The 72,089-nt window shown below is 40.5% G+C and overlaps 2 protein-coding genes across 4 annotated transcripts; one reads left to right on the top strand and one right to left on the bottom strand.

Annotated features, from left to right (window-relative positions):
- Window positions 1-7,848: 7,848 nt before the first annotated feature.
- On the top strand, window positions 7,849-11,381 carry LOC141006208 (zinc finger BED domain-containing protein 4-like). The gene is made up of 3 exons (XM_073478357.1): window positions 7,849-8,027; window positions 8,957-10,344; window positions 10,469-11,381. Exons 1-3 carry the CDS (start codon window positions 7,849-7,851, stop codon window positions 10,897-10,899), a joined length of 1,998 nt encoding a protein of 665 aa, XP_073334458.1. The 3' UTR covers window positions 10,900-11,381.
- Window positions 11,382-15,987: 4,606 nt separating this feature from the next.
- On the bottom strand, window positions 15,988-70,226 carry LOC141006128 (LIM/homeobox protein LMX-1.2-like). Of its 3 annotated transcripts, none has more exons than XM_073478252.1 (8): window positions 70,143-70,226; window positions 68,375-68,541; window positions 25,692-25,924; window positions 25,295-25,470; window positions 23,803-23,880; window positions 19,872-19,938; window positions 17,791-17,958; window positions 15,988-16,145 (listed from the first exon to the last, which is right to left on the bottom strand). In XM_073478252.1, exons 1-8 carry the CDS (start codon window positions 70,224-70,226, stop codon window positions 15,988-15,990), a joined length of 1,131 nt encoding a protein of 376 aa, XP_073334353.1. The 3 variants fall into 3 exon arrangements, with proteins under 3 accessions (XP_073334353.1, XP_073334352.1, XP_073334354.1); XM_073478251.1 differs by having other exon boundaries at window positions 68,375-68,561; window positions 70,160-70,226; XM_073478253.1 differs by having other exon boundaries at window positions 17,812-17,958; window positions 68,375-68,561; window positions 70,160-70,226.
- Between the last annotated feature and the right edge of the window lie 1,863 nt (window positions 70,227-72,089).

Below are 72,089 nucleotides of genomic sequence, written 5' to 3'. Positions count from 1 at the left end.
ATTTTCCTATAACGGCTTTACATATCAATGGTGTTCTGTGGATCACATATGAAGATAAATCAATGGCATGCAGTTTTGGAGAATGCAGTCAGGCTCTTTTTGAAGTCTGCCATTTTGTGTACTCTTAAAGAGTTAAAAGACGTCTGATAAGATGTGTCAAGACTGGCAACTCTGGCTTCAAAGAAGAGAGGGTGAAAACCATCACACATGGAGAGAAGGACCTGCCCTCTGGCATCCATTTGTCTGTCTCAGACACACACTCAGTGAGGACAGAGTGTTTCTCTCCAAGGTGAGGAAGAGTATGGTTGTAATGTGACTGAGGGCAACAGGTTACAGAGCTGAGCAGAAAGTGAGTTTGTTCCCAGATCTGTAGACCAAGGTGTCAGCCACTGACTCAGGGTCAGCCAATAGCAGGGCTGCTTCTGACAGCACAGTTGTCCTCAGGGCAGAGAACTGTATCATGCTAGAGTGGTGGCTTGGCCAGATTGACTGCTCTTTTCGCTCACACCTGCGATGTCAGATTACCACGTTGATAAGGCGCAGAGAAACGCTGTGTTGTCAGAAAATGTCTCACAACTCAGTGCAGCAGGCCCAGAGCGCAGCCCCGGGGACACCAGCAACAGACACTCACTATTTCTCTCATATTTACAAGAGAGCGCCAAGAATGTGGCATGTGTGAGGATTAGCATTCCTGTCAGTGAGATCCAATCTGCAGACATGTGAGGAGGCAAAACCGCCGTCACTCATGTTTAACAATCAAATCTCACCTGTTCTTCACTGCAACAAACAGCCCTGTTGTGTTTGATTACAAAACTCTTCAATATTCACTTAATCTATGTCTGAGCTTCACATCCAACTAAGATAAAGTTTTAATACTGTATGTTCTAACACGTACAGTTAAAATGACATTCTAACAGGTTGACACACTGCCACAGAGAAAGATAATCAAAAAACCCTAAATTGTGACATGAAGGGGGAAAAAATGTGCTGTTTTCAAATCTTATATCAGGGCATTTGATGTATAATGTTAACAAACACCAACTGTTATTGCCACAGAATGTATTGTAGTACATTAAGGTTTTTAAGAGATGGTCTTTTTGAATCATCATATATACCTCAATCAATAGAAAATTACTTCAAGTAAGGTAGTATTTGTTGGGTTGTCGACTTTGATTGTGTCAGAATGTGTTGGAATTGTTTGTATTGTGTCCACTCATGAATGTGTATGTGTGTATCAAAGAATTGAGATATTTTCTAAATTTAATTCTGATTAAATGTTTAATAAATACTAGACTTAATATAGGACTGAACTACGCTAAAACCCCAAAACAGACTCCCAAGGAAGGTCAAGAATTATGTAGCTGAAAGTGGTAAACAGGCAGAAAACAGGATCAGGCAGACCAGACAAACAATCTACAAATAGTACATCAATGACAAGAAGCCAACAGGTAACAGACAAGATACAGGGAGCTTCTGTATACTGCTGGACTAACAGGAGTTAATGCACAGCAGCTGTGCAGGCAGCTGACTGAATCAGATTATTAACTCATACTTTAAATGTATCAAGAGGCTGCTCTTGAACAACTGACTGGGTAACCCTGTGAGCAAATGATACATTTAGGATTATGTTTTTGAATGAGTACATTTTGGTTAAAAAAACAAAAAACCTAGTGTAACTCTATTACATTTAGATACACTTATAACACTAATTATTATTTTTATTTTGCATTCAGTGCACATTGCAATTCTCCTTCAAATCTCAAAGGCCAGTGGTCTGCTGGCTTGGGTCTGTTGTGGTTCTCTTTTAGCAGATAGTCTGACTCACCGGAAGCAGACTGTTGGTATAAGTCTTCCATTAGGTGCCTATTTCAGGTGCCATTCTTTGCATGTTACACCTTGATATGGTATGTCTCTGTTACCTGGCATGTGTGACAGTTTTGTTCTATTCCCCACACGGCTTCATACCCCAACCTGTAGCGTTTCAAAACAGTTTGTGTTTATTTGATATTTTTTCCTTTATTTTTGTGCTTCTACCATGGGTGAGTAGGCTACAAAGTTAAATGGTTTTTTTGTCTGTTTTAATATGTTTTTTAGTGTTAATATGTCTGACCTTGTTGTGCTGTAAATCCAGAGTCTGCACAGGGTGTTTTATTTTGAAAACTGACCAGATGCTTTATACCTGTGCACTACCTGTGTCTGACTTCCTGTTCCATCAGCTCTGTACAGCTTGACGCATTTGCGGTCTGCTTCCGTCAAAAAGAACTCAACGCAGTTGTGCCCATTAGAATCTAGGGGTTACTGTTTTCAAAATCCCTAAAAGACAACAATAACCTCCAAGGTAACAACCTTGACACTGAAAATGGCAAGGTACCCCATCCCCAACCTGGTTGCTATTGGTGCAAATCTAAACAAGCTAGCTGCTTGTTCTTCTTTTGCAGGGATTTAGTCATTTTGATGCCAGGGCTTGCCTCCCGGCATGAAAAACAAGTTCTTACAACACTGTTTTGCAGGGGCACCATCACTGCATCCTGGGCTTTGCACTTCTCAGGACAATTATGATTAGTTTGAGGAGGACCTGATGGACTCGGGCCTCCACTAGACGTCCAATAAGAAAGCACCGCTTGGGTTTCAGATAAGGCAGGCAAGGTAATAGTGCGTTTCATTTGGTCGCCTGTTGCTATAACTTCTGGGAGAGAGTCAAAGAGTTAGGAAGGAAGTCGGCAAAGTAGCGGCAGAAATTACTGTACATTTAATGTTAGAAGGGTTACAGTCTCCTCATCGCTCCACAAAGATCAGATTTTTTTAATCTCTTAAGTGGAAGTTTGTGTGATGGTCAAGTCACATCTTTCATCTTTTAATCTCTAAGTTTACATTGCATTTTGTAGCATTTTGTTTTTTGTTCATGTACTAACTTTTCCACCTCAGCCAGTGTAAAAACGATTTTTCGATTACCGCTATTCCACTGATATTTCTTTTGTATTACAGAGCTGCTAGGGTGGAGTTTGTTATTAGTTGTATATTTGTATTTAAACTCAATGCTGTTTGATGTTTGTGAGGCACTTTTTGAGAATTTTTTTAGAAATATTTGAAATACGTGTTACTTCTTATTATTATTAGGCATCTGATGTAAGCTCAGTGAGGAGTGCTGCAAGCATGTTTTGTCACCTTGGCCTCTGAATCACCCAGGAAATGTTTGCCGGTAACACTGAGGCCAAACGTTGTTGGGCGGCAGGTTTCATCGTGTAGAAAGCCACTGACATCTGTCTCACTCTGTATCTTCCACCTGACTGAACTCAAACCATGAGATGTCTTTGTGTGCTGTCGTGTGCATGCATCACTTTTTTATGATCAATTGTTTGGCAAAGAGGCGGCTGTTTGTCTTTCAGCCAGCAGCTTGACGGAGCGGAACAAAGTTATTCCACTCATGTTCACTCACAGCTCATACAAAGAGGTGGAAGGGATTTGTTGCATGGTAGGTAAATATTGTTGCCGTCTGTCAGTCATGAAACCAAGTGGAGGGATAGGTGGACTACATGTACTGTTTAGTGTCCCAGATCCAACATTTGCATCTACAAGGTATAAGCAGGCACAAAAAATCACACTTATTGATATTGATTTAATATCTCTGGTGTGAGTGTTTGCAGAACCTAACCTAACCCTAACCCTCTGGGCTTTTTCCTGGAAAAATTAAGCTTGACATTTGGCACAAAGGAAGTACCTCTGCCATTGCCAAAACATGAAGAGGCATTGTTTTTCCCAGGTCACTATCCCCAGGTAAAAGTGCAACAGCTGGAATAACTGTGGAAACTCTACACTGTGAAAGAAAAAGAACCCTGCTAATTTAGAAGGCAAAGAAGGTGAAGAGGGAAATGATAGAGACTGAAGGAAAACAGGAGTGAACAGACGGGCATTCACTCGATGGGAAGTGCTCCAATGTTCTGTCAAAGTCTGTTCTTTGGCTGATACTGTATTTGTCTCCTCTTACCACTGGGACTTTAGACAGTTCAAAATCTGCATTCTTCCTACTTGTTAGCTTTAGCAAAGTGCCATGAAACATACAATGATGCAGCTGTTGCGTTCTCTTGCTGATGACCATTCATTCATACTGCTTGTATGTTGTTAGCATGTTTGTTATTTTGAGTTTACACAGATTTTTGTTGGCATGTGTAATAAGGTCTATCATACAGTAGGTGATATGTGTAACAAAGTGACATATTTATATGTCATTTGTTGTATTATCCATTCATCCATCCATCCATCCATCCATCCATCCATCCATCCATCCATTATCTTCCACTTATCTGGGGTCCGGTCGCGGAGGCAGCAGGCTTAGAAGGGTATTCCAGACCTCCTTTTCCCCAGCAACGCCTTCCAGCTCTTCCTGGGAGATCCTGAGGCATTCCCAGGCCAGATAGGATATATAGTCCCTCCAGCGAGTTCTGGGTCTGCCCCAGGGTCTCCTCTCAGTTGGTCATGCCCGGTACACCTCCCAAGGGAGGTGCCCAGGAGGAATCCTAACAAGATGCCCGAACCACCTCAACTGGCTCCTTTCAACGTGAAGGAGCAACGGCGAACTCCTCACCCTATCTCTAAGGCTGAGCTCTACAGAGGAAACTCATTTTGGTCGATTGTATCCACAATCTCACTCTTTCAGTCACTACACACAGCTTGTGGCCATAGGTGAGGGTCGGAGCGTAGATAGACTGTCCGGAGCAGCACCCACAGTACTGCAAACCTCCTGTCCATCTCCTGCTCCATTTTCCAATCACTCGTGAACAAGACCCAAAATTCTTGAATTCCTTTGCTTGGGGCAGGAGCTCTCCCCCCAACTGGAGGGGGCAATCCACCATTTTCTGGCAGAGAACCATGGCCTCAGACTTAGAAGTGCTGACCCTCATCCTGAACACTTCAAACTCGGCTGCAAATTGCCTGTAGGTTTGTATTATAATTACACAAAATCTGTAAATAGTTATAACCTGACATGTTAGGCCTCCAGAGTATATATGTGGAACGTTTGAGACTCAGTTCCTTAACCCTATGTTCATTTTTGTGGGTCCCCCTATATATTATGTTCCCCACGTTAGCCTCTCCCCTTTTTGCTATTGTGCTTGACGGGAGAGGTAAGCTGCATTGTTGTCTGACATTTCCGTGTTTTAGCACTGCTATTACATGCTATGACAAGATTTTTTCCGAGCTTAAACTTTTCGTGAATATGCTGAAACATTTCTGTATCATTTCATTTGTATAGTAGCTGAAGTTTATGCCCTAGTTACAGTTTATTGTATGCCCTATACAATCACAGAAAACAAAGAGGGAGAAGAAAAAATAAGTCAATAAATAAAGGATAAATAAAAAAATAAAGGACGACTAGAAGACGACATCACATCAAAGGAATTAAGAACAGATAAAAAGATTATGAGCAGTAAAAGCAGTAAAGGACAATAAATAGATTAAAGATAACAAATAAAAGCAGTAAAGGACGGTAAGAAAAAAGTAAAAAGACATTACAAGGGAGGAATTAAAAACAGTTAAATAGACTAATTGATGTGATGTAGTCTGTTAAAACCAGTAAGAAACCTAGCTGCTGTGTTCTGGACAAGTTGGAGTTGGGAGAGAGACTTTTTGGTTGACGCCAGACAGGAGGGAGTTGCAGTAACCCAGTCAAGAAAAGATGAGTCAGGAGTTTTTCCAGGTCAGAGTGTGACATTATTGCTTTGATTTTGGAGATGATTCTTAAATGCATAAAGCAGGACTGGACAACTTCGTAGATATGTGGTTCGAATGGAATTAATCATGATATCTAGATTTCTGGCAGTAGGCTTTATGTTCGTGGACAAGGAACCAAGGGTACTTTCTATGACACTGATGTTTTGGTGTGGGTAGTTGAAAAGTAAGTAAAAACAGCTGCTAGGCTTTTTGGATCACCAGGTCTCAGTGGAATGTATATTTGTGTGTCGTCTGCATAGCAATGAAAATAAACATTGTAACGTTGGATCATATGGCCAAGAGGGAGCATATAAATAGAAAATAAAATTGGATCTAAAACCGAACCTTGTGGTACACCAAAGGTAATATGAGTTGTAGATGATGTGTAATACCTATGGTGATCGCAATGGTTCTCTCTTAAAGGTAAGAATAAAACCAACTAAGTGCAGTGTCTTTTATTCCCACCCAGGTTACAAGACGGTTGATTAAAATGGCATGATCTACTGTATCAAAAGCAGTGCCTATATAATGTAAATAAATAAAACATATAAAAGATGTCATTTGTGACCTTGAGGAGAGCAGTTTCTGTGCTCTGTAATGCTCTAAAACCTGACTGGAACTTCTCAAAGATGTTATTATGACATATAAAAGCTAAAAGCTGGGTTGAAACCACTTTCTCTAAGACTTTGGATAAAAACGGGAGTTTAGAAATTGGCCTAAAACTATTAAAAACAGTGGGACTAAGGTTGGGTTTCTTTAAAAGCGGTTGGACCACAGCATGTTTAAAAATAGATGGAAAATTACCATGAGAGAGTTTTATTCCATTTTCTTTCCTTTCTCCTACAATCTCTTTTTCATTCTCGTGTGGATTCACTTAACCAGGGCTGCTGTGTTTTAAAATTATTCTTTGATCCTGTAGGGGACAACAAAGTCTAGGGTTGTCTGACAGATGTGATTAAAAAGGGAGACCAGCTCCTCTGTGTTAAAATTTGACTTAAAAGCAGTAAAGATATGTTGTGTACAATATTACCCCTTTTTGCTATTGTGCTTCACAGGAGAGGAGCTGGAGTTAAAGGGCATAATTGACCAGAGGATTTTTGTTATTTACCTGTCAATTCATCTGAATGAACAGAGATTGCCTCCAGAGATATCCTGGTGTGGGCCTCTTCATCAAAACACAACACAGACAACGCTAGCCACCACCGGTTACACACAAAAAGTGTTGAAGTGCAGCTTTTGCTTTTCGGATTTGTTGACAGGTACAGTCTGCATTCATATTAGCATGTCAGTTTGGTGTTGGCATTGCCCTGTAAAATACAGCAAAACTGATCAGTCCAGGCAGATGTGAGCTGATGCTTCTCCTGGTGGAACTTCTTGGTTTATTGATTAACTGTGACATACTGGTGATCATTTGCTCTGATGACAGGTGGCCGGCTCGCTGGTGAGTGACGCTGTCTATTTGAGGCAGAGTTAAGGAAAGCATGCAGTATGTACATGTATATATACATGTATGATATACCATATCATTTCACTTTTTTCGAATTTCCACAGAAGACAATATAATTGAAGTGAAAGTCTGCCTCACACATATTTAAGATAGAAACTGGCATGTACAGTTTAACATACAGGGTGATTCACATATTACCTCAATTAAAAGCCATGTCTCAAATAATGGCCAGCGGTGTGGTCAACACTAACAAATAAAGGTCTGCCCTAACTAAATGCAGGTTGAAAGAAACAATGTTGGGTAAACTCCCCATGCCTGTTATTAGACTTGTAGTTCTCGAGACCGGTCTTGGTCTCGAGACCGGTCTCGAGACCGCTTTTTCGTGGTCTTGGTCTTGTCACGGCCTCGACAGTCTTTGGTCTCGGTCTTGTCTCGGTCTCGGGTCTCTCGGTCTCGCAATGTCTCGGACTGGCAGCGCGGTCTCGAAGGGAATGTAACCTATCCAGGCAGGCAAGGACAGTTTTTTTTTTTAATACAGCTATCATTATACGCCCCCTTCAAGTACCAATCACATACATTTTGTGACACAGACGGCGGCGCTTGTCCTCTCACGCTTCCCCTCCCTCCTCCTCCCCCCTCCCCCCCTCCCCCCTCTGAAGCACCGCACGGTCAAGATCTATGAAGGAGGACGCAAAATGTCGGCGAATTCGTCAGTCATCAGGTTCGCTTTTACAGACCATAAAGAGTTTGTTTGCCACACAACTAACACGAAGAAGCATTCTGCAGTATGCAAATTTTGCAAAGCCTGCTTAACGGAGAGAGGAGGGACCACATCCACTTTCACCAGACATCTGGAGCGAAAACACCGGGAAAGGTAAGCAAGTTAGCTCCGATGCTTAGTTAGCAGTAAGGTTAACCACCTCTCAAACCTCTCATGACCAAACAGATTAGGCTACCGTATGTGTGTAATTTATTATTGTGATTTATTAGGCTATGCGTTCGTACATGTGCCGTGTTTTGTAAACCTCTGCGGACTTAAACAGGCTACAGGTAGCTAGCTCTTTTAATTGGCAACCGTTTTGAAATGTTTGCCAATTGAATGGCTTTGACTTCAGCTAACGAAAGGCTGTAGCATTGCTCTCTCGGTTTGGGTGTCAGTTTTCCCGCTGAAAACCACCACCATGTATGGCGGCGGTGCTGGGGGAGGGAAGGGGAGGGTAACGATGCCGTACGGTGTCGCTGCACACAGTTTGTCAATCCGTGACTGTGAGCACACGGCGCACACCCACACACACGGACGCACAGGCTTGATCCCCTTCGTGCCTACATGATCAACATGCAATGCAGCCTTATTTTATCATTATATATTTTGTTTTATGAAATGTTGGTTGCGGTATGTATAATGGTTAAGACTGAAGTCATCTTCTGTGTGGCCCTGTGAGCCTATCATGCCACTACAGCTGCAGAATGGTTTAGGCTACAGATTCTGTAGAGAACAACATCAGACCTTATGGAGTAGAAGTATTTTCTGTTAAGATTAGTTTCATTTCTTATCAACAATACACACGAGTTAGTTGGCTGACAGGAGGAGCATGCAGGCATAGTGCTGCAGTTGTGCAAAAAGATATAAAGTCAAATTCAGAGTTGATCTGTTAATGTGTCATACTGGATTGGATTTAGGTTTCATAATGCAAAGACTTAATGTTTAGACTGTACACTTAATTTTCATATCACTTGCAAGACAGTTTGTTGTGGTTGAATATGAACAGATGTCTTACAGATGTCTCTTTCCCTGTTTTGCAGGTACTTGGAGTACAAAGCAAGACCAGCATCACTGGGGATTGTGGACACCACGCAGCAGACAATATCTTCCTTCGCGCAAAGAGTCCACTTATATGCCCCAAATTCATCCAGGCAACAGGCCATTACACAAGCCATCCTCCAGGATCTTGTCATTGGATGCTCTCTGCCTCTGTCTCTGGTAGAAAATTCAAATTTTAGACACTTTCTTTCTGTCATGGACTGCAAATACACTCCTGTGTCTAGGACCAGCTTGACAGAGAAGCAGATACCTTATCTAGTGAGTAAGGTTAAAGATGACATCATCAAAGCTCTGGAAGCTCAGGCAAGTGTTGCACTTACAACCGACCTCTGGTCTGACAGGAGGCTTCGCTCCTTCCTAGGAGTTACTGCACATATTGCCTGCGGAGACAAGGACTCCTACACTTTAAAATCATTTTTGTTGGACTGTCGGCGTTTCACCGGAAAGCCCTGTGGTGAACGAATCGCCACAGAGTTTGATGAAATTGTTGAGGAGTATCACATCAGCAACAAAATAAGCTTCATTCTGACAGACAACGCATCCAACATGAAGCGGGCCTTTAAGCTAAGATTGCCAGACTCAGAGCAACCTGAAAGTGACAGTGATGACCTTGATGATGAAATGATGTGGGAGGACGTAGAAGACTTTGAACAGCCGTGGTCATCAGGTGAACGCTTGTCTTGCTTTGCACACTCGCTCCAACTGGTCGTCAGTGATGGCATGAAAGAAGTGAAGGCAATATCAAGAGCCATTGCGAAGGCCACCAAGTTCACAACCCTGCTTCACAGCAGTTCTAAGTTCAGAGACATATTTGAGACGCACTTTGGGCCTAATAAATGTATCCCGGCAGCCAACAACACACGCTGGAATAGCACCCTTAAACAGTTAAAAGCTCTCACCACACTTGACCACCGGGTTGTCACACAAATGTGCAGTGAATGTGAAACAGACAATATTGCGTTTTCAGTCCGAGAATGGGCCCAGCTGAAAGACCTTTGTACTGTGCTTGAGCCTTTTTCTGAGGCAACAGACCTCACCGAAGGAGAGACTGTGGTGACCATCAGCATGGTGGTCCCCACCATCCTGGACTTGAGAACACATCTCAACAAGATGGAAGTAAAGCTTCCGCAAATTGTGACAATAGTAAGAGCACTAAAAAAGTCTTTGGAGAAGAGGTTCTCAGGGGTCTTCAGAAGGATCAACATGGAGCAGGGGGATCCTGAGGAGCCATTTCATCATCGGATCTACTTCCTTGCAGCCATGCTTGATCCCCAGTTTGGTCTGAGCTGGGTAGATTTAGATGTCCATAATGGGGAATCCGGTCCAGCACTGAAGAGGTTCAGAGACAACCTTAAGAAATCATTAACAGGTGGCTATGATTATTATGGTGGTTGTTGTTGTTGTTATTATTACAGTTATTGTTATTATATTGTCATCAACAGCATCCTGTTTAATCCTGTATTTTGTATGTGTGTGTGTGCACCTTTTCCCAGAACTTTTGATCCGAGAGGCAGAACAAGATGCAACTGCTGCACCACTAGCAGAAGATGCAGAGGGTGCAGGAGAACTGTGCCATGACTCATCCCCACCCCTGAAACATCAGCGTCTTCTTTCACGCTACAGGGATTTTAAGATGCAGCACACAGCAACTCGGGAGTCGAGTATTACTGCACAAATAAGCAAGTACCTGGACAACATCCATGACTATGACTGTGATGCACTGACCTTTTGGTCAAAAAACCAAGAGCAGTTCCCTCAACTACACAATGTTGCCTTGAAAGTCCTGTCTGTCCCTGCCTCTTCTGCCCCAGTGGAGAGAGTCTTCAGCAGAGGAGGCATTCTAATGAGACCCCACAGAGCACGGTTAGGCCATAAGATGCTGCAGTCTTTAGTGTTCTTGAAGTGCAATCAAGGACAGCTTTAACATGTGATGTGAACTCTCTCTCTCAGCACTGCCTCACATACATCAAGTAAACACATCCATACTACTGACATGCTTATGCACACACAAAACTACAGAAAATGGTTTCACACAGAAGGCTACAAAAAAGACACATACACAGAGGACACACTCACCCAAGACACAAATGCATGCATGATACAGAATGCCCTTTGTTCTACAGTTTTAATGTAGGCTGTAAGTTTATGTATCTGTTCTTTGTTTGTCATGTCTGTGTTATATTGTTCTATAACAGAACCACAGGCATCATATTTTGATAAAGTGTGTTATTGAGATGCCATTGCACACATCAAGGTGACAGAATCTTGTGATCACCAGTTCTTCCTCTTGTTAATTTGAAGTACAGTTTTTGTACTATAAACTATTTGTATTTTGCATTTGATTTAATGCATTTTTTGGTGCACCTGCGTGTGTGTCTGAGTATTTAATTACAGTATTGTGCTTATAATGGCCTTGTTTGAATAAATATATGGCATCATTGGCCTTTGAATAATATTTGCATATCGTTGTGATTTATTAGGCAATGGCCTATGCCATTTCAGTGATGCTGATATTATAATATAATAATATTTAGAATTAACATTTTATCTACAAATTAAGGACAATTTAAATTGGTGACATATTTCCAATTCATTAGACTTTTTTTTTAAGGTGCAGGGTGGTGTTGGGGGCTTGTTATTTTGTTAGATGACTTTAGGACTATAGTCATGTCAGTCCTTAACAGCACTCAAGAGTCAATCCTCAAATAGTGTAGTACGGTGTGGTCATGCAATTGCTACACATATTAGATTTTTAGTCAATTGATGAAAACATTTATAGTGAGTTCACACACAAGACATGTACTGTCACTGTATTATTGTGCCTGTAGTTGAAATAATACATTTCTCATATACTAAGCAGCTGAACCCAATATGGTGCTTATGTTCTACAACTCATGCAAAATGGCAAAAACAACTTTTTTTTTTGGTCTCGGTCTCGGTCTCGGTCTCGAGCTGAACTGGTCTTGGTCTTGACTTGGTCTGTCTTGGTCTTGGTCTTGGTAGTGTCTTGGTCTTGATACTGTCTGGTCTTGGTAGTGTCTTGGTCTCGGTTTAGGCGGTCTTGACTACAAGTCTACCTGTTATACAACCAAGCTAACTTGTTGTTCTAGATTACTTATCTAATGTACTGTATTCTGGTCCTATTTCAGTCATTGCGGCTGCATGTGCAGTGTTTCCACACATATGTGGCGGCCGTTAGGCCAGCTGGCAAGTTAAGATTTAAGCTTGTTTTTCAATGTTGTACCTTCCTATGTTAGTTCAGTTGTGGTTCAGACAGACTCTCCTGGATGGGTCCTCACGTGGATATGTGCAGACAGGATCATGTCATCAGGTAAAGGTTTGATGTGAAATGTTAAGATTAAGTTTACTACAGTGATATTGTTTATTGTAGGTTTACTTAAGGTCAGTATAACAATTTACATTCTGCCTTTAAGGGTGTCACACCGCGGTGAGGTTTGTCTCGTCTTGGGTTTTTTGTCTCGTTACTTCCTGTTTTATTTTGAAATCTAACTCTCCTCTCGTTTCAGGTCACTTGCCCTTCCTCATGTGTCACCGGTCTGATTGTCTCACCTGATCCCTGATCGTTTCCACCTGTTCCCCATTTCCCTCATGTGTATTTAGTCGGCGTCTTCCCTTTGTCTTGTGCCGAAGTGTTTCGTTTTTGTCCGTGCACCTAAGCCTTGAAATCATCGTCACAGTCCGTTTTTGCTATAGAGAAAAGTATCTTGCCACGTAAGTTGTTGTCATCTTCCTCTTTAAAGAGCGATTTTTTGTTAATAAATCTTTTCTAAGTTTAGTGTTCGTTTTGTATTCTGTTGTTACAGCTTTTTGTCCTCCCGCTTGTGGAGTGATTTTTGGTTAGAGAGTTATAGATAATAGTAGAGCCCCTGTTTAGGTGAGCCTTTTTCTTTTGATCTTTTTGATTAGATTCGGTTTTCCTCCTTCGGGAGCGTTTTATGTTATTTATCTAGTCTTTTGTTTTCCTCCTTGTGAGAGTTTTATTTTTAGCCTAGTCTTCTGTTTTGCTTGTTTCTATTATTAGTGTTCCCTCCCCTCAATGTGTTTTTCCCTCTTTTGGGAAGTGTTATTCAGCTCCGTCATTCTAGTCAGGTCTCTTAAGGATAGACAGTGTTTCATAGCCCTTTCATTTTATCACTCTTCAAAGAAGGAGTCGACCTCAAATAAAGTGTGCTTGATATCTATATCCTCTGCTTCTGAGTCCTCATTTGGTCCAGGCCTGACAAAGGGAGGGAAATGGAGAGCAAGACAAAGGAGATCGGCCTTTGGTGAGTAATGGACAGCACTCCTCCTACAGCGTAGGCAGAAGATGAGACAGGGAAGAATTAGAAAAGAGCAGCCAGGTCTGAGAGAAGTAGCTGCCCCTCAAGACAGATCGTGGTGTGTCTTTGGGAGGAACAAGGTGCAGCACAAGTGCAGAGATTATCTGCTGTCAGGGTAATGGAGGAGCTGTCCAGGTGTTGTCTTACATCTCACAGTGTTACACACCTCAGGCACAACTCTCACCTGCTGATTCCTATGAATTTCCCCCCTCACTCTTTGCACTCTTTCCCTCTCTTCACTTTCCTTATCGTTTATCTCTGTCATTCCCCCCTACCCTTTCTTTCCCCTTTTCTGCCTATTGTTAGATAACATCCCAGCTTGTGGGAAAAGTCCATCTATTTACATGTGAGACATCAGGATTTTTGACATGAGGCCTGAGTACTGTTGTTGGTCTGCTCCGGGCAGCAATCACAACTTGGTTGACTTAGGTTAGGGAACCATAATGACCCAGATGTTCACATCCTCGATCTTTGCATTGGTACGTAAAGGGCACACTTCTCCTTGCATTGGCAATGAGTACTTGCATTTGATGGAAATTAAATGTTGCAAATTTGTACAAATTTGGGGGCAGCAGTTATTGAGCTATCATGCTCTGGTGTAAAGTATTTGATGAACAACATCGCCATGTTAAAACTGATCATTACTATTAGAAAAAAAACACTACAATTAAGAGTGAGGTGAACTGAGAAGTCGTCACAGTGCTTTAGACTGTTGCTATACAGTATCAGTCCCAAGACTGAGTGATGAAGTACTGTTGTCTACACTGTAACCAGGTAGACTGGCAAAATAGGGGCATACAAAGAGGTTCATCTTTTATTCACCTTAATTCATTGTTTCCCTGAAGCATCTGCTTTGGCTGTTCTCCATGCAATCTAATAACTGTTTTCTTGGGTTCTGTCTTGTTTGAGTTGTGCAAGGTGGTCTTCTTTTTTTTCTAAAATCTAGCAGCTTGACTGTAGGGATGGCAGTGTCGGTTGGTTGGCCAGTCAGCCAATCATTCCACAACTTTGGTCCAGATTGAAAATTCTGACCTAAGTGGATTGACTGATTGCATTAGTTATTTATCCTGACATTCGTGGTTCCCAAAGGATGAATCCAACTGTCTTTGGTGATCTCATTATTTATGTAACATGAACCATGGGGTTTTTGAGTTTGAGTAAAATGTTTCAAAAGCTATTTGATGATTGCCACAAAATCTAATTTAACACGGATATTTATTGTCCCTAGAGGAGAGCCTTGGTGATCCACTGACATTTCATCTAGCAACACCATTAGGTCATGGGTTCCAGCTAGCCAGTTAAATATCTAAACATCTACTACAGTAAATGGATCTGCACAGAACTTGGTACAGACATACTGTTAATATTCCCCTCAGGATATATTGCAATAACCATCAGACTTTTTATGAAGCACCATCATCAAATCAAAACTTCAATTATTTTAATACTTTATCGAAAAAATAATATTTCCATTAGCCTCAGCACTGTGGTTAATGCAAATTAACAAATGTTAGTATGCCACACACCAAAATAAGCTTGTGACTATGGTAAAGATTATTCCTAGCATTGCCACTTTGAGCATGTTAGTATACTGATGTAAGCAGTTAGCTCAAAGTACAGCCAGTGTATGTGGCTTGTTAGTTTTGATATTTTTCCCTGGTTGGCCAATATTGCAAGATATAGTATTCTTTCTGCCAGTGTTTGCTGACTGTCTCTCATATAATTCAACAAAAAAGAATAGCTCAAGAGGATGCATGTTTTTTATTTGAAGTACAAACACTTTTTATAAGTTAGCAAATTCAAAATGCACTCTTGACGATCTCAATGGAAAAAATAAATAGCGAAACAATACTAATTTACACACTCATTTAAACACAAATACTATGATAAAAAGCAGAATCAAATAATCAGTGATTAGGATGCTTCTTTTTTGTATGTTCCGATGGGATCATATTGTCATTTTAAATAGAAATTTAATATTTATTGTATACCAGCACGTTGGTTAGAAATAAATAAATTGCTGTCCATCCTAACATGCAAAGCTGGATGTTTCTGAGGAACAGTGATTATATAAAAAGCATAATACACATTCAGCAACAGGTACCAATCAGTTGGCTCACAGACCACCCTCTTTACAGCAGAAAAGCTTGGTAGTTGGGTAAAATTACATCACCAACACTGTATTTGCTTTATTGTCCCATTGAAAAAAACGTATAACAGTATAAATGCACCTATTGAACTATATTACGTACAGAGAAACATGTAGTTTATGTTTCTGACACATTTTAATTTGGACTAAATTTTCATCAATCAAGTTTTTCATACCACAAATATACACTTTCATTATGATATCTGTACAAATGTTGACAGCTATCCCTTTAACAAAATGAACCCAGTTGAAAAGCAGAATGTAATGCTTCATCCTGCCATGCAGACAGCGGGGGAATGTGGAGGCATGTGAAGTTTCCGTTTCAAGTTTTCCCTTTCCTTTGGCTGGTGGAGGTCAGTCAGGTATATTTGATGGCTTTTATCCTGCAGTCACATTTTCCTCCTCACTGATTCATGTCTGCAGGAAAATCCTGTGGCCTGTGTGTCTTGTGTCTGCACTGCTGTGTGCTCACTGTTCATGGCCTTGGAGGTGGTGTGGTGGGTGGGATTGTGATGACAGGGTCTCAGGAGGCAAAGTAGGAGCTCTGCATGGAGTACAGGTGGTCAATGGGGTTCCCTGCCCGCGCCTGCAAGGACCCTACATCTGGAGTGGCCATGAAGCAGTCACTTAGGCTTGTCAGAGAGGTGTCACTGTCAATATCGTGGAAGATGGAGTCTGTACCTGGGAAGAGCAGAGAAAACATGGGGAAGTCAAGCACTATGGTGTTTCACTAGCTTCACTGCTGAGATCTGGGAAGCTATGCCCAGAAGCGTTTTCTGAAGAGGTCTACTTCAACCCAAATGACTTAAAACTTTGTTCATTGAAGGGAGCTGCACAACAAGCTGACACACAGTCCTGACATACTGTATTAGTGGCCATGGAATTGATGCCAGTGAGACTGAACCACAGAATAAATGTCATAAAACCTGAACCGAAAACTCCATGGGACTTGGAAACTGCAGATTTGGTGACAATTCTCTGAGGTTTGCTATCCATTTTCTAAAAACAGTTGGCAACGAATTTAATACACGACTACTAATCGACTAATCAATTGATCATTGCAGCTCCAGTTGGTATTTGACAAGTTCAGAATCAACAATCTTGCAAATTGGAATTTTAACTGAAATTATGGCTATGTTCTTATTTCCAGAAAACTGTTAAGTGGATTAAACTTAAACAAATGTTCTACCATAGGTGTTGTTAAGCCATGTTAATAAAATCAAAACCCATCAAAACTTTTGGCCAACTTGCTATGCGATGGAACTGAGCCAACACTGATGCAGCTGGTGATAATAATACAATAATTCAGATGTAAAAAAAACTAAATTGTTGATAGCAATCAGAACTGCATTCCTGCAAATTAAATATCGAATACTGTGGTTTGTGTGTGTGTGTGTGTGTGTGTGTGTGTGTGTGTGTGTGTGTCTGTCTGTCTGTCTGTCTGTCTGTCTGTCTGTCTGTGGTTGTACAGGAACAGAGTTTTCCAAACATTTAATTGTAGGGGTGATTGATGATAACGTCTTGGTCTGTTATCCATTTTTAATCAGCCACCATTCCTTATTGGTTCATTCCCATCACTGCCAATGAAATGGGAGTGAGGATTACATTGATAGGTGCCAATATGGTGAGAGTAGGACAGTGTCATAATAACAGAGAGCACCACAAGACTGAACTGGTTTCATTTTCTAACATGTGCTGGTTTGTTTGTCTCTATGTTATCTCTGTCTGGTACTATTGTAAAGATATAATTGTTAAATTAATTATAGCAAATAATGTTAATGCATCTTCAATTTTGTCTCAACCCATTGTTAATATTCTGGAGCCAATATGTGAAGTATATTGAGATTTAAAACAATGAAGAGGTACTTCAGTGGTCTAGTATTGCACTTCTACATAGTTTAGGATAGGATCAAGCAACAGAAGCTGATATCCTGACACTACACTATATCCTACATTCCCCATAATTCAACTTGATAGTATCTTTAAACAACAGGGTTCACATCCCTGAAAGAAGATTAATGAAACTAGTAGCTGCCTGAAATGAAAATAGGAAAATATGTGAAACCACTGCAATAGTCCACTGTGATGGAGGGCTGCATCCTATCCCAGCATGCACTGGGTAAAACATAAAGGTGCTCTTTGTAAGAAAAGTTAATTTTTTGAGTCTCATTCCTAACTCGTCTCCAGCTGGAGACCACTATGGACAAGACTCAGCAGTCCTCATTAATATGAGAGGAAACAAGGAGAATATAGAGAATTCATAAAGGAAATAGCATAGGGTAAACCTTCATTCACAGGTATAGTCATTAAAGAGTGTGATGCTCACCGTAGGGATTCATGTGGTCACCAGGCATCTGTGGAGGAGTTAGGCCCTGCTGGAAGGGGTCAGTGCTGTATCTGTTGTGCTCCATGGTTACCAGCTGTGCCTGCTGGTTTGGAGGTAGAGGCCCCGGGTAGGAGCTGAGCAGGCCCTCCATACAACCTGATATCACCTCTGGAAGAGTCAGTGGCAACAAGTGAGGACAGGGTAACAACTCCCGACTGAGGTAGTGATTGCCTTATATTCACTAATCATCACCGACGCTGTGTAAACCATATTCATTCTAACATTGTATCCAACAGTGTTGCTCAGTTTCTCAGTAATGCTTTATATAGTCATGCATTACTTGGTAATGTGTTACAGTAATGTGCTAACCTTTCATTGGGTATTGATGTAAAGGGTAAGTACTGTATTACAGTTGTTAAGTGTCTCGCCCAACACTGTAGGCCTATTTATGGTAAGCTACCCCAAACACAACACACTGGACTGCTGCTTCAGCCTTAATATTTTTCTTTCTACTTAATACAGTAAAAGCTATTGATTGAAAACTGTACATGCACCAGTTCTACGTAACAAGTCCCATTTACACTTGTCATTTCAAGTGTCTCTTACGTGGTTAATGGACACATGTTCACATTTGCTCGAACACTATCTTGGTTGTTCCAGGCTACATGACACGGTACTATGTCAACAGTTATGTTAGCTAGCCAACTAGCTAGCTAGCTGGCATGAGTGAGAGCCTGTGAAGTTTTCATCCATCAATTTGTAGTAATTGATGGATGAAAACTTCACAGGCTCTCACTCATGCCCCTCTCCCACAATTCAATGCTCTCTCACCTACACATACCCTCTTTACAATGAATAAACTCTGGTTCTTGAATTGGTTCCATTTCAAATCCTTAGAACCTTGGTGGTATCTCATGAATCGGCCCACGTTTCTAATAGTTTTAAGTGGAACCATTAATTTATGTTAGGCCGAAATGCTCAGAACAGTTTAAAAGACAAGACACAAGTGCAGATGTGTTTCAAATTACATCTGGATTTTATCCTAATATCAGACAACTGAAATTAGAAATTTGTCCTGTGGCATGAATCAGGATTTTCTGGTTGTGTGTGTGTTTACTGCTTTAAAATTTTTGTATTTATTTTGTGTATTTAGAATCTGTTAATTTTTCCATGGAGATACATTTGCCCTCTTGCCTGTATGGTTGTATGAATATATAGCAAGGAAAAATAGGATTCTCTAGCTCTGGAGCACTGAGCACCAAACATCCATGTAGATGTGAACACACACACTGCTTCCATGTTTTACAACAAACGACTTCTCAAACTCATATACTGTAAATGCATCGTTTGATGTTGTGGATATCTCACCCATCATCCAGGAGACTTCATCTCATCCTAACATCAACTTCAAACAACCCCCATTTGCTGGTTTGCTTTGCTCATTTGGTTAACAGCAGCAGCTTCCACTATAATAAACCCTGCTGCTATGCCAATATTGACATGCTGGAAGTCCCTGAACAGATAGAGGCAGTGCTTGCCAAAGCACTGAGACACTTATCTAAACTGCGGGCTCATATCCGCTGTGAGACCACAGTGGCAATAAGCCTGCGAGCTATGAGGAGCTGTGCTGCAGCAAGACTCAACGCTGTGGCCCACACTTTATAGCCTTGCTGTCGGAAAATTCATTTTTACCAGCAGAGATGACACACCGGCTTCAGAGACCGGGACTCATTCTAAAGCCTACAAAACAGGGAATGTTTGCTGAGTGACTCTACTCTGTTTATTGTTCTCATAAAAAAATTTAATATTTCAAGCTGTTTCTCCAAATAATTCATAAATTACGTAGCTCTCAGTAATCACTGTCATTACAGTTATAATGGACAGATTACATCTTGCAGATGGACGTCAACTGTGCTTTTCTTTTTGTAACATCAGAGAAAGAAGCTAATAAGCATAGTGTATATATATATATATATATATATATATATATATGTATATATATATATATATACACACATATATATATATATATATATATATATATATATACACACACACACACACAGATGATAAATCCTCACCTTGGCCTAGCCTTTGGCTGTTGTGTTGCTCCTGCTGTTGCTGCTGTCTGCGGGCTAACTTTTTCATCTGTAAATACACAAACACAGTAAACTCTTAGTATGTGGCTCACAGGCATTTATTGAAGAGTCATTGACAGACTGATGGCATTTTTCCATTACATCTGCCGGCCTGGCTCAACTCGCTTTGTCGCGGCGCATCAGCTCAGCGCGGCAGGGATTTGCATTTCCATTACAACTGGGCTACCTGCTTGAAGGTGTGGTTTAACTGATGATGCGCTTGGCTTGTGTAATGGTCAGAGGAGTGGCTGTACCTATTAATATTTATATACTATTAAAAAAAAATGTATTCGGTGGAAAACATGTTTCATTTTCTATTAATTCTTCACAATAAAACTTCTCCGTTATTTAGTTTTTTTAAAAGCTTTACTTCAGCACAATCAGGAAAAGCTGTTTTTTTTTTTCCAGCAGTAACTCAACACGACTCCTGAAACAGCTGAAAGCAAACAGATGAAACAGCAAAATACAGGAGATATCTGAAAGTATGAACAGGGACAATGGAGAGAAACTACACTAAAAACTAATTTCTCTTAGGTGTCCAGCACGGACATGAGTTTTGCAACACAGGCTCATTTGAGGGAGAGACGGGTCAACACAGGTTGTGGTTCTCTCTTGGAGGTGGGGCAGGTGCATTTTGGACCTTCTCCATTCCGGGCATGGCTCAGTGTGGCTTCGCTCAACTCGGCACTGTAAAACTAGTAATAGAAATGCAAACTGGTACAGCTCACCAAAAGTGCCAGTGGAAAAGCTCCATGAGAGCTCTATTGCCAGCGTTCTCTAAGTTATATATTCAACATATCAAATCTAACATAAGTGTGTTATGTCTTTATATTTGATAACGATATAATATCAATATAATGCCCAGCCCTAGATCACACCAGCTGAGATGCCTGTCAACATGTTGATGTTCTGACCCACAAGTACTCAGTGGTGATTACATTATTACATCAGTACTCACACACTCATAATGTGGAAAACAATACTTTGGCTTGTAAAATTAATCACAGACTTATCCTTTAAAAACTGTCAACACTTTCAACATCTTGCGCTGGAATCACACCAGCTGCAACAAAGAATCAGTGTGTATAGTGCAATGGATCATGACACAAGAGAGGTCAGATTTGTGAAACAGGTGAACCTCTCCAGATTTTGTCTAACATGCGTATCCACAGGTCAGCCTGTCTCCGTATTGATCAAAGGAATGTACATAAACATGGTACTGTTCATCTGTTTCAGCAAAATCACACAACCACCTCATTCAGATCACACCCATCTTCAAACTCTGCCTTAATATTGATCGAAACTACACACCTGTAAAAGTTTGTGATGGTATCTTGGATGATTGTGACTCTGTCGCACTGACAACATCTGTCCACAGACAGACAGACAGACAGACACCTGCCAAATTACTCAAAACAACGTCTGTGTTAGTTCCCTCTAAAACAGGTGTCTCCAGTACCACATTCTGCCATGATGACACACACACACACACACTCACAGAATCACAATACCAGCCCCACTGCTTATTATTTCTTAAACAATCAATCAACTGTGTCAGTTTTTTTTAACTGTAAGTGAGCAGAACAGGGGCTATGTATATTTTCAGCAGAGATAAGTTGGGGAAGACTATAAAATGGAACAGTACTGAGCATGTTTGTGCTGTACCAAAAAGAAATTCCACTGACTTTGATTTACTTTTTCAAAAAAGAATAAATGGTAAAATATTGACCAGTACAACATTAACATTTCAACAATGAGTTACAATGCAATGTTATACTTATAGATTGATGACTGACTGCAGTAACAGGCCAACTGGATATTCAGACTTTGACAAGCTTCTCTCAAGTGACACCGAACAGTAGATTATAAATGATTGATCCATTGAGGCTTAACTGGTGAAGAACTGGTTTAGACAATTAAGCACTTTGGCAACAGTAAGACCCAATTTTTCAGATGTGATCTGGATCTGGATCATGATACCAATTCTGCATGCATCGTTATAACATCTTACACATTATGAAGATCAAGATTTTGGATTTGACAAAACAAAAACTTAACCACTACAATGTGTGAGGGTAGGGTCACAGACAGAGACAGCTGAAGGCATCCATTGGCTAATTTTCGTTTCATTAGGCAGAGGGTGGGCTCATCTGTTACTCTCGATGGACAGCTTTAGGTTGCAGGAAGAGGCAGAGTTGACTTTCAGATGTTTTAAAGAATGTGGCTGAAATGTACAGTTTACATTACATGTGGCTAAGAACACTTGCACTACACCAGAATGCATGATTTAAAATTTTATTCAGCTGAAACTTGACAGTCACCTGTCTCATCCTTGAGTCTGTAAGCCAGTCTTTATTGATGCCAATATGGATTTGTTTTTGGATCAAAACAACAGAACAGATGAAATTGTGGCAGTAAGACTGTAAGACTGCCGTAATCTCCACTCATGAGTGAAGAGCAGAGGCACAGTAAGACTGGCAGCCACCAAGGGTGTCATTTCACTGGGGATGGGGTGGGGCCACTCCAGAGCCACTCCTCTGATACACATGAACGTGCATTTATTATTCGTATACATTTTGTTTTTACTTTTAACTTGAAGTACTTCTGCTTTCCTTCTATAGTAAAATAAAAGTAGCCGGCCATGACCTGCATGGGTAAAAAGTAGCCAAGAATTATCTTTGGCAATGAATGATTGGACTTTGTACAATTGCAAAACAATACAGCAGCCAGTAGCAATCCCTCCCTCCCTCTGGTCGTACAGTAGGACTACCAGGGCTACCCAACCCGGGGGGTGAGACATAGGAGGACAACTGAGAAAAGGCACTCAGCCACGGGTCCCACAGTTCTTCCACCCTCTTGTTGTCCTGAAGACAACTAGGGTCATGCAGATCTCTGTTAGACTGACCTCCGATGTTATATTTCCTAACTGTATGTTCAGTAGTTGTCTGGTGTAAAAGGGTTGACATTGTGTTTTTCTCACAGTTGGTTTGTAAAAAATAAAAAAGACAGCCAGTGACGTAATTAATAAAACAGGCTCGGAGCCATAGTTTCCCCACCAGTAAACACAACAACACTTTGGCTGTCGCAGCTGCAGTGTCTCTGGGCTGGTTAGGTGAAGCAGACAAGCTGGCGGGCGCAGCAGTGGTAGGGCAGCCCAGCGGGCATGTCCACTTCTCCTTATTAGCCCAGAGACATTACCAGAGCTACTGTATCAGCTAACAGGTCGATTGAAGCATAGAGAATGCAACCAACAACCGCCAACCAATCAGAGGTAGGGCAGGTCTTATGAGAACTCAAGTTGGACCCATAATTATGGGAGGTGTCTTCTTGAGCAGTATGAATGCCCACTCTGCTGTTCAAACATAACAATACTTTGACAAAGAGAGATGGTAGAATGCATTTATACTGTTTTCCCTTGTTAGATCCGTGAGCTGTAGGAGCAGAATAACCACCTGATATGTTGGTAGACATCATCACAGTCCCACGACAGTGTAACAACTTTTTTATTGCGAAATTCGGTATATGGTTACATCCCTAGTATGCAACTACCTCATGTTTCACACACATGTAAGAAAACACCTGACATTATCATTATGAATGTAAACAACAAACGTGGCTATTGTTAGTACACATCTGCTGAACCCTGTAGAAGATTCCAGGCAATTATCGATTGCTGTCAGGATGTTAAGAGATTTTCTAAAAATGTATCTAAAATAAAAAAAAAATTCTAGAATAACTTACCAACCCTAGCTTTAACTTTTAAAAATTTGGGTTGATTTTCCATTCAAAATCTCTAAACAGTATCCTCGGCCTGTCCAGACACCATAGTCGAGTTGAGTTGATATTTCAGGCTACTGTGTACTGCTTTACTGACCTTTGCTCTCTGGTTCTGGAACCAGACCTGGACCACACGCACACTGAGTCCTGTCTCTGCAGCCAGGGTCTCTCTCACCTGCAAGTCACAGCACAGTCACACTCATCAGCCATCATGTGTGTGTCAGTGTTGAGCATGCATATGTTGGACAGGCATTATGTAATCAGACACACAATGCTAATAATCAGAGAGAGGTATACACAGTGCATGAAATAAACAACTTCCATTTCCTTCGTTAGCCAAGTTGTGATGTGATCAGTGAGTCCATCTCAGCACAGCCAGATATTTATAGAGCTTTCATAGATGTACAGAATGTGTCATTGATAAACAGAAGAAACAGTAAACGATGCATAATTGACTTGGGAAGAGTTTATGGCATTAATCCCTTGTTTCAATAAGCTGCAATATCCTTTCCAAGATGACACCATTACCTCTCTGGAAACACCTCCCACCTTACAGGAACACTGAACTCATTTATTTTAATTGCACTGAAATCATTTCCGCCCGCAAAGGGACAATAAGCTAACAAAACCCTCCAGGTGTAATTTAAAGATTGATATCTAGACAACTGTTAAATGTTATTTGTCACAAAATTCAGTTTACCTGCAATATGCAGAGCTCTAAGCTATCCCCTTTTTACTTATTTTGTGCTGGAACTAGGGATGGTAATGATTAATGATTAATCAGTTCATCCTTATTGAGAATTTAACCTATTAAGAATTTATTAACAGACAACCAGAGATGGGCACAAATACATCACAAGTATCTTGTTACAAATTACAAATACTCGCTTATCAAACATATATAAATAAAATACAAAATTAAAATTAAAATGTGTTTACAGGTGTCGGGGAGTAGTACAGCTTGTCACAGTCCAATCAAAACCATGTATCTCCAAATCTGGTGTTTTTGAACCAGTTACAAAGTCATTGAATCATCTGAAAGAGGCATTGCCACAAAGCTGAAAACATGGCTGCATTTCTTAGCTCATGAAAAGTTGACATTTTGGAAATAAGTGGTTTTGACTGGACAGCAACGACATGTGAAAAAAGCTGGTGCCTACATTACCCACGATGCAACTCAGCCACTGAGTGACATCACTGGAGGTAAATGATCAGGTTAGATGCAGCTTCTTCTGGAGACACAAAATACTTTGTTCTACTTTTTTCTCATTTTATGCAGGAGTACTTCTGAACCTGTAAACACAATTTAATGTGTGAAATTGGGTTACCCTTTTGGGACTCTCGTGTCTTTCTACACACTGTTCATCATGTTATTTCTATTGCAATTTTTGTGTGCTGTGCCTTCCTAATCTTGTAATACTTTGACTGAACAGCATTGATCTCAGTCTGATTTCCTGATTTAACAGAAGAGAGTAGAAAAAAGAGTGTTGCACTCTGGCCACCAAAGAAAGCTTTAGAATGCATTCTACAGTTTGACAAGTATTTAATTTCAGACAGATATCTCACTATACTCAGTCCAGTTGGCTCACCTTTCTGCAGGGTTTTGAGGAGACCTCGAATGAGGCCTTGAAGGCTCTCCTCTGCTGGGTGGTGAGGATTGTGCGGGGCCGTTTGGGTCGCCGAGGGTCTTTGCTGTCATCGCTGCCTTTCACTGCTGCAGGGCCCTTCGCTGACTTCACATCCAGATCCTCATCCTCACTCTTATCTGTCACCACATTATTATTTTGTCACAGACTTGACTGCAGTTTTGTGTTTAACTGCATGTAAATTCTCCTTTTCTGCATAACATGAAAAGTAAAATTGAACTGGACCAATGCTTAGGGGAGCCAAAATTTTGCCTAAAGTTTAGTACATTATGTAATTAATTGGATGTGTTTTAAATTCCCTGGGTTTATAACAGTATGCTATATAAAGCCCCAGTGTTACCTGAGTCCGAGTTGTCGAGACTGACTGTGCTGAGCAGGTCGTTCTCCCTCTCATAGTCGCTCTTACACAGCAGCTGACCTTCTTTCAGAACAAACTCGTCTCCCTTGCACAGTTGGCGCTCACAGATGCAGCAGCAGAAGCAGCTGAGGTGGTAAACACTCTCCAGAGCTCGCATTACAAACTCTGTGGGTGCTATCGTCTCCAGACAGCCGCTGCACTTGGTGGCAAACAACCTGAGGACACACGAGAGAGAGAGGAATGTTAACAATTACAATGTTGGGGGAAAGTGTTCGATAACCACAGAAGAGACTTCACTGAAAAAGGCTCAGAGTAATTAATTTATTTGACACAGTGCACAAAAAGAAAGTTGAAGAAATACGTGGAGTCTTTTGCAGTAATGCCATGAACTGGTGGTGAAGACCTGTGGTTAAACATATGGGGCGGGACCTCTGGTGAGCTCAGTGGTCTCATAGATTCTGGATGTGATGGAAAACGAGGAGGACTGCGTCGATCTGACAGTGAAATGACAGCTGACAGCAGTAGAGAAAGGAATAGTTTACATTTGACTGAAACGATATGATTGGCTCACAGAGGACGTGATCAAATCTGATTGGTTTAACTGAATGAGTGAATGCCCTCAGCTGATTAAGCTCAAAGAGAAAAGGAAGAGAGAAAAAGAGAAGTGCCCTCTCTCAGACAGTCTCTGAGCAGTCTCACAACAACACTGCTTTCTAACCACCAATCAGAGTAAACCATATTACTGGGTAATGTGAAACACCTACTGTATGTTGAACATTGGACAGAAATAACTAAAAGTAGAATAGAATGTTATCTAGTCATAAAACAAGATTATAAATTGGCAGAATATCTCTCCACTGTCAGAGACAGATCCAACACATCCAATCCTGCTATCAACAAGCATTGTTAGTGATTGGACAGACACCATGTCCATATTTTGAACTGGAAGTTGAAATGCCCCTTTTGCACATTATTATTATGGATCCCACTGCTTTTCTAGCAAGACTTAGGCTGAATTCCATATTGTATCTGTATAAACGCTTCTTGCTCTATCCGTCATTGGTGGACTGTTATAACTGTTGTTATTACACCTTTTTTATTTTTATTGAATATCCAGCTGTAATTGGTCTGAAACACCAGTGAACTGAAACACTCTCATCAGAAAAGACAAAGAAAAGAGCTGATGACAACACAACAAGTTGGGAGAATGAATTGGCGGGAACCCATACGTCCTCTGAGTGGTTGAGGAGTAAAGAAAAAGCAAGCAGAGCATACTGTCCACACTGTACATGGTGTCATTACCATACTTGTATGTTTATACTGTAACTTCATCTGCGGTGGCCCTGAAGTGGAAAACACAAATGACCAATGCCATTAGGTTAGACTCAATGAACTGTAACAGTGTACACCTTTGGACAGTCTCCTCTCAAGGATATTCTGGGTGTTGCATTGAGATGTACCCCCAGAAGGTGACCAGCGCAGTAGTGCAATTGTGTTAACGCTCTCAGAAAAAGTGATCACCTATAGGCCTCCATTTTATCATCTGCACTCAGAGTGATGTTCTGTGGTCTGGACTCACAGCAGGTGCTGAGTGTGGATTAGGTTTATAGTGTAAGTACGATGACCTGAGGCCGATGGACAACGAGGCAGAAGTTTGGAGCCAAGACTGGGCCTCAAGACGAAGCCACAGTCACAGCCAGCACAGATCTCTATAGACACATTCTTCCTCCTGACAATATAGAGGGAAGAGAGAACGCTTCCCAGAGAAAGAGCGGCAAGAGAGAGACAGAGAAGCCAAAAAGAGAGAAAAGATAGACAGGAGACAAAAGACGAAAGAGAGTGAGTTGTGTGGAGGGTCTGTTTAGAAATGTTGAAATGGTGTGTTTGTGTGTGTGTGTGTGTGTGTGTGTGTGTGTGTGTGTGTGTGTGTGTGTGTGTGTGTGCGTGTGTGTGCGTGTGTGTGTCTGTGAGGGGGGACAGATCCTGAAGAGAACAGATCCTTTCTTTTCTGTACCTCCATTCTGGATTGGACGTTGGTGAATTTATATGACTTGATAGGATCTGAACGATTTTGGAAAAAGCCAGGAAAATAACCTGTTATTAAATATGTAGTTGACGAAGGAATCATAAAATTCCAAAGGGTTTTGTTACTTGTAAACAATTATGCAGTCAGCAGCCGACTGTCTGACACATTCTGTACAGTATGTGTAGATGACAATATGGCCTTTATAGGCAAAGCACTATGTCACATGATCTTTAGGATTCATCCTCTGGGGACCTTGAAACTCCATTCATGTTTCAAGGCTATATTTTCCCTTGACTGAGCCAAAAGACCAACCAACTGACTGACAACACCAACTCTTCACAACAAACATCAGTTAATACTTTATATGGGAAATGTAATACAGCCCAGAGAGCATTTCATGTTTCATCAGCATACAAGTCAATGTTTACACTGAATAACTAAAACATTTAGGATGAGCTTTTCATGGACTGCCATCAGATCTCTTCGGTACTGATTCAACATTGGACATGTCCCTACCAATATTGGTTGGAGTGAAGTCACATTAGACAGTTCAGATGTGTCCTCCCAGAGGTTACATCTCTAAGACTCGATATGAGCCTTCAATGGACTTGAAGGCTCATATCGAGGGCAAATTTGATAATTGAAATATCAACTGCCAGACACAGAGGAGGTGAGAGCAGATAGGTTGTGCTGATAAGGGTAAGTTATCAGGGCAGTCAGTCCATACCTCAAGCATGGTTGAAAATGTAGTGTCTCAGATGACCTACATCCTTTCCTCTATTGCCTCCACTGCACAGCACACATAACATTATTTTGTCCATACCAATTTATTTTGTACTTTGTAGATATCGTGCATAAAGCCACCAACAAAAAGAAGGGACAGGAGTGCTTTCACCACCCAGAGCGCAAGAGTGTAACTTTGAGGACAAGTGCTAATATGAAAAAAGCATACAGCAAACATCAGCATGTGTGATTTTAGGCAATGTAATTGGGGGATCTGTATCAGAGATACTGAGGGCGCTGAGGAAATTGCATAATGGTACATCCAAAGGACACAGCCTAGGCTACAGAGTCAACAATATTAATAACATAAAATGCACAACAACACTGACTGCACATGTAACAATCATCCATATGCATCACATCCACAACTCAGCAACCACCCACCCCCTTCCCCTTTTGTGTCCTGTTTGTCATCACGGACATGCCAGGAAAACGGGACAGTCGAAAGCAGCAGATCATATACTGTACCTCATCAAAATACATCCAGAGGACATTAAACGTGTTTTAATCAATAACATTCTAAGTACGACACATAGTTTTTCCAGAGGTGAAAAGAGAAGTCACTGAGGAGACATCTTGCTTCTGTGGCTCAGCCCACACAGAAGCCACAAACAGCAGTTACTGTTTTTTTTATATCTTTAACTTCAGTCTCTCTTTCAAACTCACCACTGACTGAATGATGTTCAAGCTGCTAGACACAGATGGATGAAAAGATAGTGACAAACCAACGGTCCTAACTAAGTCATAGCATTGCACCTGAACAGGGGAGTAAATTAGTTTGTTCACCCAGGTGATGTATTCACATCACAGCCGAGCCGAGCTGAAGGCGATAAATACCCATAACTACTGCAGGGTCAACTGACAGCTGGGAGTAAATCCTGATAACTTACATTCACATTGCACACAAAAGCCCGATGTTAGCGGGTGTAAGTGAGTTTTCTGGCAGGTGTGAAAGGGTTTTAATAGAAGAGAGTAGTAGCTAGCCACACATTTTAAAAAGTGCTTGAGTCAACCCAAACAAAGATAGGAGGAAAAGGGTGAAGACATTAGGGAACTACTTTAGCAAGCAGCTTTGTTAGCCTGTCTTATTATACAACTCAGCAAATAGGATGCAGTTATCTTCATTTGTTTGCAGGCTATTCTTGCTGTCCAGCTAATCAGTCCATCTAATGTATTACATACTGATTTTACAATTTATGCAGATCATAAGAACAGTTTTCCTCTTCATGACTCTTACCTAGCCTTAGTTTTTAGTGTGCTACATATTATGTCCAGGGTTCACATTTTGTCACAATTTGCACTGACTCAGGAGATAGTTTTAAACTGCAGACTGTGCTGATGGAGAGCAAAGTGTTCTTATTTGTAAGTTAGTTTCTTGGTGCAAGTTAGTTTTCATAACATTTTTTAAAACGCGAGTGAGCAGCAGCGGCCCAGTTACGCAGCCGCCACGCAGCACACAGGCATCCAGTGTGTCCAGCCTGTGACGGTAAAAGAAACTATAGTCACTATAGCCTCCACTCCAGTGAACAATAAGACATATGCTTTATGAACATCATGATAATGGATCAAACAACTTTTCCACTACAGCCAAGCGTAAAAACCTTTGTGTTGTTTTCAGAATCCGTGTTCACAGTCCTTTTTTTTGATGAGCATGGATGGAAGATGAAAGCACATTTATTGTCTGTACCAAATTTCCTTCCTTCTAAGGATTGTGCAACAAGGACATATAGCCTGGACTCTGATGCTGACATCCTGGAGGGCACTACATTGGCTGAAGTTTACAACTGTAATCCAAAGGCTGTGTTGAATATATTACATATATATTTATTGCATGTGCGCTCTCAAAAAAAAATGCCCTCATTGACAGGACGCCGTCATTTCATTCAGGAGAGACGAGTGAATGAATGTGACCGAAGGGCGGCTGCCCTGAGCAGCAGCAAGCAGAATCCCCCATGGAGTCCAGACACTGGTGGTGGTGGTGGAAGACTCTTCTGAGACAGATGGGTGTTGATGGGGAGCTGGAGGGTGCACGCAGAATGGCAGTATGACTGAACTAAAGGCAGGAGACAATAGTATTTAGAAAAACAGTGACAGTGTGCCGCTGTGCTATTGGATGGATGTGACCAGCTGATGTAAGCAGCTGTTATCAATTGAGCACCTCAGATAAAGTCAGGCAGTGAGTGAGCATGTGCTAGAGGAGTAAATGAAAGGATGGTATGAAAAATAAACCACAGACTGAGCATGCAAAAGTGTAGTCTCCATGTCTGAACTTTTTTCACTAAATATCAATAATCAACGTAAACAATCAACGTCACGTTTACAATAAAAACTACAGCAAGCAACAGAGGAGAGGCAGACTGAGTGCTGAAGCCGGGAACAGGGTTAAAGGAGGCCAGGACAGAGGGATGGGTGGAGGAAGGAGGTAGCTGTAGGGCAGGTACAAAAAGGCTCAGTGTTTGGACAGCTGCACTCCTCCTCCTCCTCCTCCTCCTCCTCCTCTCTGAGTGTGACTGCCCTCCTCTATTCAACAGCTCTTTCTCCCTGCTGCCTACCTCCCTCCATTTCTCTCAGTTCCTCTTTTTCAACCTCTGTCTCTCTGAAGCTGACATTTGCACAATGAAAGTGGAGACAAGAGAGGACAGACAGTTACGTCATTGTAGATGTCATTGACTGTATGGTTTGAGTGTGAAGCTGTTTGGGTTTATTATTATTATTCAACATACAAACATATCAGAGCTGTCTACATGTGAGCAAGCAATTGGAGATACATATGAAAAATAAACTTTCCAATAATAAAAAACAAATAAAGAGCATTTACTCAGGTTTCATTTTCCCCTGAAATCATCTAGAAGTCAACAACTGCTTTTTAAATGGTAACTCATGTTGTTTCTTGTGATGCAAATGTTTTGCCGCAGGAGAACTGAACAGCATGTGGCTGACACATGGACCTACAGAACGCTCAAATGGTTCTAATAATCTATGAGAAAAATTACAGAATACTGTCAAGCTGCAACTGTATGTGTGATATATAGTTGAAATTACATAAATCATCCCTCTGCTCTGTTCTCTGGCCAACATGCAGAGAATGTCAGAGGACAGAATGAGGAACACATTAATATAAAAAGAAAACTAAGAACCAGTATAAATATTCACACTGATGACAAAATAACACAAAACATCTACAACTGAGGAATAAAAGAGCAGCAGAGCCACAAATGCACCACGATCACACTCACAGTATTGGTGCTCGACCTGAAGACCAGATGTAGCACAAGAGCAGGCCTGTGAAGAAATCATCAGTCCAGGTTGGAAGTGATTCAGTTTTATTTAAGAGGACTCCTCACATGATGACCAAACATCGCCGCAGCTAAACAAAAAGCTTAAACTCTTACCAGCTGGTATCATCATTAAGTTCAACAATATTACAGCACTGGCTGGTATGAACTATGTTTTGCTTTTCTCAGCCGTCCCAGTAAATATACACTTCTTCTGTGTCATGTTTGAAGCTTTGTCTTTGGCCTAAGTTTCGCATCCAAAAGAAAAGTTTGATTTACCAGTAAACTCTACTGACATACGGGTCTGGCGTGCTGTTGAGATTTGAGATAATGTTCAGAATCCTTGATACATTATGAGGTTTATTAAACTTTGCAGTCCCATTAATAGTAATTACTTTTTCAGCTATTTATACTGATTTAGCTCCTTTCTGATAGAAATTAAAGCCAGCTATGCAGTGTAGCTCCCAGACATTAGTCTAGCAATGTAGTTTAATCCCCAGCTTACACTTCATCCTTTATCCCTTTCCCACTTTTACAACTATTAATGCTCCCTCAGCAATAGTACTGGAATTATTCAACTTTTAAACTCAGCAATGCAGTTCAGCGCCAACTTTTCAACATCCAGCATTCACACAGCAATTCCTTCTAAAACTGCCTTCTGTCGTTCCAAATGAAGCTGTTACAAATTCATACAGTGGGGAAATGGATTAGAAATGCATGAGTCTTCATCTTCTTCATCTTCATCTTCATCTTCATCTTCATCTTCATCTTCATCCGCTTTGTCCGGGGTCGGGTCGCGGTGGCAGCAGGCTCAGTAGGGAGCTCCAGACCTCCTTCTCCCCAGCGACACTTTCCAGCTCCTCCGGGAAAAGCAGGAGTGGTTTTTAGAAATGAGTGTGGTCTAAATGTTTTTTCACCATGAAAACCTGAAATCCATTGCAACTCATTTAAATCGATACACCACAGCTGTTCTTTGTGAGCGCTGGAACTACAGTGTAGGTTTTATAAGCCTACAGGTTTAAAGCAGCACACAGATTGCATCGAATCTCACAGGGATTGGGTCTCATACAAGTACAGTTTTGTAATGTTATTCTAAACCTGCCTTTTCTCTGTGAGGCTTGCTGATACAAGTGTTTAGTCAGACCCTGAAGAGATTTAATGCACTGTTTGGCAACGAGCAGGAAGACACAGGTTTCAGATTGTAACAGTGGATTTTTATATAACCAAAATGTAGAGAAAAGTATGTGATGAACTAGATTGGGCCCTTAAAGAGTTCATCAAAACAGATCAGTACTGAACTAAACTGAACTCAAACTACAGCAAACTCAATATAACACCAGAACAGACCTGACTAACCACCAACTCACCTGAGTGACATGAGGCCAACCTTCTCTACATACTGGCAGGACAAACCAGTTTAAGACCAGAGGGGTTGACAAAACTACAAACACCTACAAATAACACCAGACAGACACTTCTAGACAGTCACAGTCACAGTAACTGTACTATAAAATAGTAGCTCAACAAAAAAATAGAGAAGAAATGAACTGCAGATTAAACAAAGTGCTCTCCCCACAAACATCGGCATTGTTGTGTGAAGTATTTGAGTGATCCCTTTCACAATGCCACATTCATTTCTCACATTCATTTGTATAAATATATTAATTATAGCCACTTCAAGGGCTGGCAAAACAAAACTGTCCAAATGTGTGTGCTTCATCTAGAAATAGTAGTATATCATCCTAATGTGAAATCTAATTGTGTTGGCTATTTTATTATTGTATGAAACTTAACTGTAACTTACAGTAAAAATGAATGAATGTATAATTATAGTGAAAATGATATCACCAAAATCCACTGGTGCGGCTGTATGTGTGGATCACATGCACATGAATTAGATTTGATCATTTGATTGGCTCCATCAGTGTTAAAACCGTTGTGGAACCTGTGTATATCACACTGATATGGTGAACAGTATGTTAACATTTACATAAAGTTCATTTATTTTTTTCAGTAACACATTTAAACTCCATACTGTGTTGTATGACAGACTGGGACAACTCATCCTTTTTTTTTCAACTACGTGAAAACCGGTGAATGCACAATTCTCTAAAATCACAAAGTCTAGTGAGACTCCCCTGACCAGAAACACAAAAGCGTTGTTTGTTCACTTACTCACAAATTACTTACAACTCCAATTCCAAAAAAGTTTGGATGCTGTTTAAAATGGAAATAAATACAGAATGCAATCATTTGCAGAAAAACTGTGTTTACTGACAGCAGTTTTAAGAAGTGTTCCTTTATACAATCATGTGTTCCACAAAGTGGTGACCCTCACCCACCCTCGCCTGTGAGCGACTGAGCCATTCAAGGATGCCCCTTGTTTTATTTGTTTCACACAGCCTTCGAACCTCTTTTATAAATTGGGGTTGTATATTTATGGTTTTCTGACAAGCATTCACTTTTGCTTTTGGACACTCAGTGAGTTTAAACCCTGCACAACCCTTGGGCCAAATGTCAATTATGAACATTAAATATCTCATAATCCAAAAGGCAGATGTTCATGAAATTTACTGAGCCCTTTTTTCTCCCAAGAGGATCAATACTTTGATTTTAACGGCCACATGGACTTTCCTCAGGACAAACTAGCTCCCTCCCGCTAAGGCTTTAAAAATAGCTAAATTAGCATTCTCTCACACATGTGGGGTCTACTGCAGCTTAAAGGAGCAGCAAGAGATGCTTTAGACTTTTAGTCTTGTTTATTTTAAAATTTTGTTTGGTGCAGCTTTCATTTTGAGTGAACGTTTGTTCCAACAGAGGATTCATGAAGAGTCCTCAGCGGTTCATTTCAGTGAGGACCAGGACCACCACTGCTAGGGGCCACCTCTTTAGAGGAGCTTCCTTGACCTTCTGGCCCTGCGCCCTATGCTTCCACTCTGCTCCAGCAGCTTAACAAGCATAAAGAGTTCCAGGATTAAAGAGGATAAGAGGAGTGGAGAAAGGATGAAGCAGTAAAAACAGACTGTGTGTGTTCCTTCACTGTTCTCTTGTTTGTTCTCGCTCCTCAGGGAGCTGGGTGACCCAAAGGAGGAGGCTGGGTGGGTGGGTGGTGGCTTCGGGTGGCAGCTTGTTGGAGTTTTAATTAGTAGGAGTAATCAAAAGATGATTGTGAAGGAGGCATGGGGAAATAAAAGCAGGATTCAGAGAGTGGGGATGTGCTGTTTGCTCAGCCAAAGCTCAAGAAGTCAGAGTAAGGCCTCAGGATTCTCTGGGGACTCACTTCAACATGTTTATTAGCAGGGAAATGATCTCAGCAACCATTCAGATGCACTCATTTATTCACCTTCTGGAGGTTCACTTTACCCCGATGGAGTCTATCCGAGGAGGTGGTGTCAGAGAAAAAAAAGAAGATGGAGTGGTGAAGTATGATAGTGAAGGTGAGGCAGACTTTATCCTTAAAGGCAAAATATATACAATATTGTGATACTTACAGCCAAATGTATGTGGAAACCCAAATAAAATATGTTAAATCTTTAAATTCCTGCCATATGTGATAGTTGAACATGTGATTACAAAGCTATGGGAACTAATGTGCTGCTAGAACTTCCTCCACTCTTCTTTCACCAGATGTTGGAACCTGGCTGCTCCTCTTCAATCAATAGTGCTTTAGTGATGTCCAATGATTAATTGGCAACCGCGGCACATTTAGATGCAGCAGCCAGTAGCTCAAATTTTGCTACATTTTTGTTTCTTGACAGTTGGTTTTGGGCTTTAATGCAGAACCATTCAACCATTCATCCTGACCAGCCGGACTGCCCCAGAGAGGAAGAGAATCAGGCTAAGCGTCATGGTTTTCAGCTTGGATATAAGGCTGCTCCTTGATATTGTCTGGTCACAGGAAAATGTATTATTTTGGATCAAGCTGTTGTGCTTGACGGGCCAACAGAGTGCAGGACAACAGTTGGATGAAGAGAGGTGGACTCTGTGTTTATATCAATGATGCTTGGTGCTCACACAGTCAAAGTTGACGGACAGTGTTTATCTGATGTCTAACTTTTAATATAAAGATGCTGACCATATTATCATCACCATTTTGTTGCTGCTGTTTACATTCATCAGATGCAAATTCAAAAAAATTGTTTATGTATATAAATAACTGTATGTATGGTCTATGTTTGTGTAGCATAAAGGAGATACAAACCTTCAAGCCTGTGTTGTATAATGACAAATAAATCACCTTAAACCTTAAACCATGGGTGATTAAGGTCTGGATCACGGTCAGTGTTTGACGGGTGAGCCACAGTGAGCAAGTGTGCGTGTCAACAATGTGTAATAAATCAGTTGGATCACTCAAACCTACACCGGGATATGCAGAAATGCTGTTTAAACTGTTCATCATCAAAGTTCTGCAAGACATCTGCCCAGAATATTTGCTGCTCGGCCTCTAGCGCTTCCATATGGCCCATTCACTCTGCTGCTGGACACAGATCCAACATGCTGCAGCTTTCTTTCTATGGTGGGATCTTCGTGCACGGAGTGTAGCTGCTTCGTACTCTTCTCTGCTTGCCTGTATATTACCCTCCACTCTTTCGCTGAAATTGCAATTACGTCCAAATTCATGTAGTATTGATATCAACACAAAAACAGTCATCATTACAGAGCAGTCTAAGTAAAAATGACTTATGTCACTGCTGATCTAGCCGCAGAGGATGGAGCAGATGAGGGATAACAGGCACCAGCGGGGCCCTTCAGAGCTCGACTGAAGGTCAGCTTTGAGCAGCGAGGTGTGGGGCGAGAAAAACGCCTCGATAGGTTCGGTGGGGAAGCCAGTAATGACAAAGATCCACTGGGCTCACATAATCTCGTGGGAGGTGGATGAGGCTGCCAGTTGCCAGTGGAATTTTCCAGCACAGAAAAATCATGTAGATCCAGTAAGTCACATCCATTCCCCAAGTGGATTTCATGTTTGCAGGGGTACGAAAAGAGACCAAAAGGAGAAGGGGTGCTTTTGCGGTCGCTGACGCCAAAGACAAATCAGGGCTCCAGATGACATGGAGGGGAGCTGGCTAGGGCTTTGGGATTGGCCCCAAGCCGGAGCCAGGGGTCCTCAGGGGTGGCATCCGGAGCAGGACCAGAAGAAGCGGCTGGCGTGGCAGCAGCAACGGCTAGAGTGGAGGCAGAGGCTGGACCCGCAGCAGCAGCTACAGCAGGCAGAGTGAGGGCAGCAGGGAAAATGGCAGGGTAGGGAGCGGTGTCTCCAGCTCCTCAGTGCTGTTGGCCATGGCTTGTGCAGGGCCAAAGAGGATAGTGTCCAAGTGCCTCTCAGCTCCCCGGATTTTATGTAGCCTGGATATTCTTTGCTCCAACTCGGTGATCTGTTTGCTGAGAGAGACGCAGCTCTGGCATCCAGATGGAGAGGTAAGATGGGTTCAGAACAGGGTGTCTGATAACTAAAATCAATGATTTAATTAACCTATTAAATAGCTGCAGTTAAAAATGACCAAGATTTAAAATGTGTGTTATAAAATCCTGGCCGATCTGACAGGAAGCAGGAGTTATATGTATTTATTAGACTAAAAAAGATAAGAGAGCTCGTTGAACATAGCGAAGTAGCCTCTAACACATCTCCCTGCTGGCTAGTGAGGCAGCTGGTGTTGGTTTCAGTCAGGCAGTGTGTTTTCAGTGTGTTGCTCAGGAATGATGACTGGAGGTGGGCAGCTGAATGCTGGTTTCTTCTATCTTAACTAGCCCAGCTTGAAAGCAGCACATTTCTTGGATTGATGTGACAAATATTATCCCCTCTCAGCAAAAATGACCAAGGCTTCTGTGTCAGCTGAGAACAAGAAGATGGGTTGAATGCATCACTCACCACTAAGGAAAACCCAACATCATGAACACAATTTCAGACTGACTGAATAACGAAGTGAATAAAATTGCTTTTCAGTCAGATTATCAGGCTGGCTCGACCCCTGGTGCCGTAGCTTCAGGGTTGAGTTTAATATCAGTGTGTAATTAGTAAGAACTGAGTCAGGACATTTTGAAAAGAAACTAATCAATAGCCAAAGTTTACAATATTCAACAGACCTGTGAGGCTCTCCTTGAATATACAAGACCAGTAACATGACATTTAACTCAGCATGAGACCTTCTGGTGTACAGGCGATGCAAGATACTAATAAGGAGAAAGGAGACATTGTACTTTACAGCTCAGGGGCAGTGGGAAATTGCATTGTGGGAAAGGGCAGGTTGCCATGGTAGCTGTTGGCAGGTTATGTGATATTAAATCTTGGCTGTGATGGAGTGGTGGTGGGCACCCTGCGTGAGACGGATGAATCTGCACACTCTTGTTCTCAGGGTTCTGTGTGTGTGTGTGTGTGTGTGTGTGTGTGTGTTTATTGTATATTTGTATGTATAACAATGCCTAAGAGCATTTGTGTCTCCATGCATATTATACATGTGTATGTCTGCATACTTATTTTGAGTACAGCAAAGCAAAACAAAATCTGATGCCAAGTATCACACAGAGAGAGTCAAGACAAGTGAAGGAGGCTGACTCAAAAGCCAAGAGGTCCTCAGGAGATCCTGGGCTGACAGTGAAAATGCAAATAGGATGAGGCAGACGTACAGACGTAAAATAAAATAAAAATGCCAGTCTTGAATCAGTTGGTTTAAAGCCTTAAAGGGAACAGTCTGATGAGAAGATTTATGAACTTTAATCTGTGCATGTCCACCACAGATATGGGTCTCCCTGCTTTCAGTCTTTGTACTGAGCTAGGATCAGACGTCTCTGTTGGACACAATAAATGATGGATGTCTGGACATATCTGCACAAGACTGCCAGGGACGGATCAGGCATGAAAAAAGATTCTTTCCCAGCCTGTTGAAGCATTTCTGATTCATTTCTGTGATATTTACTGTTGGGTAGCACAATTCATGCAAGAAATATTATTGTAAATACATCTTTGTTTTGCCAAATGAATGAATGAATGACAATAGTGACACTAATTCTAATGCCACCTGTTATTAATGTTTTTATGGTCATTATATAAGTGACAGTGTTACTATATGAAACAAATGTCAGCATTTTGGTACAAATATGATTCTGAGATATATATAAAGTGTTTTGGTTGCATTGCATTTTGGATGTGCCAACTGTGTTGCTAAACTGCATGTTAAAATAAAAACTCAATATAGAGAAATTTGAGTTATAGCAGCAACTGTAAAAAGAAAAAAAAGTACGTTGTGGTATCATATTCTATTAATGTCTGACAGAGAGGGGAAATAGTTTGTGTGTCTGTGTGTCCATTAGTGAACAAGACAAACAGACCGGCAAGACCAAGAGCTGGACAGACACCTAAAAAGACAATAATCTCTGAGACTACATCCAACGACAACGGCCTGAACAATAACACTCTCCAAAACACTATTCTGTAGCTTGTTGAGTGCTTGTTGAGTGTGAGTGTGTGTGTGTGTGTGTGTGTGTGTGTGCATGTGTGCATGCCTGTGTGTGCGTGTGTGTGTGTGTGTGTGCATGTGTGCATGCCTGTGTGTGCGTGTGTGTGTGTGTGTGTGTGCGTGTGTGTGTAATACTAGATCCTGACCAAGATGGGATTTTTGAGACCGATACTGATTCAGAGGGGAAAAACACCTGCTATGGCAGCTGATATACTGAATCTTTGAGCTGAAATGAAAATAAAACGATACTTTGTGGATTGTGCAACGAATTTGAAAAATGTGGAGTTAATTTTAACTGGTCATATATTGTCGGTATAAAATATTGCTCTGAAAAGTAACTAGCAACTATAGCTGTAAATAATAAATAATAAATAATAAATGCAGTGGAGTAAAAAGTACAATACTTTTCTCTGAAGTGTAGTGGAGTGGGAAAAGTAGCAGAAAATGCCACTGAATTACTCAAGTGTTTAGTATTTAGTACAAGTACCTATAAATTGTACTAAAGTGCAGTACTTGAGTAAATGTACTTAGTTACATTTCACCACTAATTTCTACTAAACCTCTCAATATGTATCAAGCTGGCTGAGATTCCAAACCATTATTTCAATGAATTTAACTCCAGTCAGAAAAGCTTGTTTCTTGCCTATCAATATATATCATGTAAACATTATCATTAACGGGTATGATAAGCTCGTTGTCACGGAGAGTAACTGATGGGGACATTGTTTATTTACTGTCCAGGATCACCTCTCACAAATTAGGTAACCAACCTGGCATGAAATTAACACTCAGCGGACTCCAAACACCCACACCCACAACACACAAGATGATGACAGTTGTCAGAAAACAGTAAAATATGGGTATGCTGTTCAGCATTGCATCTCACCACCTAGCTCTTGGGTAACAATATAGCATCAAGTAAACACTTAACACTTGTCTCAGACTCAAACCGCTGCACTGTTGTCTGCAGAAAGATGCTCTGATTCTTACCTTTCAATCTGCTACATTACTGACTGACCCGACTGTATTATAGCTGGCAGGCTAGCTGCCTTGCTAACATTTGCATAATGTCGTATAAGCATGAGTGACATGACGGTCTGGACAGAGTTGAAGTACGTAATGAGACTATTTCAAACCACTTCAAGCATAATTTTCTGCATTATATGGTCTGTAAAATAAAGTTTTCATATTGGTGCTGTTGGAAAACATATACACCAATGCTGATACGTCTGTTATCGGCCCATTTAAAAGCCGTAACAGCTCTTAAATGGGCCATATCAGCCAGATCTACAAAATACAGCCGCAAGCAATAATTGATGGGTCCAAGCACAATGCAGACTAGACTAGGCATGGGACAATATGAAAACTTAGTGTGACAAGTAGCCAGTCCATAACATAATTGCAATTCACAAAATTATTCCAACAATCGTTTAAATATTCTTAAAACTCTTAAAATGGCACGAATACAGGATAAATAAACGCTGATAACCTAATCTCCCTGTGGTTCTTTAGTTTGAAAACTGTAGTATTTACACACATCTGATTTAACTTGTTTTGTGGTGAATACAATGTTCAAGCCGAGCCGTCAGCCATGGCGACACACTTAAGCAATTCAAAATAAATCAGGAAACTAATGTAGGACTGTACGTCAGTGAGCTAGACAGTTTTTATACGTCATTCATGTGAGGATATTCACAATTATCCTGATTCACCACTATTCCAATAATGAAAATTCACCATGAGCGACTTATTGTAAATGTTTTTCATTGCAGTAAAATCTTTTATGGTCCCATTCCTAAAGAAAAGAACGTGAGCCAGCGAGGACTTTATCAACCTGGAATCAGAACACCTTCTCACATTCTGGGGGCACAAAATGACACAAGCCAAACAGCGGCATTACAGCTGTATAATCTGTCCACCAAATGTGGTTGCATCAGCACAAAGTGTTCTGAGTCTGAACATTTAGATGCAGCCAGTTCAGATTCTAATGGTTCAAAGGTCAGAGGCCAGCTTCAACTTTAGTTCACTGTATATCTTTGTCTAAGTGGTGGGTGAAATTTCCAACCTATCTGCTAAGTTTGGGAAGTGTAGCTGTAATGGTTTCTGAAATCCAGATACGTTTAGGGCACAAGAAGAGGAGGAAAACTAATCCCAACAGGTACAATAGGAACTATAAAGGTGTGGAGGCCTGGAGGATGTGTTGAGGCTCCCCAGTAATAGAATGCACTGCCCCTCCCACCCCCAAGGTACACTTGGTGAGTGAGGGACTATTCAGGCAAGAAGAAAGAGTGCAGGGTGGGCCATCACAGTGCATGTGTGCTAATTGGAACCCAACATTCTGTCTAGACATCGCAACACAAAGCAAAAAAGCCCTTGAAGCAAACCACAGCAGAGAAGAGTTCAAGGGGAGAAGAAAGGCTTTGTGGATCCTGCTTCAACACGCAGCTGCTCTGATACAATGATATTTGTGTTTATCTCTATCTGGGGGATTTCTTACACCCTCTGTGTGTGTGTGTGTGTATGCACAAACTGTGGTGGAGGTGATAAACCAAGAGCCTCAGGTGATGTGACAATTACATGTGCTATTGTTCATTTGTAATCTTTGTCTCAATCTTAGTTTCTGTATGGAGCAAGCATACACATGTGTACCAACCACAAGCGCACACACACACACACACACACACACACACACACACACACACATACAGAGAGAGAGTGAGAGAGAGACCCAAGTGAAATTTTCATCGTCTAACTGCTCGCATTTCTTGACCTGTTAAACGTTCTTTAAAGCTAGGGTTGGAAAGTTATTCTTCTTCTTCTTCATATTCCCGTGTGGATGATGGCTGCTCCTGATGATTACCTCCTAAAATGATGACACAGCCTCAGGCCTCGCTGGCTGGTGCGGCTGGTGCTGCAGCTGGCTGTCGCAATTAATTTGTTCCCTGACAGGCTTCTGTCCGTCTCCACACAATGCTCTTCAATATCACTGCCTCTAAAATCTGTCTCTTATGAGTCCCCCAACCTTTAACAGTGCAAATACCAAAATCACTGGAGTGCTCCTTTCACAACAGAAACTGTCAAAATGGCTGTCATTGGCCTTTTATGTGTGAGCATGATAGACACACCCACAGAGGACTGATACCCAGCTGCAGTGGTGGGGTGGGGTGGAGAGGTGGTGACAAACCTGTGTCCAATTTGACCAGCACACTGCCACTGAAGCACCGACACAGCCACACAGAGTCATCACCGGGCTGTCTTCTGTTCAACATGATCTCTGCATTTGATGTGCAAAGGTAGCCTAAAATTTCGGGGTTGGGTTATCCACAGCTGAGGTTAGGCAGGTTTACCATCTAGGTAAGGTTAATGAAACATGGTGGATATTTAATATACTGGAATGTTGAAGCTAAACACATAACCTAACGCTTCATGAATGTCACCTGCTCCTGTAGAATCATTGCATATGGATTAAATATTCATGAACATAAGGAATCCTTTGGGTATTATAATGTGACTTTTAAAATTAAAACGTATTACATAACTATTATGATAAAGGAGCTTTCCGTCAACATCTGATATACTGTAGGAAACTGCTCCTTTACTGATGCTGTCATTTCAGTGTGTGATTGATGCAACCAGTCCATCACATCCAGCACCTGTGGGTCCATCCACTGAGCTCATCAGAAGTCCTGCTCCCCATCAAATCCACCTGTGTGAGATCTTCAGTCATTGCTGTGTTTACAGTTAACAATCCACTGTATCAGCTTCACCACTGGCCACTTGTTTTACAAACCAACCGCAAGAAAAACACAGACACCACCCACTGAGACCAACATACAGTTAGGAAATAGCACGCTAGCTATAGCACAATTTTTTACAGGAAGAAGGTGGCTAGCATTTGAAGTCGGCTGCTTTTCTCACCTCCTCCCGTCAAAAAACCGACTGAATGTAGCACATTCTTCATAGCACACCATGAAGCTGTCGAGGCTTTCATCAAGGTAACAACAGACACAAGCCAATCAGAAGATTTCTGTGGGAGACGCATATACCCCTCTCACACTGGGTCAAAAAACCCTCTAACACCTGCTAACATCTGGCTTTTGTCTTCAATGTCAATGTGTATAATCACCATTCACTCCCAGGTCAGTTGTGGTAGTCACTGCTATTTATCGTCTCCACTCCATCAGCTGTCATGTAAACACACTCTGGTGAATGTGCTCCTATTCTCCACTCTTCAGGCCCTCTAATTCAGAATATTATTGATTATGACTTCTTAAAACAAGTTTAAAGTCTTCTCGATGCAGTTGTAAATGATCTGCTGCTTGCTTGTGATGACCAACACAAGGAAAACCAGTCTCCGGGCAGTGTGAAAGGAGTTTGTTGCCTGTTTTTATAAGGTTTAACCCTGCTTAAAAAACCTGAGTGTGCGTGCTAAATTCGGTGTAAAAGTGGTATAAACCGGACACTGAAGACACCAACTCCCATGATCCCATGCTACTTTTTATTTTATTTTTTTTTTTGATCTACTTTTTGCCATGCCATCTGTGCGCCCTATGGAGTCTCCTGGTCTTTTTTGCTCCTGTCTATATTTCTGTGTCATTTGTGACGGATATTTTTTTTCTTTCAGGTTTAAGACTGCTTTATTGTTAACATCTATGACAATAAAATTACAAGTAAAACCATGCTCATATATTGCATGTGTAAACAAGGGAGTGCCAGTAAAGGTAAATATATCATAGTGATGCTTTCTTGAAGATGAACTTGTCCATATTAGACACTTGATGAGCCCCTGTTAGCACCACCATCAGGCCAAACGTTACACTATGAAGGGAAAAGTCTGCATGAAGACTGAAATCATTACAGTGTTGCTGATTGCAGCCAACACAGCAGATTTAAAATGAAAAAGTCATTGAGGGCTTTAACTTTCTTCTCTCACTAACACCAGCTCCTTCTCTTCTATAAAGGCACCAAGGCTCTTCTGTGTTTGATTTAAAAGGAATTATTCAGCGCTGACTCATCATCCTTCAGGAATGTTGTAGTTTTTGTTTAAGGGTGGCTCTCTCACCCACAGTTTCCCACCCAACTGCATGAGCATGCATATGACATTGTACCTGAATAGTGTAACCACTGTGCTAATTGACCAGGCATGCGAGAAGTAGAGTGAGAACACGGAGGCTATTTTTCTTGTTCCTGCTCACACAACTCCACACATGCCTGTCTGAAAAAAAGTGCCAGTCAAAGTCATAGTGAGAACAACAATAACGGCAAAATCCAATATTTTTCCAAATGTCCTGTAAAACAACTGCTCCTGGCTGTATTTATGTATACCCAGGCTTGAGTTTAAAGAAACATTAATACATCATATCTTGTCCACAGAGCTGCTACATGGCAAAAAAGATAAGTGTGGGTAACAAAAACATTCTCCTGGAGTGGACTGTCTCAGCTTCACTGAAAAGTGGCAGGCTCAAGCAAAACATTACAATCTGACAGTGATTAACGGGGGTATCAAGGGTCCAAAACCAAATATATACATAAGTCATTGTTTAATTAAATGCTTAAATAAATGAATATGTATATGTATATGTATATAATAAAATGCTTCAACAAATGAATTAATAAAGTATTATATAATTTAACATTAAATAATGTATAATTGTATCATAAAATGCTTAAATAAATGAATAGATAATTTTTTTTCGATTCAATGCTTAATAGACACCATGAAAACCACATGAATAAATGGCACATTAAATACATAAATGTTGTGTATTTATTTATTTACTTGTTTATTTATTTATTCCTATATGAATTTATTTATTTAATCATTAATTCACACATTTCATTATTCATTTCTATTGTTTATTCATACTTTCATTCATCCATAGTGTGAGCTGCTGTCAACCATCAAAAGTCAAGGGGCAGGTATTTATATATTTAATTTTGGCACTTAAAACCCTCCATAAATGATAAGTGTCAGTAAAATTTTAAATTACCTGGAAACTGGACTGTATTTAATCTGTGCAATTAAAATAAAATTTGGTTTTAATAATTTGACCAATTATTAAATCGTCCTCCTCTACATTCATTTTCTATGGCTACTGCTCCACACAGTGTTGTAGGTGCCCACAAGTCAGACTTGAGTAAAAGCAAATATACTGTGTTGAAATATGAGTTTGGTAAAAGTGGAAGTCACTCATATGAATGGTACTTGAGTTAAAGTCTTTAATTTTCTGATATTAAATGCACTGACAAGTAAAAGTAAATCATATATACAGTATATTTACATGTATTGTATACTATGGGTCGATCGATTATCAGCCTGGTCAATTATCAGATAGCATTTTTCTGTAATCAGTGTTTTTTTTTTTATCTGATAGGCAAGAATATAAATTAATTTAAACATGTACTCATTTGACTCTGATGCAGCATGTAATCTGAAAAGTAACTAGTAACTAAAGTCATTAAATTACTCAAGCAATCGTACTTAAGAACAGTACTTGTGTAAATGTACTTAGGCACAGGCCATAACTGATAACCTCATGTCCTCACAATATCCACAGTGTTCCTGCAGAGTCTGCAGAAATGGCTGAAAAGTGGATCTGCATTAAGGGTTAATTGGTGAAAACTGATGAGTGGTACGTGTTTGTCCGTGTGTGTGTGTGTGTGTGTGTGTGTGTGTGTGTGTGTGTGTGTGTGTGTGTGTGTGTGTGATGCTCAGAGGGCGGTGGCCTCATTAACTAAACCACAGTCTGCCCTGCTGCCAAACTTTCTGTGATGCTGGAAACAGTGACCCAACGTCTGACAACAGACTGGGCCTGATATAAATATCTGTTGACACAGGGCTATCAACATGAAACTTTTATAAGAGCAATACTAATTTATTTAGCCTGTTGCAAATGACAGTCAGGGACACAAGATTCAGTTTTTCAGTACATCTGCACAGTTATTGAGAATAGACATGTAAATGAGCCCAGCTGCAGTTTATCTGATTCACATGAAAAAAAGACAAAAAATATATATATAACAGCCTACTTCACTATGGCTGCTTCAATCATGCTCTGGATTTACATAAAGGTATATTGTGTAAAATCACACGTTGTTGTGTGTGTTGTATTGACTTTAAGTGCCTTTTAAATGTATCTTTCCATCAGTCTGTCTGTCTGTCTGTCTGACTGTCCGTCTGTCTGTCTATCTACCTTGTACCTGCCTACCTGTACACTGAGTGCACCCTTGCAGTCACTGAACATTACAGGAGACTTCCACAAGGTTACACAGATGTGTTGCTAAAGCTATTAGCGAGATAGTGGCACAAGAATAGGAGCCTATATTTCCCAGTGCTAACATGCTAGCTTGACAGCGGTTAGCGATGACAACAATGTGCTGGTCTCACAGTAAACTGTTTCTGGGCCTGTTGCTCAGCAGCTAACTCTGTAGCACTAAGCACACCGTCCCTGAGCTGAAGAACAGAAGCAGCAGACTCAGTCAGCGCTGGCTGTTGCTGCTCTCATGCAGAGCATCCTTTTTAAACTGAGTTACGTTCCTGTTGGCTACTTTGCTTGTGTTTACATGCTTATTTATGTATTTATTAGACTAAAAAAGCAAAGAAAGATTGTGAGTTGATTGTGTGTGTTTCTGTGTTTTGGAGGAGTGGCTCTGAGGGGAGGAGGTAGGATTTTTTCATTTGGATAATTTTAAAAATTGAGTTTGCTCTCACTAGTTTCTACAATCTTACCAATCACAGCTCTAAGGGTCTATAGCTATGGTAGCAGTTCTGCAAAGCTGTACTTAGGCACAGCAGTAATTTGAGCTACACACTAACATTAGAATGCTCAAAGTAGCTAGAGCTGAGGCTGATGGGACTGTCCGTAGTGTTGCAGGTATTTGGTAATAAACCGTACTGGACAAATTAAAATGTTGACATGATGATGGCTCGAGGTGAAATGTCAGAGGATCAACACAATCAGTACAATCCACAATGAATGACATGAATGCCTGAGTCGTGTCAGTCTGAGCCAATGGTCATCCAGCAGTTGTTGAGATATTTTAGTCTGGACTGATTGAATGAGATTGTAATCCATAGAGCCACTGTAGCTAAAAAGACACCCTAGCTACACAGTGGTAGGCACACAGAGAGTGTTAATGTTAAGTGAATATTCCCCCATTTCCCCTACTTTTTCAATTTCTCCACAAAGTTCTCATCTTGCCTTATATTACAAGAATGTTGTTCTGTATCAGAGAGTTTTTAAATATATGCCCACATATTAATCTGTGTGGGTTAAAGGTGAGACATTATTTCCATTCAACATGTCAGTCAGCCTGGACCTGCTACTAATAAACATCCTGGAGGCACAGGGACTTAACACCATTTATACCCTCATAAATAGGAAAGGCTTTGAGCACAGGGGGTGGGTGGGTGGAGTGGAGCAGATTTTATTTCCCAGGGGACCCCTCCTCCCATCCTCAGCCCAGACATTTGTATGAAAAAGAGTTCATTACTGCTGGCAGTGCAGGTTGTCTCTGAGTGTCTGTACCCTCCCTCCAGGACAAGACAGCACTGACACACCACAGACACCTGGCTCTGGCTCTGACTCTGACAGAGAGGGGGCAAAGGTGGGACGACCTCCAAGCTGTGCTGCTCCCGACACGTGTCTTTGTTTCAGAGGAGAACCAGGACCATGTGATGGACCAGGTAATTACTTCTCAGAACTTAAAAATCTGAGAAGTCAGAATTGAGAGGTTAACGTTAAGTTTGTTCTCTCAGTTCTATGTATTCAAATAAAGGTCAGAACAGAGGCTTTTTTAATAGCAATACATAGTCTTATTAAACAACCTTTAAATACTGATACTGACTTTGGTGGCGAACTTCTGTTGCCCCTCAAACCATGTTAAAGGTATGCTTGACCCCAAAATAGAAAACACATGTTTCTCATCCTAGTGTACCTTTAGTGCTGTTTATCAATCTAGATTATTTCCTGGGAGTTGCAGAGTGTTGGAGATATCAGCTGTAGAGATGTCTCGCCTGACACCAGCAGCTTCTGCATCATTAGGGGACTGTTAGGAGTTTGAAAATGTTACAGTATGATAGAATGAATTCATTTTACTTTAATACTGATGGCGGCACCATTTGTTCAAAACATATCAATATTTTGGTACTGACCAATCAGGAACCGGTACTAATTTACTACGAGCCCTCGATACCCATCCCTAATCATTAGTCATGCATTAGCTCAGCATGGCTTTAAGCAACATTATGTAGAAACTGGTATTTTGCCAGACTTGGCGCCCCCAACAGTCTGAGTGCAACACCACTGTTGTAAATACAAATCCCAGTTTGTCAGATGTAATGTAGGTGCTGACTACAAACACAACTCATTACATCATAACAATGTTATGTGTTGAAAACTTGTATGTTGAAGTAAACATGTAACGCTGTGACCCTCCCCTTCCTGAAGTTACATAGAGCAGTAACAAGTGACAGAGACACCGTTCACTCTGTTACAAGACACTGTACCATCAACATGATTTTGAAGCTTTAAAAAAAAAAGTGACATGATGTTGCTTTAAGTTTATGATTAGTACCGTTAAGATTTTACAAGCGATGTATTGAGAGCACAGAGAGTGAATGACTGGATAATGAATGAGAGATCATTTTTATGATGGTTTTACAAACCAACAGTAATTATGTTTGGAGTTTCCTCACTGATAGATTTTTTTCTGAGGCACCAGACTGCACATACAATAAACTCATATCAGACTTACTGTGTTGCATGTCATCAAGCCACTCTTTACATCTTTCACCTGTCACTCTGTACTACAGTCTGGAGTGGGGGAAAATGAATGGTTTATTTAAGCCATAGAACTGTCAGGGGGATTAGAAATGTATATTTTTCTTATACGGTCACCACTGGCCAAGAAAAGAAGAAAAAAACATTTCATGTCCTTAAGCCAGCCAGAAACACTTTAACACTTACACACATGTGCTCACACACTGGACATACATACACATATCCACATTCATAACATAAAGGTCCAAAAAGTCACAGCTTCCAGGTTTCTAAACGAATAAAGATAAACACATTACCATTCATGACCATGGTGTCAGTGAACAGCAACGGCTTTCATGATGAAGAGACAGAAGGAGAAGAAGAGGCAGACATCACAATAAGGTTGCTCCTGATCTCTGCAGCATGTTTCTGTCTTCCTGTTACAATGTCTGCTGTCAGGCTCTGAGCCTCACAAACCACTGCTGTCATTTCAACACCCACACACCTGTGTAAAGATAATACTCACTCTCTTTTACTGATCACCGCTTGTTTGTGTCATTTAGAGCTGAAACTCGTGCTGTTAGGGTTTGATGCAGGAAGCAATACAGAAAATGTGCATACTAAAGGAATCCCTAGTGCTTTAGCCACTGTCACACCCAAATTATAGTAGTGTAGTTCAGAAAATGCAAAAAGCATGGTCGTGGAATGTGACTGCAGATACTGTTGAGAAAATTCAATACAACCCAGAAAGTCCACTTTAAATAACAATAATACATCCATTAGTTTAAAGGTTTATCAAATACAAAACACAGCAAAGAGGTTATATGCAGAGTCTAGCTTGTCATCTTTGCCTTGCTTTTTGAAAACCCATATTTGTTCATGCAGTCATTGTTTTATTCACTCAGTCACTCAGACTCAGCCGGAGAAAGTTTTAAGTCATACAGAACTTTATTTCTGATAGACGGGCCCCGAGGGCCAAGTGACTTTTTTTTTTTTTTCCACTGACGATCCATTTTCTAATTCTGATCTAAAGTGTTTTCTCTCCTGTGTTTATGACTTGAGAATTGGTGGGAAAAAAATGTTTTGCCAGGACAATCATTGTCAGTCCTTTCATTTTGTTTCCATCTGTGAAAACAGTTGAAAATGTTTTTCAGTGAGACTTATTTTTAAACGCATGTGAAACCAAGTGAATACTTTTTAGGAGAATTTATTTCATGTGTGAAACTGAGTGATTTTTTGTTTGTTTGTTTGTTTATTCCTAAAATGTCTCCTGATTTTTTTTTTTTCACATTTTCACAGATAGAAAAATAAAATGAAGGAACTTAAACACCTCAGGGCTTCTGTATCACTGTCTCGTCTATCAGAAATAAAGTTCTGTATGACCTAAAACTTTCTCCGGCTCCATAAATGTGTCTGAGTGGCAGAGTGAATGAAACAATTACTTCATGAACAAATATGGGTTTTCAAAAAGCAAGGCAAAGATGACAAGATAGACTCTGCATTATCCTGAACTTAAGTGTTTTTCTGAAACAGTCAGCTGCATCCTCGCTCATACAGGACACTGTGTGCCCAGTAATGTGGCCTGAAGATGAACTGCTGGTAGAATTTGACCTTTATATCAGATGATCTGTGTAAATGCTCGGAGACTATGATTGCATAATTGAATAATGGTTTTAAAGAGCCTTATTTTCAATGCAGCAGACACTGTAATGAACCTATAGAGAAAACATTGAAGGACCAAAGGGAAAGAAACTCTGTCGCACTCTTCTGGGTTACATGTGTTCTGTGTAAGTTATCACAAAGGTAGCTTTATGTTTATATGATTGGACTGCAGGTTACAAAGTGAACTCGGTCGGACTGATGTAGGATTTTGTGGCATTTAGCGGAGAGGTTGCAGATTGCAACCAAATGATGCCAGTTATCTCTCTCCTGTGGTGGCCACTTAATATGAAAGGCCCTCTCTAAAGTCAGCGCTTGGTTTGTCTGTTCTAGGCTTCTGTAGCCATGACGGTGTGACATGGTGGGCTCACTGTACACTGTGAAAAAAAAATAGCTGCGTTTAGCTTTTATATTTTTTTGACTTTAAGTATATTAGCAGAATTGAATTTATAGTATATTTAGGCTACACATGTAAAAACAATGACAGACGGACGGACACATTACAAGCAGGAACAAAAAGTCACATTTGCATTTTGGAACATCTCAGCACAATGCATGAAGTGAACAGTGGGCTGTCTTTGACTCCAATAATCATCACCGTCCTACACATCACAGCCTTCACAGTAAATTGAGTGAAAAAAAATGCTAGAAAGTTGATAAAAACAAGTTACGTTATTCTATTTATTCATTAATTATATTGTGAAAATGTCTATAATTATACAAGATATCTGTCTATGGACAAACAAATCTATATAAAACTGCTGAACCTAATTCTTTTACTGTTAATTGACGCAAATTGTATTGAATTTTACAAATGTAATTATAGTAATAAACTTCATTGTAACAGTTTCAATTATTAAATAGGAGATAAATAAATGTTATCATAAAATTATGATAAATTTGCCAAAGTATTTCTATGTGGAAAAATAATAATTTTCTTTAAAAAAATGACATTTTATGTATTCGCAGTCACAGATTTGTCATGCTATTTTGAGATAAAAATGATTTTAAAAAATTTATATAATTAATTACAGGTTTTCTGTTTTTGATTAATCAATCTAAATTTATTGCACAAACTGGACCAATATTTGCCGTAAGAAGCATTTAAAAATATTTCAGTGCAGATGTATTTTGGTAGATGAATCAGTGAATAAATGGACATTCTAAACTTTAAAAGGAGGAGACATTTCAGACTTGAAGTACTTCGATGGAATGAAAATTCCTTCTTGCATAAATTGCACAGAGCAGTGCTCCTGTCAACAGTTCCATCTGGAGGGTTTTTAAAAGTCCCACACCAAGTAGTTTTTCACAATTAACTTTTGTGAAATAACTGACTGTAAATGTATAAATTACCAGGTTTATCTGCCCCATCATTAGGGTGCAAGTAGATCATCCAACTATAGTTACATTTATATATTTCATTAATAAAATGCTGCTTGGATGTATTCTTGTGGCGTGTGTATGACAGTTTTCGTCAACCCCAGCAGTAACAAACGATCTTTGGACCTTACTGGAGGCTGTTTCAGTTTGTCTCTGTCTCTGTTGTTAGATGATATTGGTATATAAAGCACAATAAAAAAGGCTTTGACTTGCTTGCAGCCAACAAGGAAATAAAAGAAATGAAGGAGACAGGAGGGGGCCCTCATACACTGGAGTACACCTCTCACCATGTGTGCACCAAGCTCTTCTATGAATGATGATGCCATTTTTCAGAGAATGAATTTGTCAGAGGGTGGTGTTTTTATATGTGATGATATATGATATATGATATATCTGTTATCTCAAATGAAACCTGCTCTGGAGCAGGTTAGGTGTGCAGCATTAGTTACCATGGTGATGTGCCCCGGCAGTGTCGTAACACTGCAAACCCAGAGCTAACCCTAAAGTTAGCTTTAGTTACCTCCCTAACCACAAATCGTGTTTCATAGTGCACCTCTCAGAGGGAGCAGCTCAGAGGGAGCAGCTGATGTATTCATGTGTCTCCTCAGAGGACCATGACTGATGTGTGTGTGGATGAACAATGAACCAATAGCCACTGTCACAGGCTCAAACATGGAACATTAAGTGGTGAAATCTAATTGAACTGAGAAAAAAGTTCAATCATACGTTTAGTGTGAAATAACAGCAGCTGGAAATGTTGCACATGGACTGTGGTATAATATCACTGCATGTCTTTATCACTTGCTTTGTGCTAAACATACTATTTTCTTCCTGTATGTAATGTGTCAGCTGATAAACAAATGGTTGTTGACAATCACTGTGAGCTATGTGCTCCAGATTGTCAAAAGTGATGCAGCATTGAAAAACAAAGATGTCTTTGTTTGCAATGTATATTTGCATAGTTTGGAATTATCCCCATGAAGCTGCACATGGCAACCTTGGATCTCAGTGGCACCAAATGGCAGGAGGTGGTAACTGTTCAAATCACAATCAGAGATGCTGTCAGTAAACTGCACACAGCAGGATCATGTTTACCAAACCAAAGTATATCAGAGGGGGGGCCACTATGTGTCGGATTTGAAATTTCTGACTCCGTGGCACCTCAGATGTAGTATCAAAAAGTATCTTCGATACATAACTTAATCCAGTTTTTCATCCGATACCTGGCTCCAGCATACGGAAGGATGGACTGCTTTCAACCTTTCTGAATTAAAAATGCAGTGATAGTAAAAACCCATTCCTGGTAACATACAGATTAAAAAAAAACCCAAAACCTTAAAGAAATGTAGCTCTGAGGGCCAAATCTAAAAAAATTCATAACAAAAAAAACTTATAATTACATTACATATAATTATATTTAATGTATATTGTTTTAAAATATATAATTTAGTTTTTACCCTATGCTTTAAATAGAATAAAAGCGAGTACATTTTAAAATATTAAGGCAATCAATTATATAGGGATTCATGAGAAATTTGCTGTAAGTGTTTACATCTTGATAAGCTGTTCTCGACTGGGCAGAGTTGCCGTCCGTTAATAGCTTTGAGCAGCTGACAGGTTAAAATTCACCCATACACCATGTGGGTTAGTAACCCTGGTGTCACAGACTCTCACAGTATTGTGTGAAGACAGAGGGAGGCAGGCAGAAACAGAGAGAGAGACCCCAGAGGCAGACATAATGTATGCTGCAGTGAAACGAGCCCAACAAGATTACAGACATCTGTTTGTCCTCATGATTTTAAAAAAAGGGAAAAGATTTATGCAAATGATCCACAGCAGTGCAATTAGATGAGGAATATCAATGAAGTAATTACTGTTACACTGATGGTGGAGATGCTGTCTGACAATACAAACATCTTCTTTCTCCAGGGAGAATCAGACACACAACACAGGAGAGGAACGATGAGGAGAAAAGAAACAGAGAACAACAAAGAGAGGGACAGACAATCAAAGAAACAGAGTGAAGGAGTGTGTGTGTGTGTGTGTGTGTGTGTGTGTGTGTGTGTGTGTGTGTGTGTGTGCATGCATGTGCGTGCGTACGTGCGTGCGTGCGTGTGTGTGTGTGTCCTCTCCTCTGAGAGCAGGAAGCTAATAATGTCTTGGAGCATGCAGGTTTTGGATGAGCCATTGGGGTGTTGAGTGGTCTCAGTCTGCTAAATGCCAGACAGATTCCCAGGAGAGGCCTGCAGCACTGATAAAAACCATTAAACAGAGGAGAAGAGGAGGGCGGAGGGAGGGAGAGAGAGACACAGCCTATCACAGACTGGCAACATGTAGCTGATGCAGTGACGGAGATTTAAATTTTAAAAGGAACCAAGAAAAAGGGCTCAGTCATACCAACATTTGGACCAGAACTTCACAGACTATTACAACTTGTAGTACTGATTATTCTTCCAAGGTTGCCAGTTCATCACAGGGCTGACATTCAGTGTAGAGACACACAACCATTCACACCCACATTCACAGCTACGCACAATTCAGAGTGACCAATTAACCTAACCTGCATGTCTGTGGACTGAAGCCGTTGTACCCGGAGAGAACCACACAGACACTCTGCACAGAAAGGCCCTGCCCAGTGGCAGTTCCTCATATGGGCAATATGGGCTGCCGCCCAGGGCGGCATTTGTGGAGGGGCGGCATGAGCGCCCGCAAAAAAAAAAGCAAGCGGACAGTCGCCCACAGTAACCAGCTCTGTAGCAGCCACCTCTGGGCTTATCTCATCTCGGCCAGGGCATCATGCAAGCTAGAACCACCACTGGCCCTGCCCCAGATGCCCCTGTATCAAACCCAGGACCTACTTGCTGTGAGGCAACAGCGCTAACCACTGCACCACCGTGTTGCCCCTGCTAAACACAACTGGCTATGGGAAATTAGCGGTACAGATAGTAATATGAAGCGGCATATTTTGACACTCGACAAGAGGAACTGTGTGCTGTAGGTTTGAAGAAGAAATTCAAACTCAGAATTTTAATATTTACAATATTAATGAGGTAATAATACAAACCTTTTCCGTAAGTGAATAAACAAGCTGTTCTCAGAGGAAAATAAGGTCCCAGAATGCTGTTGAAACTAGAAAGGTGGCAGGGTCCGCCACATATAAAAGTAAGTAAAACAGTATTAATTGTGTTGTCCTTTAAGGTCAGTTTGTTTATTCCGTTTATTCAGTCATGAAAACAAAGAGAGTTTGATTATTTAGTTTGTTTAGGCAGAAAAAAAATCAGCCTTTCTCTTTCTCTCTCTCTTAACATTTCTTCAACAGAACTACAGAATGCTCCTTTAAAATCATAGAAAAACCAAATAAAAAATAGGCTCTGTAGAAGAAAGAGAGAGAGCATCCAGTAGTGAGAGTGAGGCTGCATGTCATCTGTACATTACACCAGCTTTTATGCTTCCTGGCAGCTTTTATCAGGTGAATCCAGTGTTTTCTTATGCAGTTGAATGATACTATCTGTGCCCTGTGTGAACAGAGCACTAACTAACCCACCATCAACCAGTGGAGGTGAGGAGATAAACTGGCAGCTGCTGATTCTGAGGACAGACAGGGAGAACAGCTACAGTATGTGAACCATGACATTAATATATCATTCATTATTTTTCTTGTATCTTCTTTTCACTTTTGGAGCTTTTAGCTAGTGAGCAGCAGCTGACTCTATTATTATTTCCATAGTTTCAGGGTGAACTATATTAAATGTACTTCATCAGCCAGTTGTTTACTCCAATATGTTCCAGCACACATGCTTCACAGTGCTAAACATTAAGGACATGGAAAGAGCCCAAGAGTCAGAAATGGAAAAGCTATAACATGAGCTGTCTCACACAAGATGTGTTCAACATATAAAGTTGCTTAGCTGGATGAGAAGCTGATAAATCTGCTGAGCTGATCTTTTAGCTTACTGCTATTATAATGCTGATACACAAATATTGTTAAAAAAGTGTAGCAACTTACATCCGAAATCAGTGATGTCACAAAACTTTCCTAATTATATTATCAATATTTTCATATATCAGATCAACAAAAAATGTCAGTACAGACACAACAAAGATTTAGAAACAGTGTCTCCTTACATAATTTGAGTTTATCAAAAACCTTTATGTCATGTGTTTATGTTAAAAAACCCATAAAATGAATACTATTCCTAGATTTTTTTTTATTATTTGGTTGGCACTGCACGACCTGAAAGAAGTCAATACTACCCCCTTTACAGAGAAGACACGCATCCACTCAATGAGCATTCGGCCTGGGTTGGACCCATTCAAATGTCTGTCACAGTCAGTGTAAACTCCAGCCTGCAGTATACACCTAATACACTGATAAAACACAGAATTACATTCATGATTCATTAATAATAGCCAAATAACTTAAAAGGTGTAATATGTAAGAATTTTTGTTTGAAACATTCAAAATGTAACTAAAATGATCAACAGAATGTAAAGAAAGTGTCAAAGACGTCTCTGTATTGTGTTGCAGAGGTAACTATTGAAGTTGGCATGCTAACCTGCTAGCCCCTAGCTACTTTGTAGGGTGATAGTACTGTAGAAAACAACAGCAGCATCCCCCGGTGCTCCGAGCTCCCAGTCTGGACAGAGTCAGCTAATACGACCACTAGCTGCACTGTTAACTGTGATTACCAGCTAACAGCAGCTACTGTAGTTACTTTGGGGAATCTTTCTTACATATTGCACCTTTAAGTTGAGCTGTCCTTCTGTCCTTACACTCAATATTTGTTGATCACCGACATGTGCAAACTTTCTTCTTTCTTTTTCTTTCTTTCTCAGTATAAAAAAGCGAGAACTAACATCCAACCTGGTCGAATCATTCAGACACAACCAAACATCACTGTCAGTCTAAATGGTGTACAAGTCATGAAGTAAGCATGTATTTCACTGTGACACTGTGTTGTGATCAGGCTCAAAGAGAGAAAAAGGAAATTAAGATGGAGGATGGCTTATTGTTTCCAAAGTTAAGTTCTTGTGCCTTTACAAGAATAAGTAGCTACACTGTGGTTGATGTATGTGTGCTTAAGTCAGGATGAATGTTACAACACCATAGAGCTTGAGCTGAAATAACACACACACACACACACACACACACACACACACACACACACACACACACACACAGCATTAGAGCAGCTCGCTCAGCTCACAGGGTTAGCCACTAAAAACAATGAACACGGCAAGTCCTGCTCCAGGGCAATGTGACATCTGGCAAGGTGTTGGCCAACCAGCTATGTTCAAGCTTACATTCCTGGTCAATAACTTTTTAATGTGAACGCTTTATCTCTACAGTTACCTGGAGACTGTGTTGATGGATAATGAAATGATTGAGACATTGATCTATTAGTGCTATAGGCAGCTGTGTGGCTTATAAACATCCACACCAACAAAGCCTCTCACTGCAAAAAGAAAAAGAGGAATGTCTCTGAGGGTAGTCTAATATCAGTGTTCTTGTCTGTGATAGGGTTGGGACACCACTTTGCAACAGAAATTTAGAAATTTACTGTGTGCTAGAGCTTCCAGCTGTATTACACCATATGGTGACTGTGATACAGCCAGAAGAAGAGCAAAAAGGACAGTGCATTTAATGGATTTACATTTGTAACCAGCAATTACTCTGTTGGGTACAGTGTTTTCATAAACGATAGTGAAAAGAAGCAAGCAGCAAAATTAAACAGAATTTATCCTGAGTTGGTATTTAATTGAAAGCAGCCAGTGTGTGACTACGAGGACGTGGGCAGTAAGCACAAAAACAGACTAGTTGCAGTTGTGGGAAGTGAACCTAAAACAATAAACCAATCAGAAGTCTGGCCAAGCCTTGGGTCAAGACATGACATAGTGGGGCACATATAAACAGTGTCCACACGATGACGTCTGTCTGTCTCATATGAACTATTGTTGGGAGGATCTGGTTCTTATTTTCTCTCTGGCTTGTCACTGGTCATTAAAATAATTAATTCAACAAACTCCTCAGTCATGCTGTCCACCCGAATACGCTCTATAAATCTGGACTGTTACCGTCCACACTACAAAATGGCCTGTGCCCCCACCTCCACCCCCCACCCCCACCCCCTGGTGGTGGTTTGGCTCTGCTGCTGTGACTCACTCTTTGATCCACAGACCCATTATGAATCTACTACATAAACCTCTTCATGTCAAAGACATGTTTAGAGCTGCAGCACTCCGCACTCAGACGTGGCTGAAGTGCAGAGGTGGTGCTTGGGAGGAAAAGTGAAGTTCACATATAAAACCGTGAGCAGTAAGAATGTGGTGCGTTCTGCTGGGACGTAAAACCCACCGACTGACACCATTTATTGGCTACTGACTTGCACTCAGGCATAAACAACAAATAGTGGTGAGGAGTGCACACAATCCTTACCACAGCAGTGTGATGTCAGATTGTTCCTCTGGTTGAAGTTTCCCCTTGTGTCCTGTCACACACATCTTGTGAGTAAACTAACTGTCTTGACCTACAACAAAGCCTCTTCTATAGAACATGCAGACTGCGCCTTCTGCAGTATCAGAGGAACAACTATGAATTCTTCAGAAAACATGTCAGTATAATGCCGAAGTATATATAAACAACACAGCTGGATTCTTGTATATATAATATTCATAACATAATAAATATATTATACTAATGTCAACCAAGAGTAATTGCCGTGAATTACCACAAATTGCCACCTCTTGGTTATCTGCCTCTGCACGCCGGTGGAGTTGCACTTATATCCATGTCTGTCTTCTGTATGTAGAGAAGACTGTGAATGGATATAATTAAAGGTATTAAATGAGGTTCTCAGTGAAATTAAAGTTATCACTATATTAACATGTATGAGTTCAGTGACTAATGTCCAGTGAGAAACATGCTGTCTTGCCTTAGAGACTATCTGTCCAGAGGACTGACAGAGAGCTTCATCACATGGTGCAACAATAATCATCTGAAGTTCAATATCAGCAGAACCACTGAGCTTATGGTGGACTACAATGCTTCAGATGGATGTTGCTGCAAAGTAGCTACAAACCATTAGACGTGGAGGCTTCACACACATGTTCACACACATGTTCAACCAAATGAGTATCTGACCAAATGTGAAAAAAATAATATAAAACCATGGACATTTCAACACCCTCTTACATGGTCCACAGAAGTTTTTTGTGGCCTTGGCCCTTTACCAACAGATCTCTGCTGTTTTCCTTCCTCCCAGTGTTCCCAGTTTCCCCTGTGTCTGTCCCATCAACTCATCTTCCATCAGTATACATAACCCAGTTCTACACACCCACTCCTCATTAAATCACTGTTTCAACCTCAGTGAAAGCTACACTTCAAGGCCAACTAAGTGTGTATTCTTAGTGATTTGTATTATTGTACTAACCTGCCTCTCTGTGTCCCAGGACCATCACATGCCTGCCTGCCTGCCTGCCTGCCTGCCTGCCAGCAACCTCCTAGCCTCTAAGCTATCCACACCCAGCCACACTTCCCCTCGTTCCCTCATCCCACACCAGCACCGCCATCTCCCATCTGTCCTCGGCCCCTGCCAGCCATCATCTCCTCTCCTCATCACCTCCATTCTCCTGTCTTCTAACTTCATCTCACCTGTGTCTGTGTCTACTTGTAACACAAAGTAGTTTTTATTAGAGACTCTTGTGGTGTGTGTGTACTTCAGCTGAGTACAGTTTGGAGGTAAAAGTATTTTTGAGTTTGAGTTACAGGGACTCAGCATCAGTGTACGTTTTACTATTTTAAGGGCTGGATCCAACCCAGGCCGCTGCGGTAAGGACTCAGCCTGATTACAATGTGCTGCGCTCCACCACGTGAGCTGCCATGGGTCACTTCTCCCAAATTCTGTGTCCTATTTAGTTTTTCTTAATTTTGTTTTATACAGTTTACACTTTTGTTTTTAGTCCGTTTTCTTTGATTGAGCAAAATAAATATAATTATTTTCTTAACATTTTAAAGTTGTTTTTTATAATGCCACTAATAACTAACAACAGATGGTGATAAAGTGAATTAACAACATTTTGATCAGTGATTAGTGTTGGCTGATACCGCTTCCAGCAATTGGTGAACGGCCACATAAATCCCGACTGGAACACGTTTTTTGGTGGACACTAGGCTTAAGTATGTGGGGACAAGCCTTCAGTACCACCAGGTCATTATTCACTAGCTGCTGCTCATCTGTGCATAGTTACTGCAGTATGGTTAAGGTATGCATATGGTAAGGCAACGCAAACATTTAGTTAGGGTTACTGTAATGGAGACAGTGAAAACAAAAAAATGTACATTTTTTTAAACATGAAACCAAGATGCTCTACACAGCTCCACCGCCCTCAACACACTGCTCTCCACCTGCATGGACACTGAACACTAGCAGTGGACATGTAGTATACTGTGTGCAGCAGAATAATCCAATGCAAACACAATTCCTAGGGATACTGGTGTGTATTGGCAACTCTTTCCCCTAAAAATGATGCCTAATTACTACTGTCCAACAGAAAATACATTTTGAAGGAACAGTAATGCCTCCCAGATTACATTTTAAAAAGGTTTATGCCAGTCAGCTGTCGTGTTGGCACGTGCTGCTTCCCTGCCATCAAGCTCAGCAAGAGGAACTGTGTTATCTGAGTCCACACAGTTTTGTAACTGTATTACATTTTTGTGACCTGACTTTCATGTCGTAAGGTAGAGGGGATGGTGGTAGATGAGAAGGCTGACAAGCCAAAGACCACTGTTGGAGTCTGTGTTTCCACATTTGTAAAGCGTGACACCACTGGTTATTTCTGGACATCTCCAGCAATGTTTGTGGCGACAAAAACAGGTATTTTAATCCAAATCATGATGTTTTCCTAACCCTAACCAAGTGGGTTTTGTGTCTAAACCTAACCAGAGCATAAGCACAGCATTGTCACAAAAGGAACATTACAAATTGAACCTAAAGAAATAGTTTTCAGTGGAAAAAGTTTTAACTTATCTGTGATTTTGCAGAAATGTTGGGTTGTAGAAGTCAGACGTGCTACACACCCATCCACCATCCCGACCTCCACAGCCTGACAGGACATTCTGCATCCTTATGTTGATGTAAATAGTTAAACGAGTTTTAATGCAGGACTAAAACATGTTGCTCACTTTAAAAAGCTTGCACACTTTTTTAGTCATTACATTATTACTATATGAACCATACAATTCCCAAAAGAAGCTATGAGCACTGACCGCAAGACATCTCTCTCTAATTCTCAGAAAACTTTTTTAACTAAAAATATGAAAGAAAGTAAATTACACCTGATCATTCACACCTTCTGCCAAGTTGAGACTCCAGTAATATGTGATATGGGATTAACGGAATTAGTTCAAGCAGCCATGCTGTGGTATTAGCCCCTGATTGATGGGGTGGCGTGGATGTTCAGAGGCAGATTCATCATCACCCAGCATTCATCAGAGACCGCCTGCAGCCCCTTCATGATTTGTGGCTCTGTCAACTTTTAGAGTCTGTCCCAGTGTGGTAGAGGAATGCCAAGCTGTTCTGAGGTCAGTGGGAAGAAACACAGATCACTTCCTAAATACACCTCAACTTGTGTAATAAAACTGGAAACTGACTGTATGTAAAGGGATCAAATGTGTGCAGTAGCAATGAAATGTGCTCCAGTGTCCAACATACTATTTTGTATGACATCATTTATGGCTGAACACTTTATAATAACCACCATTGATAAATGTTAAATTAATAATTATTTAACCTTTAGTTCATAGTTATTTCACTCTTAACAAACAATGAAACACTTTATAAACTAGGTTTATAAACATCAGCTGTAAATTTACTAAAGTTTAATTAACTATAAATGCGTCATTTACTAATGATAGTTATTATAGTGTTACCCATAAGTGATGTTCAATAACATTTCAATCACTTTCACCAGATTTGCTGTGCAGTGCAAAACAAAACTGCTGATGCACAGCAGTTATTTTTCACTCATGATCTGATATTGAGACAGTGTGCAACCTAACAGGAGACACGAAATGGAGGATCTGAAGTTCAGGACTGTTGCATGTAAAATGGCTGAAGAGCCATTCAGTTTGTGAATGTGAATATTTTTTTCATTCAGACTTCATTCTGGCCTCCTCCCATTATAATCTACAGTCCATAAATGAAAATATTCAGACTTGTATTTTTCCACTGTTAAGATCTCTTGTTGTGCATTAACAGTTCAGCCAGTCGCCAGAATAAAATGCTGGCAATTTTTCTGCAAACCATTGATATGTTCAAATTTGCACGTGTCAAACGTGCCATCTCAACATTTCTACAACATGTGTAACATCATGTTCATATTACATGTGTATGATCTGACTTTCACATCAGGAGGTAGAGGGGATGGTGGATGGTAGATGGTGGCTATCCAGGAACTCTGCCAAGCAACTGCCAAGCCAGTGACCACCAATCAAGACTGTGTTTCAACAAAACTGCAGCATTTGTAAGCGTCACATCACTGGATATTTTTAAGAAGACCTGAGCACAATTTTCAGTCATGTTTTTGGCGACCAAAACAGATATTTTAAGCCAAAACAAAATATTTTCCTAACCCTAACAATGTAGGGTTTTTTTTGCCTTAACCCAACTAGACCATAAGTACAGTGTTGTCACAAGGTCAAATTGAAAGCTGCACCTAATGAAATGTAAAGTTGAACTGAGTCCTTAAAGGCTGAAGTGTTCCTCAGATAGCTGTATCCTGAAAACTGTCCCTCCACAGCTCCCTGTACACCATGTCCACCGACTGTCTCATGTTGCCTCTGTTTGAAGTCAAGGTGGGGTCAGGGGACCAGTGGCATAAATCACTGTAGTTAGTCGATGTTGGAGACTGTGGGAGGAGGACAACCTGTGGCTGCTGGGGCAAGAGTCTGGAGAGGCGATGAAACCTAATCTGTAAAGTTTTCATGAAGGCTTGTTTTTCTAGCGCTGAGCTCGGCTGTTGGTCAGCTGTGGTATCCAAACAGAACAGGGCTTTAAGGAGCTCCTGCTGGTTCCCGTGTTGTTCCGTGTACACCCCCCTCCTCTTTTCTTTGCCCCCTGCTCCCAGGGGGATGGTGTGTATTTAGAGTCGTGGACAGCCCGCTGTGTCTAGGTCCAGGATTTACTCCTGGATCCTCACCTGCAGGGGTCTCTGCTCTGATTAATGCTGAAGACACCAGCTCCTCTGGTTTCTAGTAAAGTAAGCCTGCTCAGTTTTACAATGAAATATCCCATATACCGCCTGGTTTAAAAATTAATAATCAAGAGGTTACACTGACAGGGCAAAGAGCAAAAACAAAAAGTGAACAATGACACTGTTTCAGCATCTATTCAATTATCCAACTGCTTCATGATCTACACTCAAATAATGTGAGCTGCATTTCCCAAAACACAACGACAAACTATACGATATTCTCATGAGACAATAGCAGCCACACACACACACACACATACACACACACACACACACACACACATACTTGCAGTGTACTTAAGTAATGACATGACATGGTTAAGTGATGTTTGAGTTAATGTTAGAACAATAATTAATACCAATGCCTTCCTCACCATGAACACACACACTGTAGTTTATTTTGACTCATTCCCACAAACACCATTCTGCTGCTTCACATACTCTCTGGAGCGCTACATGGGGATTACTCCGCTGAGGAAAACAGTCCCCGAAAAGTACACTGTTTCCTCCTGTTTGAGTAAAACTACAGCGAGCAGATGATTTAGATTTAGATTTAAATTACTGAGCATCACCTCTCTGTGTTTATCATTACAGTTTTCACTGGCACATGGAGGCCAAAACTAAAAATCTCATTATAAAAGGAGAAAGATTATAATGTTTTTATACCCTTCAAAGCTATCCATTGTTCACACTTATTTTATGAATGAGGTTGACAGTGAGAGCAAGCAGTACACATCTCTTCTACACCTTCACACTGGTTCATTTATTGTATTTCATTTATACAGTGATTAATTTAACAAGTTCCATATGTGTATTAGTGATACCTTTTGCATGTCTTTCGTATCAACCTGATGATTTTAAATAGTTCTCATATAAACCTAACTCAAGACATGTCTCTAATGCATTTATATGACTTTATTAATTGTATCTTTTTTCTAATAGGAACTTATTTGCCGTTGTATCTCTTAAATGGCAATTCTAATCTTATCAGAACATTATTACAGGGACTGTTTAAATTGCACAACGTTATCCTTCAGTATATAGTTAAATGTTAATAAATGCATTATACCGTAGGCATTAAACACAACAAAAAAGCTTGGTGAAGCTTTAACAACGACATAACAGGTAAGTTAGTTAAACTCAATAAATATGACTGTAATGCTGTTATAAACAATTATAAGAAACTCATAAGGTATATATTAATGCTCCTCAGCATAAACTGTTAACATGTTTATTAAAAGTGCTTATAATCTAACAATAAACATGTTTGTAATGCTTACATAGTCTTATTAATGGAGCCTTATTACCTATTAAATAATACTTACTTATTACAAGGAGCTTAACATTAAACATGACCAGACATTTTTCTTTGATCAAGACAGATAGGAAAAATAAGTTAAAGAAGTGATGAGATAAATGCCATGTGAATCCAAAAAGAGCATTTTAAACATTTCTGAACTACAGATTCAAAAGTGTTGTTGTTGTTAGTCTCTTGTATAATGAACCTTATTGGTCCAATTTTGTTTTAAATATAAAATAATCAGTTCACTGTCATCATCTGTATTTGATCTATTTTTAATTCCAGTGGTAATTGGTTCAGTAATTCATCATGTGTTGTCTGCACATTTCACAGTAGATTTTAACATTTTAATGATCACCTTTTAAGACAGACACACATATATACATATGTATATATATGTGTGTGTGTGTGTGTGTGTGTGTGTGTGTGTGTATATACATATATATACATACATATATATAATTAAATATAATTAATTAAATTAGACAAATAATTAATTAAACAAATATATTATAATGTTTATGCTGTTTTATATTTAATGAGGTCAAATCCTATTTAAATATGTAGGACCCCTAATTATTAAAGGGGCTCTATGTTACAATTTGTAGCTATTTACATGTATGAATCACTTTTTTATTGGTCTCGTGTAATTTGATGTGAAAAATGAGACCTTCCCGTCTCTCTCTGTTGTCTATACAGGCCTGTGGACAATATGTTGAAGTTGTTTAATGTTGCTGGACTGTGGATGTCTTTGTGAAGGACTTGTACGATTTTCCACGACAGTCCAAAGGATGTGACTTTATGCACGTTCTCAGTGCCTCTCTCCAGGGAGCAACAGCAGCTAACATTAGGTCGAGACTAAGAATTGGCGAGCAGGGCCTGTCAACTCAGACATGAGCTGCCTGAGAAGATCAGACTTTAAAACACATTATTAAGACTTGGCTTTTCTTAAATGATCTGTACTCTTTGTCTACCTGTGCTTTTTAAATTTGCTCTCCTTATTTAATTGTTAAATTGTATTTTATTTAAAAATCTATTTATACATAATTGTATTTTGTGCATTTCTTGATTTTACTTGAATTGTTAACAGCTTTAATGTGAAAATAAAAATTTTCAAGATCAGACAGTATTAAATAACAACAAACTGTGAGGAGCATCACACATAATGATCATCACTCTGAAAAGGATTCTCAGTCACAGGTGATGAGGTCAGTCTGTGAATGGCCTGCAATGTGAAATTTGGCTATAAGCGTACACTGGGATGTCTCTACAGTACAATGTTATGGAAGTTGCTTGTTGCGCCTTGCAGGTCACCAGACCTCCAGCACACAGCCGTGACACATGGCACTGAGTGTTTAAAGGACTGGACAAAGGCTCTTTAAGAGAAGCAGACAGGCTCACAGAGAGACCCAGCAGAGAGATGATGTGACAGTCAGACGACCCGCTGTCAGCACGCTGCCCGGGCTGTCTGGAAACCTCAATACAACAGGAGAGACCACCCAGCTGCAGGGTACCCCTCCACCAACACTGCTCATATCACACAGGACTGTCACAGCACAACCACATCACACACATCACACACATCAGCCTGCCATCACAACACATTTCTACACACTTGTGTTGTCTTGCTCACACATTCTTCTTCTTCTTTGCCTTTTTTGCTCACCTGTAACTCAAAAATGATTGCGTGTCAATGATGTGACACATACTGCTCGTATATAAGCGCACAATATTATGCTGTTTCCTGTGTTTTCATAACATATTCATTTTTTAAAAAATGTTTTTGAAGACCCCATGATACACATCTCCTCCCACCGTTTGATACCAAATATTTTCACATGACATATCATTGTTATTATTAGGACAACCTCTTAACTGCTAAACTACATGATTATATTATTATTTCAGTGCCCTGGTGTGGCTATTTTATCACATTTATACAAATAGCTAAATAAAACTAATTTCCATTTCAAATAAAAGGAAGCTTAAATTGTAAACTACAGTATATACACAGAGAAACAGCCATGACTGCCTTCGTCTTTGCGAAACCATTAAAGGGGTGTGAGAGTCATGACAATTACACTTGCAGCAACATTGGGTTCCAGGGTTACTATTTCCTGTTCTGACAAAATCTAGTCAACAGGACTTTAACTATACGTTGAGCACAGAGCAGATGAAATGACGTGACTTCATAGGGGTGATGTCACAGAAAGGGGCAGGCCATCTGCCACAATCATCCCAAGCAATAGGATTCTGATAAGATGAATGTTAAGGACATAAATCTGTCATAAATCAGAAAATATTTCTTATTCTATCATACTATGTTTATGATCTGTTTAAGCAACAAAATATGCATTAGAATGTTTTTAGTCTTTCTTTTTTCAAATATATTTTGGTTATTTCACTTTGTCAAATATGACTGAGGATGTAGGGCAGCATGTGTGGGTGATTTGGGACTCACAGTCATTCTACCAATATATTTAACATACAGGGACGACCTTCATGATGGCCCAGAGACAAATACTGCTGTTAGAAATGTTAACTTATTTCTTCTCAAACATTCTTAGTTGTGTAATCATTGTTATCAAATAAAACAAATGATTATTGTTTTAGGAAAGTTGATTTTCATGTTGTGTAAAACAAAAATATATCGCCTAATTTTCTTTAACACATGTCGGCTCTTTAATTCTGAAACAATCCACAGTAGTTCTTAAAAAGGTTATTGACTGTCCTTTGATTCTGGGATCGTTTGGTTTTCATTCATTTCAAGTTGTTCTTTTTCACCTTGCATACCCCTCCACACCCTCCACCTCCTCCTCCTCCACCACCTCCTCCTCCTCCTTGACACGTTTTTATAATGCTGATATTGAACTTGGCATGCATAAAGTAAGGTCATTTAGGCTTCTTTATGTGTATCCCAGATTAGAAAGTGACCTGTCCAAGATTATCAAATTCAGGTCTTTTGGCACACAGAACACCATTATGTGTGGCATGTCTCCTCTGGGTATGATAACTACATCTTTTTTCTGACGTGGTAAGAAAACTTCTCAGGGATTTTTAGAGGTTTGATGTGTGCAATAGAAATTACAAAAAAATGTCCAGAATTTACCTACAATAAATAATGCCACATTCATCTGTGATTTATTGTTTTTTTAATCATATAATCACCATTTTAAAGGGGCACTACGTGGTTTTGGAGAAGAAATTCAATCTCAGAATTTAAATATTCACAATATTAATGAGGCAATGATACAAACTCAGAAATGTGTATTTTCTCCACAAGTGAATAAACAAGCGGCTCTCAGAGGAAAATAAGGTCCCAGAACACCGTTTGAAGCCAGAAAGGTGGCAGGGTCTGCCACATATAAACAAAGTAAAACAGTATAAATTGTGTTGTCCTTTAAGGTCAGTTTGTTTATTCAGTCATGAAAACAAAGAGCGTTTGATTATTTAATGAAGAACCCTAACCCTGTTTTGTTCCTTTCTTTAATGCTGTTGAGAAAATCTTTAGATTCTAAAATTGTTTTGTTCCGGTTCTGTTAATAAAAAGTAGGTTCTGTTAATAAAGAGTAGGCTAGGCTGAACACAGCGGCCGACCTTCGCTGTGTAACAGACCTATTGTATATGATCAACGAGCCTTTACGGCTCACACTTAAGCAAATGTCATATTTAATAGCTACAGAAATGTCCTTCCACCAGCGCAACACACATTCCGCCATGCAGGCCCGCAGGCCCGCAGCCCGCAGCCCGCAGTGCTCGGGGCACAGTCGGACTTACTTGTGGTAGTCGGCCCTGCAGTACAGTTTGGTGTCTCTGAAGAAGCAGGTGGCGGTGAGCGGCTGCTGGCACGAGGCGCACTGCAGGCACTCCTCGTGCCAGGACGCGTCGTTCACCCGCAGGAGGAAGCGGTCTGCGATGATCCGCGTGCAGCCCTCACACACGGCCTGCGGGGGGGGGTCAGCGCCTGGAAGAGAGGGGTCACCAGAAAAACCATCAGAGTCCTGAGGAACACTTCGCTCAAATTAAGTCTGGAGGTTTCAGTTTGTTGGCCGATGATTGTGGACGAGGAGATCATTTGTTCAGTGGAAAGTCGCCTTTAATGAAAACGGCCCACACTGAGGCCTGTGGATTGTCTGTTTTTTAATGCTGTAAACCAGTGGTTCCCAAAGTGAGGGGCGGGACCCCTAGGGGGGCGCGGCAAGGCTTCTAAACAAAGCCATGACAAGGACAAGAAAAATGAGTATAATATAATAAATAATATCCGTCAGCTTCAGCAGCACAGCAGCGGGTCAGCACGGTGTGTTAGGTGCGTCAACATGTTGGTTCTGACAGTATGAAGCTGATCCATCAGGACTACGCGTCCTGGTGATGTCTGTGGTGCACAGTGCGATCACTTTATTAAACTGTTACCAGTCAAAGGTTTTACATTTTTTTATCTTCCAAAAATAAAAAGTTTGGGAACCACTGCTGTCAGCGAAATAACAAACCTGACAAATGAAACATGGCAAAATATTTCAGCCTGTGTTTTGTTTCTGAGCTGAACGGATTCATTTTCTGCGGCTCGTGTTTCATAGAAGGAAAAATGCGCTAGTGAAGCCAGAATCGAGAGTTGAATATGTGTTGTGTTGTTTGATCGCAGGCCTGCCGTGTGTCCGCTTCAGTGTAACATGCGAATAAGTCAACAAAACGAACAACAGCGGACCGAGTGCGGAGATAAGGCCATTAGAGGTGTCCAGCCGTGCGGTCTGTATGTCAGGGCCAGCTGCGTCATCGCCATGGTGACATCAAACATGTTGGATTGTTTCTATAAAGGCCAACGCTTCATTTACACTGAGCGCAGCCAGCGTGCAGGTCTGCACGTCGTACGTATGAATTAATAACAGCCCATAATGCGTCAGTAAAAAACAAGCTGGTGTAAAACCAGAATTTAGTTGGAATTGTTCAGGCCTGTATTTTTGCTCGTTTGGATAATTCAGACTAAACAAAAAGATTAACTCCTATAAAACACACCAGGAAAATATACCAGCAAATATAGTAATAGCAGAAACAGAAGCTGCGGTGAGTGGAGCTGATGGAGAGGATTCAAACACAGAGATATGGTTTGATTTGAGGCTGACGGCTTTTGTTCTGGTGGCAGAGGGTTGTGGGTTAGGAACTAAACTCTTTCCTGACCAGCAGTGGTTCCCTCTGAGCTGTCGGGCCTGTTTAAAAAATCCATACGTTTCATAAATTAAACATGAAAAGGACAAAGATAGTGCGCTGATATAACAGAGCTGTATTTACTTCCACATTTAATTGAATAAACAAAGGCAAGATTTCTGAGCTGTGCTGCAGCAGAGGAAGAGGAATGAATTCAAATAACAATTTAAAGATCTTAAACCAAAAGATAAGACATCACTAGAACAAACAAACAAACAAACAAACAAACAAAACAAAACAAAACAAAATAAAACAGGCCTGTTTGGATCAAGTTCACATTTTTCTTCAACAAAACTGAAAACTGTTCAGTCGTGTTCAGATGGACTGAAGGGTTCGGGCAGAATACTTGAGTCCAACACTCACCCATCAGAACATCCAGAGAGCTCGCATCAGTCCGCAGCCGGTCTTCTATTTTAATGTCGTTCAGCATGTTTAAACAGCAGCGCCTCTCCGCACGCACCGTGAGATCCCGGCCCGTCCGCTCCGTCTCACCTCTCGGTCCCGACACTTCAGAGCACAAAAATCAGCAAATTGAGTTCCGCACAGATAAAACGTTCACAAGTGTTCAGTGTCCAGCAGAGATCTGCAGCTGATGTAAATCCAGATGTGTGGGATGAAAGTGGTCCAGCTGTCTGGAGCTCGATGTGCCATCCTGAGCTCGAGCCTCTCTCAAAGAGGGAGACCAGCGGGGACAGACCCTCCCCCTGCCCTCCGCCGAGCACTCTCTCCTCCGCTCTGCAGCTGTATTGGTGCCCGGAGTTTTAATGGGTCCGCCTCCACGAGCAGCTGCACAGGGAGTCCTCACAGCCCGCTGGGTGCTGTCTGAAACCGAGTCAAACATCCACACTGGGTGGTTTAAAATACAGGTAACCTCTTATTGCACACAAATCAAAAAGCCTCACCTATTATGTATTATTTGAACCTGTTGTGGCCCAGTGAGACACAGCTCAGGCCTTCCATCGTTTGCATTTGGGGTTTTAGCAGCTCGGGCGAGTTTACAATTTAAAGTCTACACACGGTTTATGTTAAAGGTTGATTACAATATTTTTAGATGTAATTTGTGTTAATCTGACTATTTTTTGAAAGAAAAAAAAATCTTTTCCTCCAGTTTATTGCTGGAAGCACCAATCCTGATCCTGATCTAACCCGATGTGTTGTTAATGATAGCATTTACATTTCAACCACACTTTATAATAAGGGCACATATCATATAGCCTACTCAATTAATCATTGTTAATGCTGACTCATGATGATTCAACGCTCACCAGTAACAAATGATGAATTTACCATCATTGATTCGTTCACAGTTGATAGATAATCCGTTTAGGAAGTCACTTCATACATTTATAGATTTGAATCAGTCAGCTGGATTTCAGTTACATAACGGTTTATTGTGTGACTGTATTTATATCTAACATGTAAATGTTTGCGTCAGGGGCGGGTCTACAGGGCAGCGGTGATGGGCAATCTAATTATCTGAAGAGCTGTGGTTGGTTGGAAACTCTGTAAATGCAGGCGGAGATGAGCTCCTGCAGTTATATTGTTCTGGCCATATTTTAGGCTAAATAAGAAATGAATGAATGAATTTCTAAGGTACTCAGGTGTCACAGCAATATTATTGAGTTAATCTTCATTCGGGGCTTGGTCTCCATGCCACCCTCTGCCCGCCCCCTTAACATTTCTCCTAATGTGCCCCTGGTAGGCTATCTGATAACAGTTTCATTTTCGTTTTTTTTAAAATAATAATAATAATAATAATAATAATAATAATAATAATAAAATCTGCATCATAGAACAACTCTGCTTTCAGAGTCTGAGCAAATACATGAATCTGAAACTAAGTTCTGTAACTGTAATCCACAAAATATGGTCACGTCTCAATAAATGTGTGACACCCAGGTTAAATGTGAATTAATGTTCTTTAACTGACGATCTGTTCAGCCTGAGGTAGTCACATACAGTCATCCTAATCATTTGTTATTATTATTTGTCATGATGCATGCTGCGTTAATATCCATATTATACCCTTATCATGAAGTGTTACCAACTCTATTTTTTAAATATTAAAATTCTAAATGAACACAGAACATTGGGTTAGGATGGGCTCGGGTTGAGTGTGAACTTTCTCCAGGGGTGTTGCTGGGTGTGCTGGGGGCCTGTCTGTCCACAGTGTGTATACAGCATGAGGCTGACCTATGTCATTGAGGTTAAACTGCGTGGTGAGTTATTCAGGATATGTGATGGCTGTACTATGATATCATATGGAAATATTCTACAGTCCCACGTGTTCTGT

Source organism: Pagrus major, chromosome 12 (genome assembly GCF_040436345.1).
Source record: "Pagrus major chromosome 12, Pma_NU_1.0".
Lineage (NCBI taxonomy): Eukaryota > Metazoa > Chordata > Actinopteri > Spariformes > Sparidae > Pagrus > Pagrus major.
The sequence above is the reverse complement of the archived record's forward strand: the minus strand, read 5'-3'. Positions and strand labels throughout refer to the sequence as shown.

Bases quoted from the DNA above. Each gene is read 5' to 3' on its own strand.
- LOC141006128 (XM_073478251.1), bottom strand. From the start codon at position 70,226: ATGCTGAACGACATTAAAATAGAAGACCGGCTGCGGACTGATGCGAGC. The intron at 17,959-19,871 runs GTGAGGATTTAT...TGACTCTTCCAG, and splicing joins CAGCCAAAGGCTAGGCCAAG to AGGTGATATCAGGTTGTATG. The intron at 16,146-17,790 runs GTGAGCATCACA...TGCTCTTCCCAG, and splicing joins TGACCACATGAATCCCTACG to GTACAGACTCCATCTTCCAC.
- LOC141006208 (XM_073478357.1), top strand. From the start codon at position 7,849: ATGTCGGCGAATTCGTCAGTCATCAGGTTCGCTTTTACAGACCATAAA. The intron at 8,028-8,956 runs GTAAGCAAGTTA...CCTGTTTTGCAG, and splicing joins GAGCGAAAACACCGGGAAAG to GTACTTGGAGTACAAAGCAA. The intron at 10,345-10,468 runs GTGGCTATGATT...ACCTTTTCCCAG, and splicing joins CCTTAAGAAATCATTAACAG to AACTTTTGATCCGAGAGGCA.